Raw genomic sequence first — 72,089 nt, forward strand, 5'->3', positions numbered from 1 at the left:
GGTTAATTTTCTATGATTTTTAGAAGTTTTAGGCATTTTCTGGAATTTTCTGATTTATTTTAAATCCAGAAAATCATTCAATGCGTCAGCATGACATCACCTTGACGTCAGCAGGTCAACAGGGCGCCTCCAGGTCAAACCTGACGTGTGGGGGCCACACGTCAGTGACACGGGGTTGTTTAACCCATTGACAGGTGGGGCCGGGTCAAAGGCCACGTCAGCACGGTCAAGCTGACGCGTGGGGCCACTGTGATTAATCTAAACTAACGGGAGTTTAAGCCATGGTTAATTAAGGGCGTGGGGCCCGGCTGTCAGTGTCACAGGGGGAGGTCAAACCCCGGTCAAATGGCCCAAACAGGCCGGCGGCTCAACGCCGGCGGCAACAGGCACGGCGGAGGGCTTCGGGGTCGCTCCTCTGGCGACCATTCGGGCGGCGGAGAGGCTCTACGGGTAGCTGGGAGGAAGGCGCATCTAAAGAGGCAAGTGACAGCAGCTGGGGTGGCCGGAGCTGCCGGCGGCGAGCTCCTTTGCGGTTGCCGGAGTTCGGGCAATCTCGGGGTCGGGGTTAGGGAGCACGGCAGGAGGAGCTGGGGCGTGCTACGGATTCCTGAGATCACGGTGAGCACGTCAGTGGGCTCGGATACGAGCTGGGGTGGCTGTGGCCACGGCCACGCCATGGCCGGCGGCGAGAGATCCTCGGGCAAAGTGGTGGGGCTAGCTAGAGAGGGAGGTGGGGCACGGGGAGAGGGGGAATCGGGTCGAGGGCTCACCGCGGTTCTTCTGGTGCTGCTGGCGAGGCAGGGGAGGCACGGGGTCCGGCGAATCGACGGAGGGGAGCTTCGGTGGCCGGCGACGGAGCGGCGATGGTGACGGTGTTGCAGGGCTTCCGGAGGACCGTGGGTCGGTGGGGAGGAAGGAGGGGGTCGAGGCGGAGCCTCTGGGCTAGTCGGGGGAGCGAGGGAGGCCCGGTGGCCGTGGTTATGGCGAGCGGCGGCGAGGGGCTCCGCTCGGTGAGGATAACAGAGGAGGGGGGGGGAGAGTGTTCCGGGGAGAGGACGAGGACGCGGGGGGAGAGGGAGAAGGGAGAGGGGGTCGGGGGGCTGCGTGGCTCCCTCGGGTGCCTCCAGCGGCGAGCAGGTAAGCCGGAGGTGGCCGGAGCGTGCGCGCGCGCGTCGGGCACACGCCCTCCTGCCTACTGGCAGGAGGTTGAAGACGGTGGCGACTGCGGTGGGCTGGGCCGCACAGTGTTGGACCAGCACAGGAGCTGGGCCGGCTCTGGTGGGCTGCACAGGTAAGCTTTGCTCCTTTTATTTTTTTCTGTTCTGTTTCCCTTTTTATTTTATTTTGCCACTGTTTTCAAATTCAAAATAATTTCATACAGTGCCAAAACATTCTGAAATATTTTATGTTACCTCTCTGGACTATTCCAAAAGTACATAAAATATTTCAAAGCATTTGAAAATATATTCATTATATATTATGAATATATCCCCAAATTCAAATAGATTATTGATTTAAATTCAGAGACCAAATAATTCCTTAAAAATATTCCAGAATTTTGGTTTGATATATAACTCTTGCCAAAATTCACAAAACTATTTTTAGGGCATTTTGGATTCACAGAATGCAATTTAAGGGTTGCTTGCCCTTCTTTTAATTAGGGTTTTGAGGCTTCTGAATTCCTCAGTTCAAATTTCATTTGAATTTAAACATGATGCAGCAACCAAGCTAGTACAAGGCCAAGGTAGAGCTAGGGATGTGACATAGGGATGCGTGGCGGACGAACGGGTTGCGTATCCGGATTCGTCTCGTTGTTCTGAGCAACTTTCATGTTGAAAATAATTTAATCCAAGTTGCGGTTTATTTTATATTAATTTTTAAAGATTTATCTATTTTCTAGTATTAATTTATTTTTTTAAATCCGAATTATCCAAAACAGTGACTTGTGATGTCAGCATGACGTCATTATTGTGTTAGCGGTCAACTAGTCAGTTGACCTAGTCAAACTGACATGTGGGTCCTACTGTCATTGTCTATGACTAACTAAACATGTTTAATTAGTTTAGTTAATTGATTAGGTTAGTTAAACACAATTAATTAAGTTAATTAATTCTTTAATTAATTAATCAATTAGTTAATTAGTTAATTATTATATTTTTTTACAATTTTGTTCTGGGCGTGGGCCCCGTTCGTCATAGGCCCTAGGGGCCTTTGCGGGCGTGCAGGTATTGGGTGCAGCCCGAACGGGCGATGGCCCTCGTAGGGGCGCACCCGACGGGGCGGCTGGCGGGCGCGGGCGCTGGTGCACTGGCGAGCGGGCGACGCGGCAAGGCAAAGGCGGGGCGGCAAAAGCAGAGGCGCAGCAAGGGGGGTGGCCACGGCGCGGGAGCGAGGCGAGGAGGGCCGCAGGTGCACGCCCAAGGTGCGGTCGGCAGGGGTGGCCGCGTGCGCTGGGCCGGCGGCGGGCTCGCGCTGGCCGGCAAGCAGGGGCCGCGGGCGTGGTCGGCGAGGACGGCCGGAGCGGGGAGGGCTACGGGTTCAGGGGGGCTGCGGTCGAGGGTGCGCGGGGAGGCGCGGGCGCACGCGGTGATAGGCGCGACGGGCCGTCGGTGACCGCGGCGAGGAGGAAGGGAGAGGAGGGAGGCGCTCACAAGGGGGAGTAGGGCACGCGGCAATGGGGGACAAGGAGGCAGCCGGGGACGATACAACGGAGCGGGTGCAGGCCGGTGGGGAAGGGGAAGCAGGCTGGCGAGGGAGCTCCGGTCGCCGGCGCGTCCAGGCGGCGACGGGCGCGCGAGGGAGAGGGGCGAGGGGATCGGGATTCCCCGATCCAGATCCAGGCGATGGGAGTGGGGGGAAGCGAGTGGGGGAGTGGTTAGGTTAGGGTTCGGTTTCGTGGGGGGGATATGGAGAAGTGGGGGGGGAGGCCGGTTGGGCCTACGGCCGGAAGGGCCGGCCTGCTGGGCCGAAGCCCAGTGGGGCCTTTCTCTCCTTCCATTTTTTGTTTGCTTGTTTTCTGTTTTCTTTTATTATTTCTTTGTTTTCTGTTTAAATCATTTTAAACCATTTAGCCATTTTATAAAAATGTGTTTGTTGCACCATAATTACCTTTGTAATATATGGCAACCACCGAACATTTTTGTTTCAATTTTTGAAATTTTTTATTGCCGACATTAATTTTAAGTTTGAATTTGACGCAGTTTGAACTAACGGACGTTTAGCAACAATAATAGGGATGACGTGGCATGATTAGCGTGGGATTACTGTAGCAAGATTATCCGGGCGTTACAGGTGATCTCATTGACGAGTACGTCCGCATGAGTGAGTCTACATGCTTAGAGTCCCTGTATAAGTTCTGCAAGGTTGTTATTAATGTGTTTGGCCCCGAGTACTTGAGAGAGCCGACAGCTGAAGATACAACCTGTTTGTTGGCGATGAATGCCAGAAGGGGCTTCCCAGGGATGCTTGGCAGCATAGACTGCATGCACTGGAGTGGAAGAATTGTCCTTCTGCTTGGCAAGGGCAGTATAAGGGACATGTCAGGGCTTGCACTGTCATACTAGAGGATGTGGCGTCTCAAGATCTCTGGATCTGACACTCTTTCTTTGGCATGGCTAGATCACACAATGATATGAACGTGCTTCAGCGCTCGCCGGTGTTTGCTAGGCTTGCTGAAGGCAACAGCCCACCGGTGAACTTTACTGTCAACGGCCACAACTACGACAAATGATACTACCTGGGTGACGGTATCTATCCTCAGTGGACCATTATTGTCAAGACAATACCCAACCCTGTCGGAGAGAAGAGGAAAAGATTTGCCCAAGAGCAAGAGAGTGCTAGGAAGGATGTCGAGCGTGCCTTTGGTGTTTTGCAATCTCGATGGGGCATCATTCGGTATCCTGCTAATACCTGGAGCACGCAGAAACTGTGCGAGGTGATGACTGCTTGTGTGATCATGCACAATATGATCGTAGAAGACGAGCGCCCGGAACGTCTGTACGATCAAGGGTTTCAGTTTCAGGGTGAGAATGTTGTGCCTGAGCATGGAGTAGCGGCAACTTTTGAACAGTTCACCCAATTTCATCAAGACATGCGTGATTGGGAAACTCACTTGCAACTGTAAAATGATTTGGTTGAGCATATGTGGGTTCATGTTGACAACCAATAGATGTATCTTCTTTTATTCGTTTGCAAAACTATGTGAAACATTTTATTTGTATCCGGCTTGTAAAACTATATTATTTTATTCGGTAAACTATGTTATTTGACAATATGTTTGACTGCAAATCAATGTAATATTGAACGGCCAGCCGGCCACGCAGGCACATATGGGTCGATGCGTTGGGCGCCCTGTCGACCCATATTAAAAATAGAGTGGATGCCAGGCGGGTGACCGATCCAAAAGGACAAAAAACTTGAACAAAAAACGAATAAATTCGCCGTCCGTATGAATCGCCTTATTGGAGTTGCTCTAACAAGCCCCAAGATTGCACGACCGCAGGTGGCGGCGTGGCGTCCGTGACTGGGACTGCTCTACGTGCACCGCAGCGCGCGCATCCCTTTTGGTGGCCAGTGCATGCAGCACAACCGTAATAACACAGGGTGAAAAACGGCACGTACACGGCGTCCAGATTTGTGCTTTTGGGTCCGTCGTTTTCTTGCTGACACGGCCGTGGTTCAGTTCAGTCGTTGGGAAAGAAGAAGAAAAAAAGCATGCCTCGCATGAGTCCGTCGTTTTCTTGTTGACACGGGTCATGGTCCTGCTCGCCTCAACTGCGCCTGCGCGCGGCGGTTCATACCTTTTTTTTCTTGTTCCAAAATCGTGGGTAATTTGCAGTAACGGAAGGAAAAATGAGACGCGACCAAACTTGGCACGGAAGAAACCAAGCACCGTGTGTGCGAGGTGCTGCCTGCAACCACCACCGAGCCTGCCTGCCTGTTTACTTTTACCAAAGGCACTTGCAGGGTGAAGAAGAGTGCTACAGCTCGGAGTAGAGCGGGACGGGTTGATTGTGGAGTCTTGTATCCCCAGATTGGAGGGCCCCACATGCAGACACCCACCATGCAGGAAGGAAAGAAACCATGCTTTGGATGGTGCGTCCAGTCCAAACTTCCCTACGTCTGCGCTGATACGGTCACTGTTGCTTTGGCAGGTAAAAGCCACTGCCCACTGTTGCCGCCAGAACGGCTGTTTACTTTGGCAAAAGAGAAAGACGCAAGGACGCAGATAACGGCAGTTTACAGATGACAAGTAGTGTCCCTTGCAATTCCAATTACCGATTCCAAATTGTTTGTTGTAACTAAACGCAAAAGGTTAATATACATTTTATGTGAAGGAAGGATTTTTTCGAAACGGTAAAAACTTTTTTCGAAACGGGAAGGAAGGATTTGAGGCTTGTACATTGCCTTGATCCACGCTACTATTCTCATCTTTATTTCTGCCGATATTTCATCATCCAAAAGCGTGCAACAACCAGGAAAGAAAAAGAAAGGAAATTAAGGCCCGGTCAAACTTGGGAGGGAAGAAAGAAACATGCACCGTACGTGCTGCGCCCTTGGCCTCGGTAGAAAGAAGCAAAAAACAATCAAAGAAACTGCCTCTGCCATGTACTCCCTCCGTTCCGAATTACTTGTCGCAAGTATGGATGTATCTAGATGTATTTTAGTTTTAGATATATCAATTTCTGCGACAAGTAATTTGGAACGGAGGGAGTAGTATGTTCTGCCATCGCCACTGTTTCACTTTATCAGACGGCACAAACGGATCTCTGGTCCAAGTTGAAAAATGTTGCACTGGTTCTGGTTGTTCCATAGTATCTGGCCGATCCTTCGGGCACCCGTTGGCCTGGCTTCACACCCATGCGCATGACCATGGTGTGATCACGCACCCGCTCCCTACCCTGTACTGACGGCAATGAAACACTTGTAAACAACGGAGACGGTGGAGTTCCATATTATCCATCCATTTTGTTTTATGGCAAATTCATACTCTAGTTTTCATCTGGTAAAGTCGCTTGTTTACTTTAGCCAAATGACCGGTACAGTCGCTTGTTCCGGATCCTTATCTTGTTGACACGGTCGCCGTTTGGTCATTGCGAAAGAAATCAAACTACACTGCGCTAGCTGTTGCTTGGCTGCCGCGCTCCTGCGCCATGGCGCCTCAACTGCTCGCGCCTGCCCTGTTTACTTTAGCCAAAGCACGCAGAGGGAAGTGGACGTGAGAATCAATACTATATATGTGAAGGAACTGAGGCTTTTTTGGGGTGGATGTTTCAATTTCTACGTTGAGTTGGTCCATGCATGTTATTCTTATCTTTATTTCAGCCTGCCGTATTTTCTTCATTCAAGACCGTCCGTGGTCAATCTGCAACAACCAGGAAAATAGTAGTAAAAGAGAAACAAGACCCAACCAACCACAAACCAAAGGGAAGAATGTCAGCATGACCCTCCTGCGGCTTCTGTTTGCTTTATCAGAGAGACCCCCTGACGGACTTACTCCGAGACTATCTTTCTGGCAACCGTTCCGTCGTCCTCAGTCCACGCACGCCATGTGATCACGCGCCCCGCTCCGCTATATATACCGAATATGCACCCACGCCCCTCCTCGCCCTTCCCACTTTCACCTCACCCCTCTCTCTCCACCCTTTCTGCCTTCGCCACTCTCCACCCTGCCGTGCGTCATGCTACCCGCCGGGAAGACCACGCCGTCGTCAGGCGCCTCTCTCGTGCTGGCCGGCAACAAGGCCGCGTCGGCGTCGCCTTCGGTGGTCTCCGCCAAGCAAGCGCCGGCCGGCGCCGCCGGCGGTCTGGTGCTTGCCGTGGACGGCAAGCGCTCGGTGGCCACGCTCGCTGCCGTCCAGGGACGCGGCCCCGCCTTCCCCGACGACGACCTCAAGCCCAAGGTATATATTATCCGGCTATCCTCCCTTCCTCCGTCTAGTCTACTCTCTACTATGCGCGAGATCCGTGTGGAACTATTTCGGAAACCTCTCGGAGGCGTGGCGTTGAGAGCGGCGCCAGCGTCCTCCTCTCGGAGGCGTCGGCGTCTGAGTGGCTCGCGGAGCAAGGGCGCGCGCTGCAGGGTGGGTACGCCTAGTGCGGGAGTGCATGCGCATGGTGGCGGTGGCCGGGTTGCTCAAGTTGGGAGGGTACGCGGCGGCGGATAGGCGCGCTGTAGGGCTAGGGCCTGCCGCGGTTGGTGTAGATCGATCGTCTCCGTGGAGCGGCTGCGGCCGCCTGGTGCTGTCGTGCTCGCGACGTTCTATAGCTGTTAGGGAAGTTCGGGAAACGCGTCCAATCGGATATCTCGGCGGTGCTCGCCGCACGCGTTGGTCGAGGGGCTCCCTCGTGGAGAACTGGAGATAGGGCGCGCGCGGGTCGGTGTGTGCGTCGTTCGGGAGTGTGCTAGGTAACGGTGGCCCGGTCGCCGAAGCTGCGCGGCGGCGGACATGCCTGGCGCGCCTTGGGGCGGCCTGGCGCTTGCTGAGAATGATGGGGCCGGAGATGTACGCGTTCCGCGCATTCTACGCCGAACTCGCCGCGAGATGCAGGCGTTCCTCGTCGCGAGCCTTGTCTGAGCACGTGGATGCGACGTCGGCATCGGCAGCGATGTTCGCCGTAGTCGCTTGTTCTCTGTGATTTGGTTTCGCTTTTGCAATGTTTCGTTTTGTTATGTGTAGATCTGTTAGCTATAAACCGCGTTGTCTCATGATGATCTTCTTATTTACTTACTTCTTTTGCGAATTCGTTGTCTCACAATCTGCAGGCGTTCTCGGCGGAGAAGATCAAGACCATGGCTGAGGAAACGTCCGCTCTGCTGCGGGGCCTCTGCGTTCCAAAGCAGAGCAGCATCGCCGAGCAGGCTTGCTTCACCAAAGAAGTCGAGGCCCTCCAGAAGGCGTGCGACGGGATGGTCGAAGGAGCACCCTTCGACGAAGATGAGGCCATCAACATGCTGATCGGCGTGCATGCTCGTATCCGTCTCCTGCTCACCTCTCACAACAAGCTGACCCCCCAGGAATTCCTCATCTCCTCCATGGGTGAGAACAAGGCCTCGGTGGAGGAGTACATGTCTGCGGATGACAAGATCATGGTATGCTCACTCTCGTGCTAGTGTAGATCTTCCCCGCCGTGATGTTTCCATGCATGTACATCAGACTCAGACCACGATGTGTGGTTGGCTGGTTGCAGGGTGAAGCTGATCAGGGGAGGACCAGCCTGTACGAGATGGTGAAGAAATCCTCACTCGTCGAGCCCACGCCCACCATGTGCTCGGACGATGAGGTGAAGGCGGTGCTCCAGAAAACTCTCACGCTCCTCGAATCTTCTGACCCGGCGCACTCAACGACTTGCATGGCAGGTCTCTTCTACAAGTTGCGTTCGAACTGCCGCACTCAACGACTTGCATGGCAGGTCTCTTCTACAAGTTGCGTTCGAACTGCCGTGCTCTCATGGAGGACGTCGAGAAGAACGGCGTCGACGGCAAGACCGGCTCCGCCATCGCCATGATTCACATCAGTGTGCTCTTCGTGCTTGGGCAGCACAAGAAGTACTTCTCCTACGAGGATGCAGCCGATGATTCTCTCATGGCCTCACTTCGAAGGCTCGAGGTTGCGCTGCGGGACTACAAGATTGGAGGGCCGTCGTCTCCACCTTCAGAGACCACAGACTAGTCCTATCATTCTACCTGCAAACCGCCTACCTATCCATGTCATCGAGTAGCTTACCTATCTATCATAAGTCTGCGTGTGTTGAGGCAGTCTATCTCAGTCTATGATATATACTTGCATGAGTGCATTGAGAACGAAACTCTTTTGGTATTATGTTACTCTATATTGCTCTGCCATTATCTATCGGTCAAATCTTTGTGTTGATGAGTGAGGTTTATTTTCTATTTTAGTGGATTGCGAATTTGTAAGCAAGGTACTTGCATGACAGTGGAACTCCGCTGCTATTTGGGTTACTAAATATATTGCTCTACTATCATCTTCCTTAAATGTATCCCCTTAGATTTCGAGATAGATTTATGTAATCCGGTTATTTGCTCACCGTTAGTCGTCTCGGCCGGGCAGCTTGTATGGATTGGTAGTTTTGTCGTCGGTCATGCGGGTGTGCAGCCTTAGGGACGGTGTGGAAGTTGGAGAGGGGGCTTACAAAATCACATGCGCATGGGATGTTGATTTTGGTCGCTTGGATGATAGTCTTTCGACTAGACTGGTGCGTGGCCATGAGGCAAGCATGGAATTCAGTGCAATGATTCCAAAAATCATTAACGTGTAGGGTGATAGTTTTGGGCGTTTCAACGGCATGGCCTTCGACTATGCTACTGGGCTACCTCAGGGCTGGTGTGGAAGCCAGAGCAGTAGCCTTGGATTGGGTTGTAGAGGGTTGTCTCTAGCCACTTGGATGTGACAAAGCAGTTGACTAGGCTGGTGTGTACATGTGTGCATGTGTTGTTGTTGTATCATGTTTTCGACCACTTTTCCTTATTAACCTATCAATTCTTTTCTTCTTAATAAAAAGACGTAGCTCCTGTCGGTTCCTAGGAAAATGTCGATGTCAATAAGACCTTGCTTAAAGGTTTGGACCATATCCTGCCAAACAATGCTTGCTTGCACCAAACTTTGTGACAACGTCGGCAACCTTGTTGCAAATTCTCGAGCAAGAAGACATAGTAAAACTAGAAAAAAAAATTGAGTTCAGGAGAAACTTCATCTCCTAGAAGAGCATTTCGTTTCTCTAAGGTCTAAATCATTATTTTCAATGACATGGACGAAGGACTTGGGTGTTAGACTCCAAGTCAAATTGATCAGTCCCCAGTCAGATGTTTGCACGGATTGCACTTAGACAAGCAATAAGCTTCAGCTTGGAGAGGATCCATAGTGAAATATATTTTGTACGTGTGCTAGCTCCCATGAAATCTCCAGCCTGGTCCTTGATAATAAAGCCCCATCCATCGATTTCCATGTCAGGATCGGACGACCCATCAATATTTATCTTCACCCTATCTTCCATAAGTAGCTCTTCGACGTTGCACATATAGGGCCAATTGGGAGAAGCTGTTGCAAAATCTGAAAAGAACTGGCCTATACAAAGTTTCGCCGCCACAATGGGGAGCTATAGCTGCTCATAGTCGATCACACACCTCCCAATCTTTGTATCACTTCCTCTTCTCTAAGCAACCCTTCAACATCATTAATTTTGTTTCTTGTTTTTCCTCCCGATCCACAACAAGGCCACGATCTTGTCAAGTTTGTATTTTTGTATGCATTATCACATGCAACACTTCCTTTGGCCTTGTCGTCCACACTAGTTCACATCTCTCTCCCTCCGCCCTAAGCCTTCCCCAAATCTGGCCCATGCCTTTGCATCTCAAGAAAGTGTGCACGACTAGAAAAAGTAGGTCTATCTCAATTCCCCTTCTTACAATGCTTCTCAGTGTGGTAAAATGTCATGGGTAATCTGCCAAACAAATTGGAACACATTCGGTGAGCATGGGCAGTTCCAAATATCATTCCAAGAGAAGTGAGCAACCCGGTTACCTTGATGCCTCCCTTGATGAGCTTCCGTGCACCTCTTCAACCTATTAGAAAATCTTATAAGACCGATTGTACACTAAATTTTCCTTTTGGGTCATGTGGAATGACCATGCTGTTGGAAATATGCCCTAGAGGCAATAATAAAATAGTTATTATTATATTTCTTTGTTCATGACAATTGTCTATTATTCATGCTATAATTGTGTTATCCGGAAATCGTAATACATGTGTGAATACATAGACCACAATGTGTCCCTAGTGAGCCTCTAGTTGACTAGCTCGTTGATCAACAGATAGTCATGGTTTCCTGGCTATGGACATGGGGATGTCATTGATAACGGGAACACATCATTAGGAGAATGATGTGATGGACAAGACCCAAACCTAAGCATAGCACAAAGATCGTGTAGTTCGTTTGCTAGAGCTTTTCTAATGTCAAGTATCATTTCCTTAGACCATGAGATTGTGCAACTCCCGGATACCGTAGGAGTGCTTTGGGTGTATCAAACGTCACAACGTAACTGGGTGGCTATAAAGGTGCACTACGGGTATCTCTGAAAGTGTCTGTTGGGTTGGCACGAATCGAGACTGGGATTTGTCACTCCGTATGACGGAGAGGTATCTCTGGGCCCACTCGGTAATGCATCATCATAATGAGCTCAATGTGACCAAGGGGTTGGCCACGGGATCATGCATTACGGTACGAGTAAAGTGACTTGCCGGTAACGAGATTGAACAAGGTATTGGGATACCGACGATCGAGTCTGGGGCAAGTAACGTACCGATTGACAAAGGGAATTGAATACGGGATTAATTGAGTCCTCGACATCGTGGTTCATCCGATGAGATCATCGAGGAGCATGTGGGAGCCAACATGGGTATCCAGATCCCGCTGTTGGTTATTGACCGGAGAGGCGTCTCGGTCATGTCTGCGCGTCTTCCGAACCCATAGGGTCTACACACTTAAGGTTCGGTGACGCTAGGGTTGTAGAGATATTAGTATGCAGTAACCCGAAAGTTGTTCGGAGTCCCGGATGAGATCCCGGACGTCACGAGGAGTTCTGGAATGGTCCGGAGGTAAAGATTTATATATAGGAAGTCCAGTTTCGGCCATCGAGAAGGTTTCGGGGGTTACCAGTATTGTACCGGGACCACCGGAAGGGTCCCGGGGGTCCACCGGATGGGGCCACCTATCCCGGAGGGCCCCATGGGCTGAAATGGGAGGGGAACCAGCCCCTGGTGGGCTGGTGCGCCCCCCCTTGGGCCCCCCTGCGCCTAGGGTTGGGAAACCCTAGGGATGGGGGCGCCCCCCACTTGGCTTGGGGGTGAAGCCACCCCTTGGCCGCCGCCCCCTTGGAGATTAGATCTCCTAGGGCCGGCGCCCTCCCAAGGCCCCTATATAAAGAGGGGGGAAGGGAGGGCAGCCGCACCCTTGCCCTTGGCGCCTCCCTCTCCCTCCGCAACACCTCTCCTCCCCGCTTGCGCTTGGCAAAGCCCTGCCGGGATCCTGCTGCATCCACCACCAGGTCGTCGTGCTGCTGGATCTTCATCAACCTCTCCTTCCCCCTTGCTGGATCAAGAAGGAGGAGACTGTACGTGTGTTGAACGCGGAGGTGCTGTCCGTTCGGCACTTGGTCATCGGTGATTTGGATCACGGCGAGTACGACTCCATCATCCCCGTTCACTTGAACGCTTCCGCTCGCGATCTACAAGGGTATGTAGATGCACTCCTATTCCCCTCGTAGCTAGAATACTCCATAGATTGATCTTGGTATGCGTAGAATTTTTTTAATTTCTGCTACGATCCCCAACAGTGGTATCAGAGCTAGGTCTATGCGTAGTTTCTATGCACGAGTAGAACACAAAGCAGTTGTGGGCGTCGATATTGTCAATTATCTTGCCGTTACTAGTCTTATCTTGATTCGGCGGCATTGTGGGATGAAGCGGCCCGGACCAACCTTACACGTACGCTTACGTGAGACCGGTTCCACCGACTGACATGCACTAGTTGCATAAGGTGGCTGGCGGGTGTCTGTCTCTCCCACTTTAGTCGGATCGGATTCGATGAACAGGGTCCTTATGAAGGGTAAATAGAAATTGGCAATTCACGTTGTGGTTTTGGCGTAGGTAAGAAACGTTCTTGCTAGAAACCTATAGCAGCCACATAAAAACTTGCAACAACAATTAGAGGACGTCTAACTTGTTTTTACAGCAAGTGATTTGTGATGTGATATGGCCAAAGGATGTGATGAATGATATATGTGATGTATGAGATGATCATGTTCTTGTAATAGGAATCACGACTTGCATGTCAATTAGTATGACAACCGGCAACAGCCATAGGAGTTGTCTTAATTTATTTGTGACCTGCGTGTCAACATATAACGTCATGTAATTACTTTACTTTATTGCTAAACCGTTAGCCATAGTAGTAGAAGTAATAGTTGACGTGACAACTTCATGAAGACACGATGATGGAGATCATGATGATGGAGATCATGGTGTCATGCCGGTGACGACGATGATCATGGCGCCCCGAAGATGGAGATCAAAAGGAGCGAAATGATATTGGCCATATCATGTCACCATTTGATTGCATGTGATGTTTATCATGTTTTACATCTCATTTGCTTAGAACGACGGTAGCTTAAATAATATGATCCCTCGAATTAATTTCAAGAAAGTGTTCCCCCTAACTGTGCACCGTTGCGAAGGTTCGTTATTTCGAAGCACCACGTGATGATCGGGTGTGATAGATTCTAACGTTCAAATACAACGAGTGTAAGCCAGATTTACACACGCAATACACTTAGGTTGACTTGACGAGCCTAGCATGTACAGACATGGCCTCGGAACACGGAGGACCGAAAGGTCGAGCATGAGTCGTATAGAAGATACGATCAACATGTAGATGTTCACCGATGTTGACTAGTCCGTCTCACGTGATGATCGGACACGGCCTAGTTGCCTTGGATCATGTTTCACTTAGATGACTAGAGGGATGTCTATCTGAGTGGGAGTTCATTGAATAATTTGATTAGATGAACTTAATTATCATGAACATAGTCTAAAATCTTTACACTATGTCTTGTAGATCAAATGGCCCACGCTAATGTTGCCCTCAACTTCAACGCGTTCCTAGAGAAAACCAAGCTGAAAGATGATGGCAGCAACTATACGGACTGGGTCCGGAACCTGAGGATCATCCTCATAGCTGCCAAGAAAGATTATGTCCTAGAAGCACCGCTAGGTGAAGCACCCATCCCAGAGAACCAAGACGTTATGAACGCTTGGCAGCAGCGTGCTGATGATTACTCCCTCGTTCAGTGCGGCATGCTTTACAACTTAGAACTGGGGCTCCAAAAGCGTTTTGAGCAACACGGAGCATATGAGATGTTTGAGGAGCTGAAAATGGTTTTCCAAGCTCATGCCCGGGTCAAGAGATATGAAGTCTCCGACAAGTTCTTTAGTTGTAAGATGGAGGAAAATAGCTCTGTCAGTGAACACATACTCAAGATGTCTGGGTTGCACAACCGCTTGACTCAGCTGGGAGTTAATCTCCCGGATGACGCGGTCATTGACAGAATCCTTCAGTCCCTTCCACCAAGCTACAAGAGCTTTGTGATGAACTTCAATATGCAGGGGATGGAAAAGACCATTCCCGAGGTATATTCAATGTTGAAATCAGCGGAGGTGGAGATCAAAAAGGAACATCTAGTGTTGATGGTGAATAAAACCACTAAGTTCAAGAAAGGTAAGGGTAAGAAGAACTTCAAGAAGGACGGCAAGGAAATTGCCGCGCCCGGTAAATCAGTTGCCAGGAGGAAGTCAAAAAATGGACCCAAGCCTGAAACTGAGTGCTTTTATTGCAAGGGAAGTGGTCACTGGAAGCGGAACTGCCCCAAATACTTAGCGGACAAGAAGGCCGGCAACACCAAAGGTATATGTGATATACATGTTATTGATGTGTACCTTACCAGCACTCGTAGTAGCTCCTGGGTATTTGATACTGGTGCGGTTGCTCATATTTGTAACTCAAAGCAAGAGCTGCGCAATAAACGGAGACTGGCGAAGGACGAGGTGACGATGCGCGTCGGGAATGGTTCCAAGGTCGATGTGATCGCCGTCGGCACGCTACCTCTACATTTACCTACGGGATTAGTTTTAAACCTCAATAATTGTTATTTAGTTCCAGCTTTGAGCATGAACATTGTATCAGGATCTCGTTTAATTCGAGATGGCTACTCATTTAAATCCGAGAATAATGGTTGTTCTATTTATATGAGAGATATGTTTTATGGTCATGCCCCGCTGGTGAATGGTTTATTCTTAATGAATCTCGAGCGTAATGTTACACATGTTCATAGTGTGAATACCAAAAGATGTAAAGTTGATAATGATAGTCCCACATACTTGTGGCACTGCCGCCTTGGTCACATAGGTGTCAAACGCATGAAGAAGCTCCATGCAGATGGACTTTTAGAGTCTCTTGATTACAAATCATTTGACACGTGCGAACCATGCCTCATGGGTAAAATGACCAAGACTCCGTTCTCCGGAACAATGGAGCGATCAACCAACTTATTGGAAATTATACATACTGATGTGTGCGGTCCAATGAGTGTTGAGGCTCGCGGTGGCTATCGTTATGTTCTCACTCTCACTGATGACTTGAGTAGATATGGGTATGTCTACTTAATGAAACACAAGTCTGAGACCTTTGAAAAGTTCAAGGAATTTCAGAGTGAGGTTGAGAATCAACGTGACAGAAAAATAAAGTTCTTACGATCAGATCGTGGGGGAGAATATTTAAGTCACGAATTTGGCACACGCTTAAGGAAATGTGGAATCGTTTCACAACTCACGCCGCCTTGAACACCTTAGCATAACGGTGTGTCCGAACATCGTAATCGCACTCTATTGGATATGGTGCGATCTATGATGTCTCTTACTGATCTACCGCTCTCATTTTGGGGCTATGCTTTAGAGACTGCCGCATTCACTTTAAATAGGGCTTCGTCGAAATCCGTTGAGACGACACCGTATGAATTATGGTTTGGGAAGAAACCTAAGCTGTCGTTTCCAAAAGTTTGGGGATGCGATGCTTATGTCAAGAAACTGCAACCTGAAAAGCTCGACCCAAGTCAGAAAAATGCGTCTTCATAGGATACCCTAAGGAAACCATTGGGTATACCTTCTACCTCAGATCTGAAGGCAATATCTTTGTTGCCAGGAATGGATCCTTTCTAGAGAAAGAGTTTCTCTCGAAAGAAGTAAGTGGGAGGAAAGTAGAGCTTGATAAAGTACTGCCTCTTGAAGCGGAGAGTAGCGCAGCTCAGGAAAATGTTCCTGTGGTGCCTGCACCGATTAGAGAGGAGGTTAATGATGCTGATCAAGATACTTCGGATGAAGCTCCTACTGAACTTCGTAGGTCCACAAGGACACGTTCCGCACCAGAGTGGTACGGCAACCCTGTCCTGGAAATCATGTTAGTTAGACAACGGTGAACCTTCGAACTATGAGGAAGCGATGGCGGGCCCAGATTTCGATAAATGGCTAGAAGCCATGAAATCCGAGATAGAATCCATGTATGAAAACGAAGTATGGACTTTGACTGACTTGCCCGATGATCGGCGAGCCATAGAAAATAAATGGATCTTTAAGAAGAAGACAGACGCGGATGGTAATGTGACCATCTATAAGGCTCGACTTGTCGCTAAGGGTTATCGACAAGTTCAAGGAGTTGACTACGATGAGACTTTCTCACCCGTAGCGAAGCTGAAGTCCGTCCGAATCATGTTAGCAATTGCCGCATTCTATGATTATGAGATATGGCAAATGGACATCAAAATGGCATTCCTTAACGGCTTTCTTAAGGAAGAATTGTATATGATGCAGCCGGAAGGTTTTGTCGATCCTAAGAATGCTAACAAGGTGTGCAAGCTCCAGCGCTCAATCTATGGGCTGGTGCAAGCATCTCGGAGTTGGAACATTCGCTTTGATGAGATGATCAAAGCGTTTGGGTTTATGCAGACTTATGGAGAAGTCTGCGTTTACAAGAAAGTGAGTGGGAGCTCTATAGCATTTCTCATATTATATGTGGATGACATACTGTTGATGGGAAATGATATAGAATTCTTGGAAAGCATAAAGGCCTATTTGAACAAGTGTTTTCAATGAAGGACCTTGGAGAAGCTGCTTATATATTAGGCATCAAGATCTATAGAGATATATCGAGACACCTCATCGGTCTTTCACAAAGTACGTACCTTGACAAGATATTGAAGAAGTTCAATATGGATCAGTCCAAGAAGGGGTTCTTGCCTGTATTGCAAGGTGTGCGATTGAGCACGGCTCAATGCCTGACCACGGCAGAAGATATAGAAGAGATGAGTGTCATCCTCTATGCCTCAGCCATAGGGTCTATTATGTATGCCATGCTGTGTACCAGACCTGATGTAAACATTGCCGTAAGTTTGGTAGGTAGGTACCAAAGTAATCCTGGCAAGGAACACTGGACAGCGGTCAAAAACATCCTGAAGTACCTGAAAAGGACCAAGGATATGTTTCTCGTTTATGGGGGTGCCGAAGAGCTCGTCGTAAAGGGTTATGTCGACGCTAGCTTCGACACAGATCTGGATGACTCTAAGTCTCAAACCGGATACGTGTATATTTTGAATGGTGAGGCAATAAGCTGGTGCAGTTGCAAGCAAAGCATCATGGCGGGATCTACATGTGAAGCAGAGTGTATGGCAGCCTCGGAGGTAGCACAAGAAGCGGTCTGGGTGAAGGAGTTCATTACCGACCTAGGAGTCATACCCAATGCGTCGGACCCGATGAATCTGTTCTGTGACAACACTGGAGCTATTGCCCTTGCAAAGCAGCCCAGGTTTCACAGGAAGACCAGGTATATCAAGCGTCGCTTCAACTCCATTCGTGAAAGTGTTCAAAATGGAGACATAGAAATTTGTAAAGTACATACGGACCTGAATGTAGCAGATCCGTTGACTAAACATCTTCCTAGAGCAAAACATGATCAACACCAGAATTCCATGGGTGTTCGATTCATCACAATGTAACTAGACTATTGACTCTAGTGCAAGTGGGAGACTGTTGGAAATATGCCCTAGAGGCAATAATAAAATAGTTATTATTATATTTCTTTGTTCATGATAATTTTCTATTATTCATGCTGTAATTGTATTATCCGGAAATCGTAATACATGTGTGAATACATAGACCACAATGTGTCCCTAGGGAGCCTCTAGTTGACTAGCTCGTTGATCAACATATAGTCGTGGTTTCCTGGCTATGGACATGGGGATGTCATTGATAACGGGATCACATCATTAGGAGAATGATGTGATGGACAAGCCCCAAACCTAAGCATAGCACAAAGATCGTGTAGTTCGTTTGCTAGAGCTTTTCTAATGTCAAGTATCATTTCCTTAGACCATGAGATTGTGCAACTCCCGGATACCGTAGGAGTGCTTTGGGTGTATCAAACGTCACAACGTAAGTGGGTGGCTATAAAGGTGCACTACGGGTATCTCCGAAAGTGTCTGTTGGGTTGGCACGAATCGAGACTGGGATTTGTCACTCCGTATGACGGAGATGTATCTCTGGGCCCACTCGGTAATGCATCATCATAATGAGCTCAATGTGACCAAGGGGTTGTCCACGAGATCATGCATTACGGTACGAGTAAAGTGACTTGCCGGTAATGAGATTGAACAAGGTATTGGGATACCGACGATCGAGTCTGGGGCAAGTAACGTACCGATTGACAAAGGGAATTGAATACGGGATTAATTGAGTCCTCGACATCGTGGTTCATCCGATGAGATCATCGAGGAGCATGTGGGAGCCAACATGGGTATCCAGATCCCGCCGTTGGTTATTGACTGGAGAGGCGTCTCGGTCATGTCTGCGTGTCTCCCGAACCCGTAGGGTCTACACACTTAAGGTTCGGTGACGCTAGGGTTGTAGAGATATTAGTATGCAGTAACCCGAAAGTTGTTTGGAGTCCCGGATGAGATCCTGGACGTCACGAGGAGTTCCGGAATGGTCCGGAGGTAAAGATTTATATATAGGAAGTCCAGTTTCGGCCATCGGAAAGGTTTCGGGGGTTACCGGTATTGTACTGGGACCACCGGAAGGGTCCCGGGGGTCCACCGGGTGGGGCCACCTATCCCAGAGGGCCCCATGGGCTGAAGTGTGAGGGGAACCAGCCCCTGGTGGGCTGGTGCGCCCCCCCTTGGGCCCCCCTGCGCCTAGGGTTGGGAAACCCTAGGGGTGGGGGCGCCCCCCACTTGGCTTGGGAGGAAGCCACCCCTTGGCCGGTGCCCCCCAAGGCTCCTATATAAAGAGGGGAGGAGGGAGGGCAGCCGCACCCTTGCCCTTGGCGCCTCCCTCTCCCTCAGCAACACCTCTCCTCCCCGCTTGCGCTTGGCGAAGCCCTGTCGGGATCCTGCTGCATCCACCACCACACCGTCGTGCTGCTGGATCTTCATCAACCTCTCCTTCCTCCTTGCTGTATCAAGAAGGAGGAGACGTCTTCCCAACTGTACGTGTGTTGAACGCGGAGGTGATGTCCGTTCGGCACTTGGTCATCGGTGATTTGGATCACAGCGAGTACGACTCCATCATCCCCGTTGACTTGAACGCTTCCGCTCGCGATCTACAAGGGTATGTAGATGCACTCCTATTCCCCTCGTAGCTAGAATACTCCATAGATTGATCTTGGTGATGCGTAGAAAGTTTTTAATTTCTGCTACGATCCCCAACACATGCATCACATCGATCGCCCACTAGGGGTTGGCTAAAATCGCAAGTGCATCCACTGGACATATCATTCCTTGACTAGCTACTCATCCCAAGTACCTGTGCTCAACTCGATTAGCTCAAAACCCTATCCAAGACTGTTTCTCCAGTACGTTATTGTGGATCGACATCCATTCATGGCAACCATGGTCCTTCCATAGTTTTGAACATTTGCTCCATCTCCTACCCATTTCATAACCCCTTCCTTTAACAATTAGTCTGCTCAGAGGATACTTCTCGAAGCACACGACAATTCGGGCTTCTCTTCCATATTAAACACAACAACTCCTGAAAAGTATTTTGGCCTTCAAAACTCTGGCACGTAACGATAATGGGTTAGTTAACATCCTCCATCCTTGTTTCACAGCATCGACATATTCAAACATACAAGTCTTTGTACCCAGGCACCCAAGATTTCTTCGACTTGGAGAATGTCTCCCAATTTATCGTGTGATCCTTGTTCACATTATCTTCATGTGCCTAGTGCACACAAAAGATGCCTAACCATTGCACTGATATGGTCGCATAATCCATTTACCGAGTCAAAGCATGACATGGCGAATGTTGGAATAGCTTGCACACAAGACTTCACAAGGATTCCCTTCCCCATTTTTGTCAATCATCTTTTCATCCAGCCATGCATCTTCATCCACATTTGTTCCCTCAAGTAGCTGAACATTTTCATTTTTGATCGTCCCACAGTAATCCCGGGTACCTCTCATTCTGCGTTTCTCCTCAACATTCGGTCCTTTAAGGAAATCACATATTAGGGATGGCTTTTTATGTTGTGGACACAATCTAGGACGCTAGACGAGGTTAGTTGAACGGCGAAGATGGTGCGGATCTGTCAAACCCTTGCTTTTATAGGGTAGTATAAAATAAAAATGCAATAGTATATCACGTGAAATAATGAATCAGAAGTTTAGAATAGAGGTTCATAGTGTGGTGTATGTTTTCTGTACACGTGGTTGCATGCAATATTATATCACGTGAAATCATGAATCAAAAGTTTAAAATAGAGGTTCATAGTGTGGTGTATGTTTTTGTACATGTGTGCTTGCTCGGTATATGAAAACATAACATATATCTTGAATATATCCAATTTAATTTCCCATGCACTTTAAATTAAGTTCAAGTTTCCCACAAAACTAGATCCTATGAAATTAGACGTTAGAAATTAGGACTGGTGTTGCTCCTCGGATTTTGAACATAATTTTTTTTCTTCAAAATATGAGTTATATGCCACAAAAAGTAGCGGAAATCCCTTTTGGAGCTCGGGCTCCAGTGAGGCCTCCAAATTCAGATTTGAAATTTCATTGAAATCTGTATTTTCACATTTCAAAAAATTCTGAAAAAATTAGAGATATACATGAAGGCATAATACACATGTGTGTAAGTTTTCAGTTCAAAATACATAGAAATGAGGGCTGTGCAAAAAAGACAAACTTGAGGCTGTTTAACACATGATACTATTCATCCTCCCAGACCATGGATTTGTCTTTTTTGTACAAGTCGCAACTCAAGGTATTTCATCATGAATTTTTACACACATGTGAGTTACATCCTTACATACACGCATATTTTTTTTCAAAATTTTTTGAACCATAAAAGTTTGAATTTGAATTTTTCAAAAATAAAGGCCTCCACGAAGCTCGGCCTCCAAAACGCCTTTCTCCAAAACATAGTATAGAAAAGAATTTTTTGCCACAAAACTGATGTCATCAGAAGCTTCTTTTAAATACCAATCAAACGATATACTTTCATGGCACATAATTGACGTGGTCCTTTAGTTTCAAAATTTGAGAGGTTTCGATTTTAGAAAGGAGGAAAATAATATATTTTCAATAGATTACACTGTGTATCGTAACAAGATGTTCTTTTCCATACTTTTTTTTAGAAAATATCGACATATGTAATATACTGTAGCATATAACGTCCAAACTTAACACAAAATTTAAACCACATCTTCACAAGGTGGGTAGTATGGCCTTTACGTGCGCCACGTGAGGCTTCACACTTTCACAGTATTGTGTGTATGCTCGCCTGACATTGGCCAATTGGGCAATTGGTGGCCATATCGATCGGTGCATGGCTCTGTAGAAAGTTCCGTCGTTTCTGCACCGCAAAAAAAGAAAAGAAAAAAAAAAGAGTTCCGTCGTTCTTGTGGTACTGTGTAAGCGCAGGCGTGGCGGGAGGCGAGATGGAACGCAGCAGTGGCCAGGTGCATGCTTGCCAATTGCCATCCTCCATGGGTCGCAACTCCACGCCGCGCCAAGAGAGTAGATTTGACGGTTACGTGACCAGGGCGGGGTAGGCTGGCATTGGCGAACCGACACCCGGGCCCACCTGATTCTGTTGTGTCCCCGCCCATCGTCAACCTGGCGTGCTGCATGCAAGCTGGAGACTGATTCCGCGGGGCCCACTCCTCCCGTTTTTTGACGTGGGGACTAAGGCTGGTCACAGTGGGGAGGAACTTAGGAGTAACATCACACACTTCAATACAACTTTACTTATGTGGCACGTATTTAATGAAGAGAGAGGTGCTTGTGGTAACTAACTAAGTTACCGGAACATCACACACTCCAAGAAACAACGAGTCTATAACCTAATAAATACATCGTTGCATGACACTACATAGATGTTCCTACCCACTATGGAGGTAGTAACATAGTCTAGGGAAGTGTGAAGTTACTAGCTTATGTTCTTGCCCATTGTGACCAGCCTAATCACGCCACTAATGCATGACACAGCTAAACCCCTGGGTTGTAAATAATGCAGCGATATTTTCCACCCTACAGATATCTGTAGTAGTACCTAAGGGGTGTTTGGTTCAGGGACTTTTTAGTCCGAGAGATTAGAAAAAATCCCTAAAAAATCTTTAGGAATCAAACGGGAGGAATTTTTTCTAAAAAAACTAGAAAAAGACTCTATTGGAGAGTCTTTTTTATTAGTCCCTGGGACTAGAAAAAGTCCTAAGACTTCTGAAACAAACACCCCCCTAGTCGTCTCGTGTACAGTACAAGCTTAGCTAGATTTAATAATTAATTAATGATCAATTAGAGAAGTTAGCGGCAAGTCACAACCATTACATTAGCCTGAGAACCATCCGATCGAAAAGCTACCATCAGATCAGCCGAATATCCTGTTAGCATTTTTTTTTACTATTTTCATGTCTAATTTTCGCATGTACTCCCTCTGTTCCATAATATAAGAACATTTTTTTACATTAGTATAGTGTCAAAAACGTTCTTATATTATAGGACAGAGGGAGTAAAAGATTATGACACCCCCAACTCAAGGACCCTATAACTGCCGATGGATGCATCCCAGAGAACCTCTAGGAGAGTCACCATATCTGCGGCCTCCAACACACTTATGGAGGGTGCTCAATTTTTTGGAGGGTTGTCGAGGCAGCTTGCAAACTCAGAATCAGCAAAATACAACCTCCAAATTTTCCCTGTATGTGAGATCCGTCAGTCATTGGCTATAACTCTTTCTTCCCACATTCCCTATACCCATCCACGCGCAACAGGTAAAAATTCATCAACTGATTCATATAACTAAAATAAACATGATTTCCTTCATCGGTAGAGACGAAAACCGAGTCACACTGTGACTTAGTACATATAGAAAGCTAAATCTAAATCTAAACCTAAAATAAAGCTAGTTGAGTTGATGGTAGGAATTGCTGGTGTGGAATGCAGAATTGGTCGCGTCTGCGTCAATCTCGCAGGCTAAGGCAAGCTCAGCCCACACTGGCCATGCGCCATCGCCGGAGCCGCATTGTGGGCGGGTGCGCGGTCGCAAAGCCGACGGTCCTTCTCGGTGTTCATCTTCCGAGCAGCATCCACAGTTTGGAGACTACGACCCACTATTTGGAGCAGCCTCCAAAGATTATGGAGGCCGAGGTCGGTATGGCGAGTCCGCTAGACCCGTTTTTGGCCTTGGACGCTACATGGACTGTTTTTGTGGCGATCTGAACGATATGCCACATCTGCTAGATTTGCTCTTATGCTATAAAATTACTTTAATGCCACCTTCAAGCTCCGCGATTCCAGTATTTTCTTTTTGCGTGTGTGCTTTTCTATGAATTCTATATGTTATTGTAAAATAAATATAGTTTCTAATTTGTTCATCAGTTTGTAAAGTGAAATGAAATGGATGAATTTTAAATAAACTTGTGTACTAGTATAATTTATCATTGTGAATGAAGTTAATGGAATTATTGGATTGGGGCGCAAGCAATGACCTTTGGGTGCGCATGCATGGACTCTGGAGTGGGCCCGCATCGATGGATTGGATGAGATGTGCCCAGCAAATTAAATGGTTAACTACAGTGAGGTAGTAATTACCAGATCCCACCCCATTTGTCTCAAAAAAAAAAACAGATCCCACCCCATGCGCGTGACCCAAAAGGAAAAAAAAGAAGAGGTAATAGCACCCCAGGTACCCTAACTTGCACCCAATGTGATGATCTAGTTCCAAAGTTGCAAAACTAGATCAACTCATACCCCAACTTGCATACAATGTGATGTTTTAGTCCCAGGCCAATCAGAGCTCGCCAATTGGCTGGGCCGGTCAGCGCACGCAGTTTTGCAGAAACCTCCCTGCCGTTTCCAATTATCAACTTGTTCTATTCTTCAGAGCAGAGCAAGCCGTTGGAAAAAAGAGCACGACGACGCCGGCCTCCGCACGCGCCCGACGACGCCGGCCTCCGCCGCGAACTCCTTGTACCGCTCCGGGGCCGCGGAGCGGCTCGTCCAGCTCCATCCGGAACCCCTTGTCGATCGCCACCAGCTCCCCGTCCTCGTCGCCGCCTCCGCCCCCGGAACCGTTGCCGCGTTTCTTCTCGTCGCCGCCCGCGTCGGACCCGTCCGACGAGTCCCCGCAGGTGTTTGCGCGCATGCACGGGCAGGCGAAGAGCCCTCGCCCCTCCTCGTCCTCGTCGTCGTCGACATCATCCCCGCGCCGGTCGCGCAGCTTCCAGTATATGTACACCACGATGACTCCGATGAGGGCGACGCCGGCCGCGTCGGCGACCGAGATGAGCACGATGAGGCTGGTCTTCATCGGCTGGCTAGTGCCGCCGGCGCTGCCGCCGGAGCCAGTGGTGGTCGGAGGCGGCGTGGAGGAGGATGCCGACGGCGGGGCCGCGCGGCAGGGGACCTGGAGCGGGAAACCGCAGAGCCCGGGGTTGTTGAGGAAGGCCGTGGCGCCCTGGCTGGCGAGGGACCCGGACTGCGGGATCTCGCCGGAGAGGTTGTTGAAGCGGAGGTCGAGGGTGACGGTCGCCGGGAGACGTCCCAGCTCCGGCGGCACCGCGTCGGAGAGGCGGTTGCGGGAGATGTTCAGTGTGCCGGCCAGCGCCTGGAGCTTGCCGAGCTCAGGCGGGATGGCGTCCGTGAGGGAGTTGGACGACAGGTCGAGCACTTGCAGGCTCTCCATCTGCGGCAAGGCGGCGGCCGGTATGTGACCGGAGAACCCATTGTTTGCAAGGAGCAGCCGCTGCAGCTGCCTGCAGCGCCCGAGCGCCGGCGGGAAGGCGCCGGTGAGGTTGTTGTCGTAGAGGAAGACGGAGCGCAGGGACGTGGCGATGGACATGTCCCTGGAGGCGCAGGAGTTCAAGCAGGTGGTGGACGAGATCATCCCGCTCATCGGCGCGGCCAACGTGTGGGACTACCTGCCGGTGATGCGGTGGCTCGACGTGTCCGGCGTGAGGAGCAGGATCCTGGCCACTGTGAGCAGGAGGGACGCCTTCCTCCACCGGCTCATCGACGCCGAGCGGCGGAGGATTGTTAGACTATGTATAGCTTCTGTACTTATGTACGTATTGTAACACATCCATTATATATAATGAGATAAGCCACCCCTAGAGGGTTGTGCTGGTTCCCCCAAAACTTATTGTCTTACATGGTATCACGCTAGGTTACGATCGCTTCCGCTTCCAAACCCTAATACCCGCACCGCCGCCGCAGCCGCCGCCGCCTTCACCGCCGCCATGTCGAGCGCCGCCGCCACCGGTTCCACTGCTGCGGGGTTCCTCCCGGCCTCTCTTGCGGCTCTGCTCAACCTCCCGCTCGATGCCGTCGCCGTTCCGGCTCCGATCGGGACCAGGAGCATCGGCTCCGTCTACTCCACGCCGCCGGCGCCCTCGCTTGGGCGCGACCTCGTGGTCCACACCGCGGCACCGCCGTCCACTACGGACTCCGCGGGCGTCGTCCCGCCGCTCCTGCCGCAAGCGGATCACACCGCCCCGCTGGCGGGGTTGGCGGCGTCCACTCCGGCCGCGGGCCTTGCGGCGTCCGACCCGGCCGCGAGCTTTGCGGCGTCCGCCCTGGCTGCGGTCCCGCCTCCTCCCGCATCGGCTTCGGTGCCTCCGGCTGCCTCCATGGTGTTTGCACCCCAGGCAGCCCCCTCGATGGGATCATCTTCGCCGCCGCCGTTTCACTTCGGTCATCTCATCACCATCAAGCTCTCCGCCGACAACTACATCTTCTGGCGTGCGCAGGTTCTCCCGCTCTTGGGAAGTCACTACCTGCTAGGCTACGTCGACGGATCGCTTCCCTGCCCACCCGCACTGGTAGACAGCGTGCACGGTCCGGTCTATAATCCGGCCCATCGCGTCTGGACGGGGCAGGACCAGGCGAACCTCTCCTCCATCCAGGGGTCGCTCTCGCCGGCAGTTGCCGGACTTGTTGTCTTCGCGAAGACGTCTGATGAGGCCTGGACCATCCTTGAGCGAACCTTTGTAGCGCAGTCCCAGGCTCGTGTCTCTGCACTCCGTCGTCAGCTTGGAGAGTGTCAGAAGCTTGACTCCACTGCCACTGAGTTCTACAACAAGGTCAAGGGCCTCGCCGACACATTGGCCTCCATTGGACAGACCCTCACCGACTCCGAGTTCAACTCGTTTATTGTCAATGGTCTTGATGAGGAGTATGATGCCTTAGTCGAGATCATCAACGAGCAGGGCAACTCGACACCCATGCTGGCACACGAGGTTTTTTCTCGGCTCCTTCTCACTGAGCAATGGGTCGAGACACGCCGCTCCAGGGGCACTGGCTCCCTCTCGGCCAACGCCGCCACCAAGGGTGGCCGCTCTTCTTCATCACCCCGGTCTCCCTTGGGGCTGCCACTGTCGCCCGCCTCGGCCCCCCCACCTACTGCGACCTTACCGGGGGCTGGCGGTCCACGTGTGTGCCAGCTTTGTGGCCGCGATGGGCACTGGGCCTCCAAGTGTCATAAACGCTTCCAGCGAAGCTTCCTTGGTCTTGGCAATGACGGCAAAGATACACGCAACAATGCCCGTCAGGTCGCCATGGCTGATCGTCCCGCGCCGCAGAAGCAACAGGGACACACTCAGTCCTACTCCATCGATCCACACTGGTACATGGACTCTGGGGCGACAGAGCATCTGACCAGCGAGATGGGGAAGCTTCACACTCGTGAACCCTATCATGGCTCCGACAAGATCCACACCGCCAATGGAGCAGGTATGCACATCTCTCATATTGGTCAAGCATCTCTTCTCACTAGACATGCCAATAGGAGTCTTCAGCTTCGCAATGTTCTTCGAGTTCCATCTGTGACCCGTAATCTTCTATCAGTTCCTAAACTCACACGTGATAATAATGTGCTTTGTGAATTTCACCCTTTTGATCTTTTTATTAAGGATCGGGGCACGAGGGACATTCTTCTTAGTGGGCGGTTGTGCCAGGGCCTCTACCGTCTGGAGCATCCTGGCGTCGCCCGTGTTTTCAGTGGAGTTCGGGTCTCTCCGTCACAGTGGCATGCTCGTCTTGGTCACCCGGCCACACCTATTGTCCGTCATATTTTGCGTCGTCATGAGCTTCCTAGTTTGTCTAGTAATAAAGATGTAGCAGTGTGTGATGCTTGTCAGCAGGGGAAGAGTCATCAACTTCCTTTTTCGGAGTCCAGTCATGAGGTGAAACATCCTTTAGAACTTGTGTTTTCCGATGTATGGGGTCCTGCTCAGACTTCTGTCAGTGGTCATAATTACTATATCAGTTTCGTTGATGCTTATAGTCGCTTTACCTGGCTTTACCTTATTAAACGCAAATCTGATGTGTTTGATATTTTTGTTCAGTTTCAAAAACATGTTGAACGTCTTCTCAAGCACAAAATTGTTCATGTCCAGTCGGACTGGGGGGGCGAGTATCGCAACCTCAACTCCTTCTTTCAGTCGCTTGGGATAGCTCATCGTTTAGCATGTCCACATACACATCAGCAGAATGGTTCAGTCGAACGTAAGCATCGTCATATTGTTGAAGCTGGTCTTACTCTTTTGGCCCATGCATCTGTTCCGTTTCGGTTTTGGAGTGATGCTTTCACCACTGCATGCTTTCTCATCAAACGTACTCCCACTCGTGTTTTAAACATGAAGACTCCCATTGAGGTTCTCCTTAATGAACAACCTGATTATACCTTTTTCAAGGTATTTGGGTGTGCTTGCTGGCCGCATCTTCGTCCATATAATAAGCGCAAGCTTGAGTTTCGTTCTAAGAAGTGTGTTTTTCTTGGCTATAGCTCTCTTCATAAAGGTTACAAATGTCTTCATGTTCCCACTAATCGTGTCTATATATCTCGGGACGTCGTGTTTGATGAGCATGTTTTTCCCTTTGCCAAACTTCCTGTGTCCACTGTCGAACCACCATCTCTGCATTCATCCTCTGTTGCTTCTGACCAATTTGATGATGTTGCATACTCTCCTTTGCTATTACCTAACCATGGTGCAGGAACCGGACATGGGGTTCGTTTGGAGCTGTTGGAGGATTCACCATCATCATCGCCGCCTTCTGATGGGCACGTCGATCGCCCTATGTTGCATGGCATCGATTCGCGTGCCCATGCATGGTCACCCGAAGAGCCCGTCGCGCCGAGCATCTCCACTGCTCGGTCCGCTACGCCAGCGACCGCCGAGTCTCCAGCGGCTCGGCCCTCTTCGCCAGCGGCCGCCGAGTCTTCAGCGGCTCGGCCTGTCACGCCGTCTTCGCCCGCGGCTCGGCCCGTCACGCCGTCTTCGCCTGCAGCTCGGGTCCGCGACGCCGTCCTCATGTCGCCTTCATCCGCGGATCGGCCCGCGACACCGGCCGCGCCATGGCCCACTATGCGGGGCTCGCCATCGGCCCGGTCTGTGACGCCGGCGTCGCCAGCTGCTTCGTCTGCTCTGCCGGTTTCGCCGGTGGGCCGGCCTTCTTCGCCGACCGAGCCCGAGGCTACTGTGTCTGGCTCCTCGTCACCGGCTGACTCGTCAACGTCGCCGTCCTCCAGCCCGTTGCAGGCTGCTCCGTCGACCTCGGTGGTTCCTGTGTCCCGACCACATACACGCAGTCGCAGTGGCATTTTCAAACCTAAGGAACGTAAGGATGGTACGGTTGCTTGGTTGGCTGCTTGTTTGGCTGCTGCTGTTGCGGATCCATCTTCTGAGCCTCACTCATATCAGGCTGCCCTGCGCATTCCACATTGGCGCGAGGCTACGGAGCAGGAGTTTCATGCTCTCCTTCGTAACAAGACATGGACTCTCGTTCCTCCATCACCACGGGTAAATGTTATTGACTCAAAATGGGTATTCAAAGTGAAGAAGCATTCGGATGGATCTATTGAGCGTTACAAAGCGCGACTTGTTGCTCGCGGTTTTCGGCAGCGCCATGGTCTTGACTATGAGGACACCTTCAGTCCTGTCGTCAAGCCTACCACTATTCGGCTTCTTCTCTCCATTGCTGTTTCTCGTGGTTGGTCACTTCGTCAACTTGATGTGCATAATGCTTTTCTACATGGATTTTTGGAGGAAGAGGTTTATATGAAACAGCCGCCTGGTTTCTCTGATCCTGATCGTCCTGACTATATCTGTCGTCTCTCCAAAGCACTATATGGTTTGAAGCAAGCTCCTCGTGCCTGGCATGCCCGCCTTGCCTCTGCCCTTCGTGCTCATGGGTTTGTGCTGTCCACTGCTGACACTTCATTATTTCTTCTACAGAAGCCAGAAGTCACTATGTATCTTTTGGTATATGTCGATGATATTATCCTTGTCAGCTCTTCTCAGTATGCTGCTGATGCTCTTGTCTGCTCTCTTGGTGCTGATTTTGCGGTCAAAGATCTTGGGAAGCTTCACTACTTTCTTGGAGTTGAGGTCACTTCTCGTGCTACTGGTCTTGTCCTTACGCAGAAGAAGTACTCCTTGGAGTTGTTACAAAGAGCGGGCATGCTGAAGTGCAAACCGACCACCACACCCATGTCGTCTACCGACAAGATAACAGCTGTTGATGGTGAGCCTTTGTCTCCTACGGATGCCACAGAGTACAGGAGCATTGTTGGTGGACTTCAGTACTTGACGATCACGAGACCAGATATCTCTTATGCTGTTAACAGGGTTTGTCAGTATCTTCAGGCTCCCAGAGATACTCATTGGGCTGCTGTTAAACGCATTCTTCGTTATGTTCAGTTCACCCTGACATTTGGTATGCATATTCGGCCGACTTCCTCTCGGGTCCTTTCGGCCTTCTCTGATGCAGATTGGGCTGGTAGCCCAGATGACAGGCGATCCACGGGGGGTTATGCAGTATTCTTTGGCCCTAATTTGATCGCCCGGAGTGCTCGGAAACAGGCTACTGTGTCACGTAGCAGTACTGAAGCTGAGTACAAGGCTGTGGCTAATGCTACTGCAGAGATTATTTGGGTGCAGTCTTTGCTTCAGGAGTTGGGTTTGTCTCAACCACAGCCTCCTATTCTTTGGTGTGATAACATCGGTGCTACATACCTTTCTGCAAATCCAGTATTTCATGCCCGAACGAAACACATTGAAGTTGACTATCACTTTGTACGGGAACGTGTATCACAGAAGCAACTCCAGATCAAGTTTATCTCATCTAAGGATCAACTTGCAGACATCTTCACTAAGCCTTTACCTCTGCCACAGTTTGAGGCTTGTAGGCGCAATCTTACCCTTCTCAGTTCTTTAGAAAGTGGCTAAGATTGAGGGAGGGTGTTAAACTATGTATAGCTTCTGTACTTATGTACGTATTGTAACACATCCATTATATATAATGAGATAAGCCACCCCTAGAGGGTTGTGCTGGTTCCCCCAAAACTTATTGTCTTACAAGGATGGACGAGGGCGGTGCCGGCGACGAGGGCGAGAAGAAGAGCATGATCGCCGTGCTCCTCACTCTGCAGAAGACGGAGCCGGAGCTGTACACTGATCAGATGATCATCGCTCTGTGTGCGGTAAGTCACTTTTCCACTTGGTTGCTTCTCACATACCCAAGTACTTCAACTGTCAGTTTCTTCATTAAGGACATTGGCAATTTGGCATCATCAGTAGATAGTGGTCATCAGATAGCAACAACTCGACCTCAGTCATTGTGTTAGTCCAGTACTCCACTTTTTATCTGTCTTATCATATATCTAATCAGATAGTGGTCACTCAACGTAGGCGAGTAACACGGCCATGTCACTTAGCTGGATGAATCCCACTTCCAACGTGTTTATTTCTAGTAATTTAATTTTGGCCTTTCCCACTCTCAGCGCCGACGACGTGCCCCGCCTCAGCTACCTCCAGTGCATCATCAACGAGACGCTACGCCTGTACCCGGCGGCGCCGCTGCTGCTGCCGCACGAGTCCTCCGCCGACTGCAAGGTCGGCGGCTACGACGTGCGGAGCGGCACCATGCTGATCGTGAACGCGTACGCCCTCCACATGGACCCGGCTGTGTGGGAGGACCCGACGGCGTTCCGCCCGGAGCGGTTCGAGGACGGCAAGGGCGACGGGCTGCTGCTGATGCCGTTCGGGATGGGGCGGCGGAGGTGCCCCGGCGAGGCGCTGGCGCTGCTGACGGTCGGGGTGGTTCTCGGGACGCTGGTGCAGTGTTTCGACTGGGACCGGGTGGACGGCGTGGAGGTGGACATGACGGAGGGGGTGGGGATCACCATGCCCAAGGCCGTGGCTTTGGAGGCCGTGTGTAGGCCGCGCGCGGCCATGCGCGATGTTCTTCAGAAGCTCTGAAGGATCGAACTTCTTGGCATCTCATATGTACAGTAGTTTCCAGTAGCATTGGCCCATATGTACAGTAGTTTCCAGTAGAAGTGGGGGTGACTGCGGGTTGATAATTGGAAACTGCAGGGGGTTTTCTGCAAAACTGCGTGCGCTGACCGTCCAGCCACTTGGCAGCCAATTGGCGAGCTGTGATTGGTCTGAGACTAAATCATCACATGAGGTGCAAGTTGGGGTATGGTTTGGTCAAGTTTTGCAACTTTGGGAACTAAATCATCACACTGGGTGCAAGTTAGGATACCTGGGGTGCTATTACCTCAAAAAAGAATCTGGCTTGCACGGTGACCGCGGTCCTTGCCGCAACCAACCAATGGGAGGGATGGGCGGCACACGCGAGCGCAGTGACTGGCTCGCCTCTCTTCCTCTATAAAACGGACGCAATCCGGCCGCCCCCACACGCAACAGAGACGCAGATCTCGGGCGCTTGCTTGCGCATGGAGGATCCAGCGCAGCAGCCCGAGGAAGTGCCGCTCCTCCACCCGGCCGTCGGCGGCGGCCACGCATGGCTGCAGGTACGTACGTGCTCCGGCCCTCCCTTCCTCCGGCCCGTCGGCAACCGAGCCAGTCTTCTGATCTGCGCGCTAGTGCGTATCGGGTTCATGTGCGTGTAGCTCCTGTTGGTTGATCGATCGATTCGTGCACCAGATTGTTTATGTGTGCGTATGGATTCTTCATCATCTCGCCTGCTGTTTGCATCACCATCTGCCCATCTTTATTTCTGCACTGATCCGACACAAGCATGTCATTTAGGCCGTGCCGATCAAGTGGATCCTGCTGGGTGTTCTGACCGTGGTGGTTTTGTGTGCGATCGGCTTGTTGAGCGCCGGTTCCCTTGATTACCATGTGTGGATCGAGACGGTCGTTGGTATGGATGCCGAGCAGCGGCAAAGCGCTCTCTTCAGCTTGGCAGGAGATGCCACGACGCTCCTCTTGGTGTACGCGCCAATGTACGTGTTTGGTCTTTGTAGTTACTAGCAGGTTGCTTTTGGTATACCGCTGGACTTTAGTTTAGTTTTTAACGCATGATGCCCAACTTGCTTTCCTCTCAGGGACAGCTTCATACAGACATGGACAGAGGGAACCGTGGGTGAGCGCACACACATGGCCAACGTCGCATCAATTGTGAACAGTTCCATTTGGGTGTGGTGTGGGCTGGTGCTTCCGACGGTGAACTATTCGGTGTCCATCGTCAACCTCATCGGCGCTCTGTTCCACCTCGGGTATCTTGCCGTGTTCTTCACTTGCTGTGAGCGGCGCTGCTTTTTCTTCTCCTTTGTGGGATTGGCCTTGTCTTTGGCATGGGAATCGCTGGGGTTGATGTCTATCTCAAGTTCGCCGGCTACGAGCTGGCTAGCGTGGTCGGCTGCTCGGGTGCTCTCACCGGAGTTACTATGTACCTGATGTCCACAATCGATAACGCGGTACCATCCCTGCTTATTTGATTCCCAGCCGACATTAGTGAAATGAATTGCATGCATGAGACCGATTCGTGTACATGGATGTTTCTTTTCAGGTGGTAGCTCACAGGACCAATGGGAACGAGGGAAAAGCAATGCTCCTGGCAACTTTTCTCAATGCCACGCTGTGGACAGTATACGCTGTTAGAAAGTTATGTTTAAGTTTTCCTTATCTCCACTTTGTAATCTCAACCAACATATCCTCTCTTTCTCTCTCTCTCTCTCTCGTAGTTATCCTCTGTACCGACCTGATCTCATACGATGGGTCTCTCGTCTTGTACGCCAAGGCATGGCTATTTGCCACACACCAATATAAACCAAACGCGGCTCCTCATCGAGGAGGAGGAACGCTTCCTAACTTAACATGGTCATCAGAGCCACCTCTTCCAAATACATCTAGCCACAACAAAATCACAAACCACAACCGCCGCCGCCGTCGCCATGTCTTCCTTGTCGTCCGCCTCCCTCAACCTCGGGTCGCCACCGACGGAGAAGCTTGCGAGAGGAAACTTCATCCTCTGGAAGGCACAAGTCCTCCCAGCCCTGCGAGGCGCGCAGGTGACGGGTCTACTGGACAACAGCGACGCAGCTCCGCCCAAGATGGTGGAAGCCGCGCAGGCGGACAAGACTACGGCCATGGCGCCGAACCCCCAGTATGCGACCTGGATCGCCAAAGATCAACAGGTGCTCTCGTATCTATTGAACTCCATGACTCCAGAAATACTTGCGCAGGTCATCGGGAAGGACTCCACCTTCGAGTTGTGGACTGCGGTGACAGCCATCTTCGCCTCCCAATCGCAGTCTCGGATCACAAATCTGAGAATTGCGATCACCAACACCAAGAAAGGCACCATGTCAAGCTCTGCCTTCATGGCCAAGATGAAGAGTCTCGGCGACGAGCTAGAAGCCGCCGGACGTCCCGTCTCTGATCCGGAGATGGTGGACTATATCCTGGCAGGGCTAGACCGTGACTATGATCCTGTAGTTGCGGCGATCGGTGCCATCAAGAACACAATCACTCCCGATGACCTCTTTGCCCAAATCTCTGCGTTTGATCAGAGATTGGAGATGTTGGGCGATGCTTCCTCTGGTGGCTTTCACACTTCTGCAAACGCTGCCTACAGAGGCCGCGGCCAAGCCCGAGGGAAACCCTACCGTGGGCGAGGCACAAGGGGGCGCGGCTGTGGAGATCGGCAGCCATCTCCTGCTCGCGGTGGGAACAGCTATAGAGGACGCCAACGACAAAACCAACCTCAACAGGCGCGTGATCAGCAGCAGTGCGACAACCCCGAGTGCCAGATATGCCTCAAATATCATTCGGGGGGCGCGGATCTGTTGGTGGCGCTATGAAGATGGAGAGCCAGAAGAGAAGGCGGCGCATGCAGCCACCTACGGCGTAGATACCAACTGGTACGCCGACACGGGAGCCACAAACCATATCACAGGAGAACTTGATCAGCTGACGATGCGGGAGAAGTACAACGGAGGCGATCAAATCCACACGGCAAGCGGTTCTGGTATGTCAATAACACATATTGGTAGTTCAATTGTTGAAAACCCCATTAAAAACTTGCATCTGAAAAATATTCTACATGTTCCTGAAGCAGCAAAAAGTCTTCTTTCTGTTCATCGATTCACTCGTGATAATCATGTTCTCATAGAGTTTCATCCCTAATTTTTCTTGGTTAAGGATCTGGCCACCCAGAGAATCATTCTTAGAGGATGGTGTGTGGGAGGTCTCTACCCACTCATATCATCATCATCATCATCCGCGTCAAATAAACAAGCGTATCTCGTCGTCAACCATCTTCAGCAAAGTGGCACAGTCGCTTGGGTCATCCATCCTCAGTAGTTGTTAGACATGTCCTTAGCAAAAATAAGCTCCCCTATGAGCCTAGTGTTGAGTCAGTTTGCGATCCATGTCAACAAGCAAAAAGTCATCAATTGCCTTACCCTGTCTCTACCAGTGTGTCCACTGCACCTTTGCAACTCATATTTTCAGATGTATGGGGGCCAGCCCCCACTTCTGTTGGTAGATTTTCCTATTATGTAAGTTTTATTGATGACTATAGTAAATTTACTTGGATTTACCTGTTAAAGAAAAGATCTGATGTATTCCAAGTTTTCATCAATTTCCAAAACCTTGTTGAACGCAAACTGAGCTCCAAAATTATTGCTATGCAAACAGACTGGGGAGGTGAGTATGAGAAACTCAACTCATTCTTCCAAAAACTTGGCATCTTTCATCATGTTTCTTGCCCTCACGCTCACCAACAAAACGGGTCTGCTGAAAGAAAGCACCGTCACATTGTTGACGTAGGGCTTGCGTTACTAGCTAATGCATCCATGCCACTTAAGTTCTGGGATGAAGCTTTCTTAACTGCTACATATCTCATCAACTTGCTCCTAGCAAAGTCATCAAGCTTGAAACACCCATCACACGACTCCTTGGCATAACACCAGATTACGCATCACTTCGCATCTTTGGTTTTGCATGTTGGCCGAACCTTCGACCTTACAATACACGCAAACTCGCCTTTCGTTCAAAGATGAGTGTTTTCTTAGGGTATAGTCCCATGCACAAAGGAGTCAAGTGCTTGGATGTCCCTACAGGACGAGTCTATATCTCGCGAGATGTTGTATTTGATGAGTCCATCTTTCCTTTTGCATCTTTACATCCCAACGCTGGTGCCCTGCTTCGAAAGGAAATTCTCCTCCTTCCTAAAAATCTCTGGAGTTTTGATCAAGGGGGAGACAATTGCACTAATCAATATGATGATAATATTGCTAGCACTAGTTTCGCACTATGAGGTCAATGTCTTCTAAAATGATTTATCTTCAAAATCTTCTGAGAATGCATATGACCTCTTCCCCTTCCCTCGCACCTTAATGCTGTCACAGGTACATGTCCGTGGGAGAATCTCTTGGTTCTCATAGTCTGCATTCATTTGCAGAATTCTTACAACATCATATAAATTCCCCTGAAGCCAGTTCTTGTCTGACCAGTAGACGGAAGACTTTGACAGTTTTGAAGCCTTTCAGTTTAAACTTCATGGCACCAGAAAAATCTGCAAGGAAGGGTGGTAGACAGTGTCGTGGCAATTCCTCAAGACATTTGCCTCCTGACCTCTATGAGCTGTACAATACAGATCCGGAGGAGGACTACAATCAGTGGAAAACTCGAATCCAATGGATTCGAAGATATTGGGCAGAACAGTGGTTTAAGTACAGGTTCGTGACCCAGGAGTATGCTGAGAAGAATGCCATCAAGCGACCGTGGGGAGACATCCTATACAAAAATCTTCAACCCAGGTCCAGAGCTGAAGCCATTGAACAAGGATTCTATCCTTGTATGGTACATGGACCACAGCCCGCAAATGCAGACCCATCGTCATTGCTATGGTGTTGTGACGACAATCTGTTCAAGCGCAACCTTCAGTTTGCCAGGAACTCGGCCAAAGAAAACAAGAAGTTGCGGGGCTTAGACTTCAACCCAGGTCCCTCTGCTCCTCGTGCCGATGGCTCACGCGAAGCTGAACCGAATCTCGTTGGGCCCTTCTACAACCTGGAAGGTCTCATCACTCGTGTTATGGTTCAAGGGGCAGTCGTGGATCAACCTGCAGACGATGCTGAATCTGATGAAGCGCCTACACCACCGAAGCCTAAGAAGCTGAAGAAGCCTAAAGCTTCAAAGCCTGCCCCTATACCAAAGGTCTCACGGGCGAAGCCTCTGGCCACTGCACCTCCTGAACACAGTGTGCAATCTGAAGATTTGTCACGCATCTCCAAGCCCTCCAAAGTGAAGCTGCCCATGCAACCCACCAGCCAAGCACTGACCCCTGCTGCTGTTCTGCAAAATGAGAATGACGCCATTGATCTGTCCAGCAACGACGATCTTGGCGATGATGCTCTTGAGCAATTGATCAAGAGCAAGCAAGAGGCAGAGATCTTCAATGACCTTCCTCTCTTTGACGTTGAAATCATCAACACATTCATTGATGAGTGGTTTGACAGCCCAAATGTTAGCTTCGATGATCTTCAGCTTCCCGTTGGCCTCAGCGTCGCCTTCCATGGAGCCATTGCTGCTGAGCTGGCTCTAGCTCAGAAGATTGTTGAGTTGAAGCATAAGATAGATTATGAAAAGGCTCAGTTCAAGAAGCACATGGCCAAGCTCAATGTTGAAGACATTCAGAACTTCCAGACCATGATGCATGAGCTTAAGGAAGCATTCCGAACCAAACGCGAAGAAGCCAAAGGTTCTCGTGAGCGCATGAAGGATCTTGCTGCTAAATGTGTCCAAGGATACAATGAGGCTGAAAAGCGCAAGGCCTTGGGGCGACCAGGAATCGACCCCAGAATGGCGGCTAAGAAGAAGAAGAAGCCAGTTGTGACAGAACCTGAAGCACGAAGGCAGGAAGTACATCCAATTGTCTTCCCAGCCAGTATGACATGCTCGAAGCCTAAGGTCCCCACAGTGGCTTCAGAACTGAAGAAAACAAGGGCAGCTGAAGCTGAAGCCATAAAGCGCAAAACCAAGGGCACCACTGATGATGCTCCTCCAACTAAGAAACGCAAAACCAAGAAGAGAGATCGGGCTGCTCCCACAGAGCCCCTTGAAGTCGAGCCAATCTCAGTGGCTCGTCCTGTGTCTGAAAATCAAGAACGCCAAGTGATAGTTCATGAGCCTGCTTCTCCAGAGGCTCCTGAAGCTGAAGACAATCCAGCTGTTGACCCCACCGCACCTGAAGACATTGGTCCTCATGACAATGTTGAAGATGATGAAGTCCTTCCTCAGATCGACCACCAATTGGTATCATCGCCTGTGCTCACGCACAGCGAACTCATCAGCATTGGTCGTCCTCTGACGCCAACTGCTCAGGATGCATCATGGGCTGATCACCCACAACGACAAGACACCCCAAGTTCTCCCCAACCGCAAGCTACCTCACCAGTGCAAGATGACGATGACTTTGAGGCCCAGCACACTCCATCTCCGCAAGCGTCACCAGTATTACGCAGGCTTCGCAAAGGACCAAGGCCCCAAGTCACTCCCACTCTGCACGTATTTGAGTCCGAAGCCAAAATGGCTGAAGATATTCCGGCTGCATCAGCCGATGAAGAACAAGAACCAAGTGTTGAAGCAGAAAGAGTTGGTACACCCCTGTCCCACCAAGATGTTGTTCTTGTGGAGAACGTGTCCAACCCTCCAGCTTCTAAAGTGGAGGTTAACAACCCTGAGGCGGCCACCAACATCACCGTTGAAGCCAATGACGTTGTCATGGCTGAAGCTAATGCGGCGCCTGAAGCTACTGCAGTGCCGGAAGTCCAAGCGCCTAAAGCCACTGCAGTGCCCGAAGCCACTACTGAAGCACCTGCAGTGCAAGCACCTGAAGCCAATGTGGCCCTTGAAGCCAATGACAACAATGCCAATGCTCATGTTCCCCCTCCAAGACCTCATACAATTGAGTTGGCATTTGATTATGGTCAGCCTATTATGGTCCGCTGGCCCGTTCTAGTTCCTCCACCTGCTGCGGGTCCACAATTTGAATATCATGTCAAGCACAAACCTCAAGTCCAAAAGCCCAAGCCAAGACTTCCACGATTCCCAGGCACTGCAACTTCACCTGGGGTCTTCAATGTGAATGGCTTCGTGGCACATAACACCTTCTTCAATAGCGCCAAGAACCCTTATACCAGACCTCGCATTTCATCAGATCGGTTCTGGAGCTATCAGCAGCGCAGCTACTATTCCTGTGTCCTATATAATCAAGGGCGCATATTTCCACATATGCGCCTCGACTCTGAAGCTATAGCTGGCCTGCCCTGCCTTGAAGAAGCGTTGGATTGCTTCAGAGATGTTGGACTGCTACAGTTTGTCACCGATAAGGAACACTGGAATGAAGAGCTTCTGCTACAGTTCTATGCAACTCTTCACATTCGAGGCTACAACAGGGATCCAAAGACTTGGGTCCTTGAGTGGATGACATGCAATGTCCATCATGAAGCCAAAGCTCTTGATATCATTGAGCTCACAGGCCTGCCTACTCCTGGTGAATACTATGAACCAGGTTGTCAACAACACCAGAATGCCTTGGAAAGCATTTTTCAGAAGCCAGAACCCAACATGAGTCAAATGCTAAGCATGATGAAGCCTATGCCTCACGATGCTGAATACCCATCTGAGTTCTTTGTTGAAGACCTAGAGTACCTGCCTCGCACCATTTACCATATCATCAGGAAGACTCTATGGCCTGTCAAAGGGCACTCATCTGCAGCGAAGCTTGAAGGAGCAATGAAGACTTTGGTTTTCTATATCTTCAATGGCATCAGCTTCAATGCTCAAGACTTCTTCATCAGGCAGTTGGTCTGGCTCCGACATTTTTGGGTTGAAATTCTATGCTCCATGGGTCATGCGTCTTATCAAGCGTCATTCTGCCTTCAACTATCAGCCGTCTACGTGCAATCATCTTATATTTTTGCCAGAGGTTGATCTGTCAGTTGAAGCTATTTACCCAGAGCCTGCTAAGGATCCCATTTATCTTCACAATGTTGATCACCAAAGCTTCACCCAGCCTATTGAAGGAGTTCCAGCAGTTTCTCGTGTTTATCCTCTTACTGGCAACACGCGTGCCCCTTGCGCTCAAACTGACGCCACTGGTAGCACCATTGTGAAAAGGCCTCGAAGGCGATCTCGTGTCCTAAATGACCGAGAGCTTCTCGTCGCGCTACACCAGAAACAGGACAAACATCACAACTGGCTTAAGCGTCAGATGCAAAGCCTCTTGGTGGATGTCAACCGCATTCGCAATCTTGCCACCAAGAATGCCTTTGTCACTCATGAAACCTATCGGAGATCATGGAAGAGTTTGACATTACTGAGTGCTGAAGCTGATCTGTAAGATGATGGCTTCATCGAACAGTTCAAGTTTGACTCAACTCCTCCCAGGAATGCTCACTTGCGTCGGACTCCCTCACTTGAAGACTCTGACTATTCGTCCTTAGATACGACAGTGAACGCCAGAGTCATTGATGACCAAGATGATGTAACTTCACCTCCTCCAACTTCAGCGCGTGTCGACACTGCACCAAGTTCCTCTGCACCACCGGACCTCAACGACGACCCTGCTGCCTCGCATGCACCTCATGGGAATGAGTAGGCGCTCTATGTCTTCAAACCTTTTTGGTCCTTACTGACAAAAGGGGAGAAGCATATGAGTTGATAGTCTGCAAGCGGGTCCATATGGGTGGTTGCTTTACTTTTTTCTACTTTTGCCAAGTGATTACAACTCTCATTTTTCGATATATTTGGTTCTTTGAGTTGTAACACTTAAACTTGATGGTCGTCTGCTACTTATTTGCTATTCTGTGATGCGATGATAAATTCCGCATGTGCGATGATAACTTCCGCACTTAGGTCATTTTGTAGACGTCCATTTTTCATTATGCATGTCATTATCTTCGTTATATCAAATCATGCATGATGAATTGTCATCATAAGTTGAAGAGGATCTCCACAAGTACAACCTGCCATGTGCATTTGCATTCCAAGAGCAAAGTACTTATATGCACATCTTCAGGAGGAGCCTTTGCAACTTACGAAGACAATACCCTATCCTTTACAATTTCACATATTTTATTCCCCGTTGAAAACTTCAACCAGTTTGTCATCAATCACCAAAAAGGGGGAGATTGTAAGTGCATCTAGTGCCACCCCTAGTTGGTTTTGGAGTATTGACGACAAACCTGGTTGAGGGACTAATGTGTTTGTGAGAATTGCAGGATAACACAGGTAGAAGCCCCTCATTGATTCGGTTTTCCTACCAGAGATGACCCCTAAAAATGTATGAAGACATTGAAGTCAAAGGTGGTATGTGAAGACATTCACATTGAAGACTATGACAAGAGAAGACATCGCGTGAAGACTATGGAGCGCGAAGACTTAGTAGTTTTGTCGTTCATTTTCTTCTTTGTTGAGTCATAGGAACCACTGTACTGTTAAGTGGGGTCCAAGAGAACCAGTCAGAATGACTGAAGTGATGCTTAACCAAAATCCTATGTCTTCGAGTGAAGACTATGAGAGCAAATCTTATTCAGAGTTGGATAAGTCAGCTTTGCTTGTAGCCCAAGTAAAGTTGCCTTGTGTGTTTGAAATTTGACCGTTGGAACATGTGTCAGTTCCTTAGTGACCCAGGGTCATTTTGGACAAATCAGGTCGGGTTGCCTAGTGGCTATAAATAGCCCACCCCCTACAACCATAAACGTTGGCTGCTCAGAGTTAGTGTACATCTTTTGTCGTTTGAGAGCAACCCACCTCGAAGCCTTTGAGAGAGAATTCCTTGCAAGGATAAAGCCCTAAACACCCAGAGCCAAAGAGTGTTAGGCATCACTTAAGTCTTACTGTCTGTGTGATCTGAAGACTTATTACACTTGAGGACTGTGAATCCTCCAGCTGGTTAGGCATCGCATTCTGAGCATCCAAGAGTCATTGTGGATCGCCGGTGAACGAAGTCTGTGAAGGTTCGGAAGTCTACCTTGAAGACTTACCAGAGTGATTGGGCGAGGACTGGGTGTCCTTAGCTCAAGGGGAATAAGGTGAAGACGCGGTCTTCTGAATTGAATCTCAGCCTCCCTAACCAGACGTACAGTTGTCACGGCAACTGGAACTGGTCCAACAAATCATTGTCTTCAACGAGTCACTGGTTCTATCCCTCCCATCTCTCTATTTACAGTTGGTCCTTGTGAAGTCATTGCCTGTTTGCATTATCCTTTGTCTTCATTGAGTGACTGCTTGTTCTGATTGGCTTCATACTATCTTCCTACCTGATCTATACTGCCTAGCTGCTATTAGTCGTTGTGCTTTCACTTCATTCAATACTTAACTGTGGCGTGCTTAGTGTGGTCTACCTTCCGCTGCATGGTAATAGGTTTATTTCTATCGTTTGCCTTCGAAACTTCCATGTTTTGAAGACTTTCATAAAAATCGCCTATTCACCCCCCTCTAGTCGATCACTAGCACTTTCACATAGGAAGTGGGTTAGACTCAAATTTGCTAGTCATATTCATCATGATGCTCTCTTTATGTTACAATTCTTATCTTTTATGTGAGCATCGTTGAAATCATCATGCCTAGCTAGGGGCATTAAACGATAGCGCTTGTTGGGAGGCAACCCAATTTTATTTTTGTTACTTGCTTTTTGTTCCTATTTAGTAATAAATAATTTATCTAGCCTCTGTTATGATTGAGTTTCTATGTTTTAATTAGTGTTTGTGCCAAGTAGAACCGTTGGGAAGACTTGGGGAAAGTCTTGTTGATCATGCTGTAAAAAAACAGAAACTTTAGTGCTCACGAGATTTGCTACTGTCCTACAAACCTCTGCACTTGGAGGCCCAACAACGTCTACAAGAAGAAGGTTGTGTAGTAGACATCATCGGTGTCCTTGGATCCCTCGACGGCAAGCGCGGTCTTGCCCTTGTGCTTCCTGTTGCGGCGCCGGCCCTTCTTCGTCGGGGTGGTTGTGCCTTCGTCTGTGGAGTCGGTTTTCGCGAGGGCGTCCTCGCCGGGGTACTTCCTCCCCTCTTTAGCTCGAGTGCACCTATCGGCTAGAACATAAAGTTCGGCCACATCTTTGACCTTGTTCATCGCCAGCTCTTCACGCATCTTGTGGTTGCGCACATTCTGATGAAATGCGCTGATCACGGCGGCGGGATGAACATCTGGGATGTTGTACTGCACCTGGTTGAACCTTTGTATGTACTTGCGCAGGATTTCACTTTGTTTTGGGGGATGATATGAAAATCGCTTGCCTGGCCATGAGAGCTTGGTGGCTTCCGGTGAAGGTGCCAATGAACTCATGGCACAAATCCGACCAAGAAGAAATGGAATCCGCCGGCAAGTGCATCAACCACGACATAACATTGTGTTTAAGTGACAGCGGGAAGTAATTGGCAAGCACCTTGTCATCGTGGGCTCCAGTAGCTTGCATCGCGATGGTGTAGATGCTGAGGAACTCTAACGGGTGGGTCTTGCCGTTGTACTTCTAGCCAACGTCGAGCTTGAGCGTGCGGTGGGAGGGCCGCTGGAACTTCCGGAGCTCATGGGTAAAGGTTGGGCAATCCACCTCGTAGGGTAGGCTGCCAGAGCCTCCTGGTGCTGGGTGGTCCATAGTGGGCCCCGCCCGCCTATCTGATTGGTGGCATGCGTCGCGCCGACACTCGATGGTGGTTCGAGCGTCTTCACGGGCTCACTCCTGCTACCTCTTGAGCACTACGTTGGGTTTCCCCTAAGAGGGAGGGATTATGCAGCAAAATAGCGTAAGTATCTCCCTCAGTTTTTGAGAACCAAGGTATCAATCCAGTAGGAGGCTACGCGCGAGTCCCTCGCACCTGCACAAAACAAATAAACCCTCGCAACCAACGTGATAAGGGGTTGTCAATCCCTACACGGCCACTTACGAGAGTGAGATCTGATAGATATGATAAGATAATATTTTTGGTATTTTTGTGATAAAGATGCAAAGTAAAGTAAAAGCAAAGGAAAGGAAATAAATAAGTAGTAGGAGATTAATATGATGAAGATAGACCCGGGGGCCATAGGTTTCACTAGTGGCTTCTCTCGAGAGCACAAGTATTCTACGGTGGGTGAACAAATTACTGTTGAGCAATTGACAGAATTGAGCATATTTATGAGAATATCTAGGCATGATCATGTATATAGGCATCACATCCGAGACAAGTAGACCAACTCTTGCCTGCATCTACTACTATTACTCCACTCATTGACCGCTATCCAGCATGCATCTAGAGTATTAAGTTAATGAAAACAGAGTAACGCCTTCAGCAAGATGACATGATGCAGAGGGATAAACTCATGCAATATGATGAAAACCCCATCTTGTTATCCTCGATGGCAACAATATAATACGTGCCTTGCTGCCCCTACTGTCACTGGGAAAGGACACCGCAATATTGAACCCAAAGCTAAGCACTTCTCCCATTGCAAGAAATATCAATCTAGTAGGCCAAACCAAACTGATAATTCGAAGAGACTTGCAAAGATAACCAATCATACATAAAACAATTCAGAGAAGATTCAAATATTGTTCATAGATAGACTTGATCATAAACCCACAATTCATCGTTCTCAACAAACACACCGCAAAAAGAAGATTACATCGAATAGTTCTCCACAAGAGAGGGGGAGAACATTGTATTGAGATCCAAAAAGAGAGAAGAATCCATCTAGCTACTAACTATGGACCCGTAGGTCTGAAGTGAACTACTCACACTTCATTGGAGGGGCTATGGTGTTGATGTAGAAGCCCTCTGTGATCAATGCCCCCTCCGGCGGAGCTCTGGAACAGGCCCCAAGATGGGATCTCGTGGATACAGAAAGTTGCGGCGGTGGAATTAGGGTTTTTTCTCTGTATCTGACCGTTTGGGGGTACGTAGGTATATATAGGAGGAAGGAGTACGTGGGTGGAGCAACAGGGGGCCCACGAGGGTGGAGGGCGCGTCTGGGGGGTAGGCGCGCCCCCTACCTCGTGGCCTCCTCTTTTGTGTCTTGACGTAGGGTCCAAGTCTCCTGGGTCTTGTTCGTTGAGAAAATCACGCTCCCGAAGGTTTCATTCCGTTTGGACTCTGTTTGATATTCCTTTTCTTCGAAATCCTAAAACAGGCAAAAACAGCAACTCTGCGCTGGGCCTCCGGTTAATAGGTTAGTCCCAAAAATAATATAAAAGTGGATAATAAAGCCCAATAATGTCCAAAACAGTAGATAATATAGCATGGAGCAATCAAAAATTATAGATACATTGGAGACGTATCAAGCATCCCCAAGCTTAATTCATGCTCGTCCTCGAGTAGGTAAATGATAAAAACAGAATTTTTGATGCGGAGTGCTACTTGGCATAATTTTAATGTAATTCTTCGTAATTGTGGTATGAATATTCAGATCCGAAAGATTAAATAATAATAATACTTCAAGCATACTAACAAAGCAATTATGTCTTCTCAAAATAACATGGCCAAAGAAAGTTCATCCCTACAAAATCATATAGTTTAGTCATGCTCCATTTTTGTCACACAAGAATGCTCTCATCATGCACAACCCCGATGACAAGCCAAGCAATTGTTTCATCCTTTAGTAATCTCAAACCTATAAACTTTCACGCAATATATGAGCGCGAGCCATGGACATAGCACTATGGGTGGAATAGAATATAATGAGGGGGTTGTGTGGAGAAGACAAAAAGGAGAAAGTCTCACATCAACGAGGCTAATCAATGGGCTATGGAGATGCCCCGATTGATGTTGATGCAAGGAGTAGGGATTGCCATGCAACGGATGCAGTAGAGCTATAAATGTATGAAAGCTCAACAAAAGAAACTAAGTGGGTGTGCATCCAACTTGCTTGCTCACGAAGACCTAGGGCACTTGAGGAAGCCCATTGTTGGAATATACCAGCCAAGTTCTATAATGAAAATTCCCACTAGTATATGAAAGTGACAAAACAAGAGACTCTCTATCATGAAGATTATGGTGCTACTTCGAAGCACAAGTGTGGCAAAGGATAGTAACATTGTCCCTTCTCTCTTTTTCTCTCTCTTTTTTTTGGGCCCTTCTCTTTTTTTATGGCCTTTCTCTTTTTTTATATAATTCCTCACTTGGGACAATACTCTAGAAAATGATGATCATCACACTTCTATTTATTTACAACTCAATGATTACAACTCGATACTAGAACAAAGTATGACTCTATATGAATGCCTCTGGCGGTGTACCGGGATATGCAATGAACCAAGAGTGACATGTATGAAAGAATTATTAACGGTGGCTTTGCCACAAATACTATGTCAACTACATGATCATGCTAAGCAATATGACAATGATGAATATGTCATGATAAACGGAATGGTGGAAAGTTGCATGGCAATATATCTCGGAATGTCTATGGAAATGCCATAATAGGTAGGTATGGTGGATGTTTTGAGGAAGATATAAGGAGGTTTATGTGTGAAAGAGTGTATCATATCACGGGGTTTGGATGCACCGGCGAAGTTTGCGCCAACTCTCAATGTGAGAAAGGGCAATGCACGGTACCGGAGAGGCTAGCAAGGATGGAAGGGTGACAGTGCGTATAATCCATGGACTCAACATTAGTCATAAAGAACTCACGTACTTATTGCAAAAATCTACAAGTCATCAAAAACCTCGGCACTACGTGCATGCTCCTAGGGGGATAGATTGGTAGGAAAAGACCATCACTCGTCCCCGACCGCCACTCATAAGGAGGACAATCAAATAACACCTCATGTTTCAAATTTGTTACATAACGTTTACCATACGTGCATGATACGGGACTTGAAAACTTCAACACAAGGATTTCTCAATTTCACAACTACTCAACTAGCACGACTTTGATATTATTACCTCCATATCTCAAAACAATCATCAAGCATCAAACTTCTCATAGTATTCAAAACACTCATAAGAAAATTTTACTAATCTTGAATACCTAGCATATTAGGATTTTAAGAAAATTACCATGCTATTTAAGACTCTCAAAATAATCTAAGTGAAGCATGAGAGATCAATAGTTTCTATAAAACAAATCCACCACCGTGCTCTAAAAGATATAAGTGAAGTACTAGAGCAAAACTATATAACTCAAAAGATATAAGCGAAGCACATAGAGTATTCTAACAAATTCCAAATCATGTATGGCTCTCTCAAAAGGTGTGTACAGAAAGGATGATTGTGGTAAACTAAAAAGTAAAGACTCAAATGATACAAGACGCTCCAAGCAAAACACATATCATGTGGCGAATAAAAATATAGCTCCAAGTAAAGTTACCGATAGAAGTAGACGAAAGAGGGGATGCCTTCCGGGGCATCCCCAAGCTTTGGCTTTTAGTTGTCCTTAGATTATCTTGGGGGTGCCATGGGCATCCCCAAGCTTAGGCTCTTGCCACTCCTTGTTCCATAATCCATCAAATCTTTACCCAAAACTTGAAAACTTCACAACACAAAACTCAAAGTAGAAAATCTCGTGAGCTCTGTTAGCGAAAGAAAACAAAAGACCACTTCAAGGTACTGTAATGAACTCATTCTTTATTTATATTGGTGTTAAACCTACTATATTCCAACTTCTCTATGGTTTATAAACTATTTTACTAGCCATAGATTCATCAAAATAAGCAAACAACACACGAAAAACAGAATCTGTCAAAAACAAAACAGTCTGTAGTAATCTGTAGCTAGCGCAAGATCTGGAACCCCCAAAATTCTAAATAAATTGCTGGACGTGAGGAATTTATCTATTAATCATCTGAAAAAATAATTAACTAAATAGCACTTTCCAAATAAAAATGGCAGCAGTTCTCATGAGCGCTAAAGTTTCTGTTTTTTACAGCAAGTGTAACAAGACTTTCCCCAAGTCTGCCCAACGGTTCTACTTGGAACAAACACTAATTAAACACAAAAAAACACAACCAAAATAGAGGCTAGATAATTTATTTATTACTAAACAGGAGCAAAAAGCAAGGAATAAAAATAAAATTGGGTTGCCTCCCAACAAGCGCTATTGTTTAACGCCCCTAGCTAGGCATAACAAGCAAGGATAGATCTAGGTATTGCCATCTTTGGTAGGCAATCCATAAGTGGCTCTCATAATTGATTCATAAGGTAATTTAATTTCTTTCTAGGAAAGTGTTCCATGCCTTTCTGTCGGTGTCAAAACCGGCGGATCTCAGGTAGGGGGTCCCGAACTGTGCGTCTAAGGCGGATGGTAACAGGAGGCAGGGAACACGATGTATTACCCAGGTTCGGGCCCTCTTGATGGAGGTAAAACCCTACGTCCTGCTTGATTAATATTGATGATATGGGTAGTACAAGAGTAGATCTACCACGAGATCAGAGAGGCTAAACCCTAGAAGCTAGCCTATGGTATGATTGTATGTTGTCCTACGGACTAAAACCCTCCGGTTTATATAGACACCGGAAAGGGCTAGGGTTAAACAAGGTCGGTTACAAAGGAGGAGATATACATATCCGTATTGCCTGGCTTGCCTTCCACGCCAAGGAAAGTCCCATCCGGACACGAGACGAAGTCTTCAATCCTGTATCTTCATAGTCTAACAGTCCGGCCCAAGGATATAGTCCGGCTGTCCGGAGACCCCCTAATCCAGGACTCCCTCAGTAGCCCCTAAACCAGGCTTCAATGACGATGAGTCTCGTGCGCAGTATTGTCTTCGGCATTGCAAGGCGGGTTCCTCCTCCGAAGACAACACAGAAGAATTTGAATACAAGGATAGTGTTCGACCCTGCAAAATAAGTTCCACATACCACCGTAGAGAGAATAATATTTCCACAAATCTAATCTGCTGACACGTTTTGGCAACATGACATTACTCCATGACCCGGTGATTATTCAAACCGTTTCCTTTAACTAGCCCCGCACATAATGTGAGGCAGTTTCTTGACACGTCTTGTCAAAGCAGAGATCGTGTTCCCCTTATTACGGGATTCTCATCAATATGGGCGTGGGTAACCCAATCGTGCCATCGATTATGGCACTTGGGGGGTAAGCGAGTTTTATTAGGCAAGTGGGGGCGCATAGTTTCGGCCGCCCATATAAAGGGATATGGATTCACCTTTTCATCCACGCCTTCTTCCTCCTTTGCTCATCCATCTTCGCACACTCAAGCTCCAGCGTCCAAGTCCGCATTTCCCACCTCAACCTTTTCCAACCATGTCCGGAGCGGGAGGCAGGTGGATGGTCTCCTCCGTCATGGAGGGACACATCAAGAAGCTAAGGAGAGCCGGATACTTGTCTGACGACATCGCGCACCGGCTCCCAGATGAGGGGCAGCTCATCCCCACCCCCAGGCCCCATGAGAGGGTAGTGTTCCTTACCCATTTCCTCCGCGGACTGGGATTCCCTCTCCACCCATTCGTCCAGGGGCTCATGTTCTACTACGGCCTGGATTTCCACGATCTGGCCCCGAACTTCATCCTCAACATCTCGGCGTTTATCGTCGTGTGCGAGGCCTTCCTTCGCATCAAGCCCCACTTCGGCTTATGGCTGAAGACCTTCAATGTCAAGGCGAAGGTAGTGAGCGGCCGCTAGGCGGAGTGCGGAGGCGCCATGGTGGGCAAGATGCCCAATGTCACATGGCTCAAGGGCTCCTTCGTGGAGACCATAAAGGGGTGGCAATCGGGGTGGTTCTACATCACTGAGCTGCGTGACCCTAAATGGGCAGCAGCCCCCGAGTTCCGATCTGGCATCCCCATGCGGCTCACCTCCTGGCAAGAGAAGGGCCTGTCCTGGGGTAGTTCGGGAGAGCTGACCGGACTCCAAACATGTATTCAACACATGGTGAACAAGAAGCTCAAACTCATCAACGTAGTCCAGGTCATGCTCATCCGCCGAATCCTCCCGTGCCAACAACGGGCTTTCAACTTGTGGGAGTTCGACCAGGCCCAGTGCTACGTCTTGAGCTTGTGTTGGTTTTCCCTGAAGAGGAAGGGATGATGCAGCAGAGTAGCGTAAGTATTTCCCTCAGTTGTTGAGAACCAAGGTATCAATCCAATAGGAGCCCACGCTCAAGTCCCTCGTACCTGCACAAAGCGATAGCTACTCGCAACCAACGCGATTAGGGGTTGTCAAGCCCTTCACGGTCACTTACAAGAGTGAGATCTGATAGATAGAATATTTTTTGGTATTTTTGATATAAAGATGCAAAGTAAAAAAAGTAAAAGGCAAAGTAAATAGCAAAACAATATAAAAGTGATGGAGATTGATATGATGAGAATAGACCCGGGGGCCATAGGTTTCACTAGTGGATTCTCTCAAGAGCATAAGCATTCTACGGTGGGTGAACAAATTACTGTTGAGCAATTGATAGAATCGTGCATAATTATGAGAATATCTAGGCATGATCATGTACATAGGCATCACGTCCGTGACAAGTAGATCGAAACGATTCTGCATCTACTACTATTACTAGACTCATCGACCGCTATCTAGAATGCATCTAGAGTATTAAGTTAAAAACAGAGTAACGCTTTAAGCAAGATGACATGATGTAGAGAGATAAATTCATGCAATATGAAATAAACCCCATCTTCTTATCCTTGATGGCAACAATACAATACGTGCCTTGCTGCCCCTTCTGTCACTGGGTAAGGACTCCGCAAGATTGAACCCAAAGCTAAGCACTTCTCCCATGGCAAGAACTACCAATCTAGTTGGCCAAACCAAATGGATAATTCAAAGAGACTTGCAAAGATAACCAATCATACATAAAAGAATTCAGAGAAGATTCAAATATTATTCATAGATAGACTTGATCATAACCCCACAATTCATCGGTCTCAACAAACACACCGCAAAAAGAAGATTACATCGAATAGATCTCCACGAGAGAGGGGGAGAACTTTGTATTGAGATCCAAAGAGAGAGAAGAAGCCATCTAGCTACTAACTATGGACCCGAAGGTCTGAGGTAAACTACTCACACTTCATCGGAGAGGCTAGGATGATGTAGAAGCCCTCCGTGATGACGGCCCTCTTCCATCGGAGCTCCGGAACAGGCCCCAAGATGGGATCTCGTGGATACAGAAAGTTGTGGCGGTGGAATTAGGTTTTTGGCTCCTGTTCTGATCGTTTGGGGGTACGTGTGTATATATAGGAGGTAGAAGTACGCCGAAGGAGCAACGAGGGGCCCACGAGGTAGGGGGGCGCGCCCCCCACCCTCGTGACCGCCTCTTTTGTTACTTGGAGCAGGGTCCAAGTCTCTTGGATCATGTTCGGTGAGAAAATCACATTCCCGAAGATTTTATTCCGTTTGGACTCCGTTTGATATTCCGTTTCTTCAAAACACTGAAATAGGCAAAAAAACAGCAATTCTGGGCTGGGCCTCTGGTTAATAGGTTAGTCCCAAAAATAATATAAAAGTGGAAAATAAAGCCTAATATAGTCCAAAACAGTAGATAATATAGAATGGAGCAATCAAAAATTATAGATACGTTGGAGACGTATCACCCAGCACCGAACTCTGAAAAGGCTCCTCGACACAACACACGAGGATGCCTGGAAGATGCTATTCAAGGGTGCCGAGGTTCCCCCTCCCACTATCGAGGATCGCAGATTCAGCGCGAAGCGCCAAGCCAGCGCGGCAGCTGTTTTACCTCTTACGGGATACTTGTTTTTCATAGTTTGACTCTATGCGGGATCTAAGGTCCCGTACCTTTGACAGGACTGGCAGGAGACGGCCGAACAGATCGACTGTCCGGCTCCTTTGCCTGAAGGCCCAGCCGACGCTCTTCTGACGAAGATGCTGAATCCGGCTCCTTACAAGGTGCTGGAGAAGACCAAGAAGGCCAAGGGAACCCGAAAGAGTTCCCGACGCCAGGCGTCATCGGATTCATCGTCCGATGACTCTGCGCCACACTCCTCCCCCGAAGGCGAGGAGGAAGAAGAAGATGCTCCCCCTTCAATTGGGGGAGACAAGAAAAGGAAGGTCGCCCCAACTGGGGAGGCCGAAGGGTCCAAGAAGGGAAGGACTCTCCTTCCGGACAGTTCCACAACCGCCGCCGAAGGCGAAGACGAGTGGTTTCCCAGGGCCAAGCCCCTGGGGAGGTCGTAAGCATTCATGATCTTTAATTTTAATTTTAATAGTTGGTTCCCACTCATCATAGAGTTTTCTAGGGATAGAAACTTCCAATTCAAGTTTTTCTTCATAAGATTGCATCAAGGCATCAACGATATGTTTAGTAAACGCTTTATTTTGACTATAAGCGTGAGGAGAATTTAGCACGGATTGCAACAAGGAAATACAATCAATCAAAGAGCAATTTTCATAGTTAAATTCCTTGAAATCCATAATAGTGGGTTTAGCAACATCTAGGGTTTTAATTTCTTCAATCCCACTTTTATCAATTTTAGCATCAAGATCAAAAAACTCCGAATTCGTGGAACGTCTTCTAGGCAAAGGTGGATCATATTCAGTCCCATCATTATCAAGATTCATATTGCAAAACAAAGATTTAATAGGGGCATCCTCGGGCAAAGCTGCTGGATCGAACGCCTCCACCCCCACACCCGCTCCCGCGCCGACCTCGCCACCTTCCGGCTATCTGGGCGCACGCACGACCCCGACAAGATCCATCGCGCTGCAATTCTTGAGGTGGTCGAGCAGGTGCCGGCGGCCTTGGACTCCGACGCGCCCACCATCAGGATCCTGACCTACCCCATCTCCATCGCGCTCGCCCGTTCCGTCATGATCAGACCGCCGGCGACTACAAGGCCCTCGGTCGCAGGGCTAGACCACGAGCGCGGCGCTGGCGGGAACCGCGACCCCACCCCTGACCGCGGACCGGGCCGCGCGCGCCGCCGCGGACACAAGCGCAGGCGCACGGATGCGGCCGCCCCTGGCCGGGCCAACGGCATGGCCATGGACGACCTGGGCTAGCGCGTCGCTAGGCAGGGAAGGTCTGATGGCCTTTCCTCGTCGCCGACGTGGCCTACCGGTGCCGGCTCCGGCGCGGCTCCGCCCGCGAACCCGCTGCGTACGGGCATGACGCCCTGGCCTGGACAACAAGGGGGCCACCGCCTGCGTCACCATGCCAGAAGAGGAAAAGGCATAGGAAAGCAAAAGGAGCAGACAACTGAGGGCCCGTCTGGCTGCACTGACGTGGTCGCCGCAGACACCCACCTGTGCCCGGTCGGGCCGTGTGTCGATCCGCGACTGGCCGCGAGTTCAAGTCTGGTGGCTGGCAACGATCCCAATGACGATCTTGTGGGGCAAGGCCCCCCCACCCCTGACGCACCGGCTTGTCGGGATCTGGCCCCTACCACGGGTGAGCATGTCGCCTTACAGGAGGGATCTGCACCACCAGAGACCCGGTCGGGACAAAGTGGAGATACCACCCCACCCGAGCCAGAGGTGGGGCTAGATTCCACAGACCAACCCGCCGCCACCAACCCCGCACGCGCTACCTTGAGCGGGGAAACGCCCTCCCTCGGCGCCAATCCTCCCGCCCATGATGATGGGCCACCCCCACCTGCTGCCGCGCAGCCGGCCCGCAGCCCAGCTGGCCCGATCGTGATTCTGCGACGGCCCACACCCACACCTCCCCAGCTATCCCCAAACGCTGGGCCGGGACAAACCAAAGCCCAAGTGGTCGCACGTCATGCCGCTTCGCCTCACCCCCAATTACGCTGCGGCGATCCCGAGGCCGCACCACGCCACAACCATGGACCCTTGGAGAGTTTCTGGCCTCCGCCACGAAACACCTCAACGCCGCCCTGTCGGCCCCGAGAAAGAAGCCATGCCGACCCCTCAACTTCGCCGCCCCGCGCCATGGACGATCTGCAGCTATGACCTGCCAACCGAGCGCCCCTCCCACGACAGAGCGGTGCGCCCACGTGCAATTCCCGCGCACTCTGGGGATCATCAGGATCGATCAGAAGATCACTGCCGCTGAGATGAAAGCCTACGACGACATGTTCGCGGCACCGCTACCCCTGACGGTCCTCAAGGCCATTGCCACACTGGTTGACCGCGAGATCCCAGTCTGCATGGCATCGGCTGCGACCGGCGGCGTCGATGTTGCATGTGAAGGCTAGACCAGTTCACGCGCGTCTACCCGTCGATCCCGTTCCTATGGACCACAGCCTTAAGATTTCTATCTGGAATTTATGCGGCTTGAACCCGCGGGCTCGGCAATATGCTATCCGGCCGCTGCTGGACACCACCGGGGCCTCCATTGTATGCATCCAAGAAACAAAAATGGAGTTGATCTACTCGGCTATTGTCCTAGATGCGCTTGGTTCCGAGTTCGATGACTACACATACCTCCCGGCCGATGGCACGTGTGGCGGCATCTTGCTGGCGTGGAAGAGCAGGGCCGTGACCATCACGGACCCAATGTTCACCACCAATGCAATCACCGCTAAGGTGACCACGGCCACAGGCACACCTTGGTGGCTAACGGTGGTATACGGACCCCAGGAAGATTCCTGCAGGAGCTTCGCGAGATCCGTGCCGAGTGCCCGGAACCATGGATGGTTTGCGGCGACTTCAATCTCATCCTCCGTGACGATGACAAAAACACGGGCAACATCAACCAGCGTATGATGGGCACATTTCGCCGTCTCACCAATGACCTCGCGCTCAAAGAGATCTACCTCAACGGGCGGCGCTACACTTGGTCCAACGAGCAATCACCGCCGACTCTCGTGCAGCTCGACTGTGTGCTTTGCACTGCTGATTGGGAGGACGCGCATAGCGGATGCCACCTCCGATGTCTCGCGACTATGGTGTCAGACCACGCCCCGTTGCTGCTGGACTGCTCACTCACGCCTACCTCACACAGACGGTTTCACTTTGAGGAGTACTGGCTACGCTTGGACGGATTCCACGATGTGGTGACCGCGGCCTGGGGCTCTACACACCACGCCGATCCCTTCCACCGCCTCATGCTACGGCTCCAAGTGACGGCGGCGCGCCTCACCAGCTGGAGCTCCAGGTCCACGGGCAATATCAAGGACAAACTCGCGATCTCACGGGAACTCATCTCGCGCTTCGACCACGCCCAGGAATCACGCAGCCTCTCGCCACCGAAGGCTTGGCTCCGTAAGCAGCACAAGATATCCTATCTTGGGCTCGCTTCCATGGAGCGCACGATCGGCCGGCAGTGTTCCCGAATTGCCAACCTCAAAGACAGCACGCTAGCACCAGTTTCTTCCACTGGCAGTGCTCGTTCCGTCAGCAGAAGAATCACATCTATAGCCTGGTCGCGGACAGCAGGGTGCTCACGGACCACACTGACATGGGGGAGGCTGCCTTTGCTCACTTTGAGGCCTTGCTTGGCACGGCGACCACCCGTGAGCACGCCCTGGACCTGTCTCAGCTCATTGAGCCGACTGACCTTGCGTACCTCGACGCGCCATTCAGCGCAGAGGAGATCTGGGAGGCTGTCAAACGCCTTCCCGCTCGCAAGGTGCCGGGCCCCGATGGGTTCACAACGGAGTTCCTCCGTGCATGTTGGACCATCATCAGGCAAGATCTCCTCGACGTGTTCCAGCAACTTTATGACTTGCGAGGAAGGGGGTTCCACAAGCTCAACCAGGCATTGCTGACGCTGCTCCCCAAGCACGCCGACGCTCATGGGCTATGCGACTACCGGCCGATCTGCCTGATCCACCTCGTGGCCAAAATTTTCGCCAAGGTGCTATCATTACGACTTGGGGCCAAGCTAGACCACTTGGTTAGCCGCAACCAAAATGCATTCATCTCCGGAAGGAGCCTGCACGACAACTACGTCCTCGTCAAGCAATCACTCAAGCTGCTGCACCAACTAGGAGCTCCGAGAGTTATGCTCAATCTCGACCTCACGCGCGCCTTCAACTCCCTATCATGGCCTTTCCTCTTTGAGGTGCTACGCCAGTACGGATTCAGGAATAGATTCTTGGAGTGGACGGCCATCCTCCTGTCCTCTGCCAGCACACGCATCCTCCTGAATGGCAAGCCCCCCCCCATATGGCATCGACAAGGGCTTCGGCAGGGCGACTCCATGTCCCCGCAGCTTTTTGTGCTCGCCGTTGACACTCTGGGACGGCTCCTACGACGCGCACACAGCCTGGGCATCCTGCAGCCTCTACACCCATGTCGTCACATCCCGGCGATCTCCCTCTATGCCGACGATGTCATGGTCTTCTGCCACGCCACGGTGGAGGACACCACTGCGATCAAGGAAATCCTTGCCTTGTTCGGCAGGGCTTCCAGCCTGACGGTGAACTTCACCAAAAGCTCTGCCACCATCCTGCACGGCGACCAAGCGGCCACGGAGATGATCGCACACCTCGGCTGCTCGACGGCGAACCTTCCAATCACCTACCTCGGCATACCCATGTCCACACGCCGCCCATCCGCCACCCAGCTGCAGCCCATGGTGGACGCGGTCGGCGCGCGCCTGCCGACATGGAAGGCCTGGTTGATGACTAAAACCGGGCGCCTCGCGTTGGTCAAGTCAGTCTTGTGTGCCATCCCAGTGCACCAACTGTTTGCATTCGCGCCCCCAAAAAAAACCCTCAAGCAGATCGAGAAGATCCAACGCAGCTTCCTCTGGGCTGGCCGTGCCACTGCCAATGGTGGGCACTGCCATGTGAACTGGAGCAGAGTGTGCCGCCCCATCGAGCTCGGGGGCCTTGGCGTGCGAGAACTCGAGCGGGCCGGCCTCGCCCTGAGACTACGCTGGCTATGGTTTTCCAGAATGAACCCGGAGCGAGCTTGGCAAGGGCTCGACCTCCAATTTTCGCCCACGGAATGAGCCCTATTCTAGGCATCCACGTTCACGATCCTCGGGAATGGGTGGTCCGCCCTGCTCTGGGAGGACCGATGGATTGGCGGCCTGTAACGCCCTCGTTGCGGTTATATCTCCCACGTGTCGAAGCACGACTTAGAGGCATAACCGCATTGAAAGCAATGTCACAAGTGAGGTAATCTTCACACAACCCATGTAATACATAAGGGAAAGAGATACATAGTTGGCTTACAATCGCCACTTCACCCAATTACATGAATAAAGCATTACATCAAACAGATACAATCAAGGTCCGACTACGTAACCAAAATAAAAGAAGACTACCCCAAATGCTACACAGATCCCTGATCGACCCCAACTGGGCTCCACTACTGATCAACTGGAAACGGAAACGACATAACGAACACGATCTTCATTGAGCTCCTCCTTGATCTCGGTTGCATCACCTGCATGATATCATCGGCACCTGCAAACTGGTTTTGGAAGTATCTATAAGTCACGGGGACTCAGCAATCTCACACCCTCGCGATCAAGACTATTTAAGCTTATAGGTAGGGTAAAAGGTATGAGGTGGAGCTGCAGCACGCGACTAGCATATATGGTGGCTAAACATACGCAAATGAGAGCGAGAAGAGAAGGCCAAAGCACGATCGTGAAACTATGATCAAGAAGTGATCCTAGAACAACCTACGTCAAGCATAACTCCAACACCGTGTTCACTTCCCGGACTCCGCCGGAAAGAGACCATCACGGTTACACACGCGGTTGATGTATTTTAATTAAGGTCAACTTCGGGTTTTCTACAACCGAACATTAACAAATTCCCATCTGCCCATAACCGCGGGCACGGCTTTCGAAAGTTCAAAACCCTGCAGGGGTGTCCCAGCTTAGCCCATCACAAGCTCTCACGGTCAACGAAGGATATTCCTTCTCCCAAGACAATCCGATCAGACTCGGCATCCAGGTTACAAGACAACCTCGACAATGGTAAAACAAGTCCAGCAACACCGCCCGAATGTGCTGACAAATCCCGATAGGAGCTGCACATATCTCGTTCTCAGGGCACACTCAGATTGTCCAAACTTCCGGTAGGCCAGCCCAGAGTTGCCCCTGGTGGCCACCGGCGGCTGACAGTTTGGACCAACACTCAAAGGAGCACTGGCCCGGGGGGTTAAAATAAAGATGACCCTTGAATCTGCAGAACCCAAGGGAAAGAAAAGGCTAGGTGGCGAATGGTAAAACCAAGGTTGGGCATTGCTGGAGGAGTTTTATTCAAGGCGAACTGTCAAGGGGTTCCCATTATAACCCAACCGCGTAAGGAATGCACAATCCAGGAACATAACACCGATATGACGAAAACTAGGGCGGCAAGAGTGGAACAAAACACCAGGCATAAGGCCGAGCCTTCCACCCTTTACCAAGTATATAGATGCATTAATTAAATAAGAGATATTGTGATATCCCAACAAGTAAACATGTTCCAACAAGGAACAACATCTCCATGTTCCAACAAGGAACAAACTTCAATCTTCACCTGCAACTAACAACGCTATAAGAGGGGCTGAGCAAAGCGGTAACATAGCCAAACAACGGTTTGCTAGGACAAGGTGGGTTAGAGGCTTGGTTCAACAATATGGGAGGTATGATAAGCAAGTGGTAGGTATCGCAGCATAGGCATAGCAAAAGAGCGAGCAACTAGCAAGCAAAGATAGAAGTGATTTCGAGGGTATGGTCATCTTGCCTGAGATCCCGCAAGGAAGAAGAACGAGTCCATGAAGAAGACAACCGGACATAGCCGAACGAATCCTCACAAACGCGACGTTATCAGAACTAACCCGAAGAAGCAACACCGGAAAGAAGCAAACAACATAGTAAACAACCATCACATAAACATGGCATGATGCATAACCAAGTATGATGCATGTCCGGTTTAATGAAGCATGGAATGGCAAAGTGCAACAAACAACACTATAAATTAAGTGGAGCTCAATATGCAACGGAGTTGCATATTGAAGAAAACACCACATGAGTTATTTAGTTCACTCCCGGTTAGGTACTCAACAATATTAAATGTTGATTAACATGTCAAGAGGTGAAGCAAAGTAAAACTATCTATCTAGGCAAGTTTAAATGAGGCCGGAACAACAAGCAATAAGTCCGGAAAATCCTCATGTGCATATTAATGGATTTGGTACTGTTCTGCCCTAAACACAATTTTAGGGTTGTTAAACATGCAAAGTGATGCCATCATGTTAAACTAGACATTTTTCTACCCCATTTACATATAAAGATTATTAAATTTGGAGCTACGGTTATTTACTTATGAATTAAATCATTTCAACATGCTATTTAAACAAATTTAAACAAACAGCAATTTAAACATTTTTAACATGGATGAAAATTACAAATTATTAAACTAGACAAAATTCTAAACAATTTACATATATGACATATTTTATTTGGATGCATGGATTTTTAGTTATCAACAATGCAAAACAGTGGCATTTCAGTAAATAAGAATGCATTGGAAAATGCTAAAATACACAGACTGGAAAAAAGTATGCATGGGCCGGATTGCAGCGGCCCAGCAGGACTTGGCCCGAATGAGCGCTGAGTGTGTGGGAGACAGAGAGGATGACGAGTGGGGTCCCACTGTCATAGAGGGGACAGAGGCAAAAATTCGGGTTCCAAATATGTTCCCGAGGGGATTCGAACCCGGGACTCCCCGGTAGAACTACATGGCCCGAACCATTGCGCTACTGTTGCTATTGCTGACAGGATGGGGCACGGCTTGTTTTGATCTAGTCCCACGGCGGACGGGGTTTCTTCTTCTCTGCAAAAGAGAACACACCGACTACGCCGGCGGGCAACGGTGAAACAGCGGGGCCCAGGAGACGGCGGCGGGTGTGCGGAACTGGGAGGTAGATGTGTTGTGCGACGGATGCGTACAAAGGCTCGTGCACGAGCTCGTGCTCGTCTCGGGCATGGCACGGCAAGGCGGGAGGCAACGGCAGCTTGGCGAGCAAGGGAGTGAAGCAGGGCAAGCAGCAGTCGGGCAAGCAGCGTGCGTAGGTGATGTGGTGCCAGAAACAGGGAGACGCGGGCGTCGCATTGGTGTCTCGCGAGAGTGCAGCGTGCATGAGTGGAGGCGCTGAGTGTAGGTTCTCGCGTGCGCAAAAATTCAGAGATCAAGGCCATGGCGGACGGCTTCGGGGTTGCGCGGATCGATGGGCATGCGGACAACGAGACCAGAGAGAGAGAGATGGGGAGGAGCGGAGGCTTCACCATGGGAGTGTTGCTGGAGTCGATCGGGGTCAGGGACGAGCGGAAGCGACGAGGGAAGGCGTTGTCCATGAAGCAGGGGAGGAAGAGGACGACGGGGAGGTAGCCGGACTTGGTGATCCTTGGGCGCGGCTCGTCGTCAGAATGGGTCCGGGGCAGTGTTCTCGAGCGAGTAGACGACGGAGGGGAGGCCACGGAGGAGGGTTAGGCCGGCGGCGAGGTCGTGCCCGAGCCGGCCATGGCTCCTGGAGGCGGGGAAGCAGGTGCGTGGGTGCCCCTTACCTGTGGCGGCGGCGGGGAGGGGAAAAGAGGGAGGAGGAGGAACCCTAGGGCGGAGGCTGCGGGGTTAAATAGGAGGGGGCGCGAGCGCCGTGATAGCCACGGTGGCCATGTGCCCTGGTTCTTGAAGTTTTACTGTGAGAGGGAGCGCCTGGCAGAGGAGGAAGAAAAGGAACGAAAGGGGAGGCTGGCAGGTGGGGTCGCGAGGGTGCAACGCTGGAAATTTACCGGGGAGGCTCTAAGGTGGCCTGCGGGCTTGCTGGGAGCGGCTGGGCCAAGTGTGATGCGGCTGGGAGGCCTCTTTTCTTTTCTCTATTAAAAATCTTTCTGCAAATATATAATCCACAGGAAAGAAAAGGGAAAAGGTCAGAGGGTGTTAGGGAAGGAATATGCGAGATATAAATATATCCCTCTACTCCTGGAAATAGGTGCTCTTTGAATAAATTGTTCTGGCAATTTTTTTAGAGGTAGAAAAATAATACAAGTTTGAATTAAATTCGAACTTGAGCCATTTTTGAACCCAACCAAGACATCCCCAAATGAGCTGAAAATTGGCGGAGAGGGTGTAGGAAATGTGATGGATTCTTGGGGAAAGAATGAACATTATTGGAGGCAAGAAATAATGTCACTTGCAAAACATGAAAGAAGAAAGAAGGGAGAGGTGAAATGGTTTGCACTTGGAGAAGGGCCTTGGAGAACAGATGAAGAGGCAAACAACCATAGGAGGAGGAGGGGAAGATGGAGAGCACATAACCAACACATCAACATGAAGAATGCAACCCACATGATGATCATGATAAGATGCAACACACAAGCGAATGACATGGCAACGACAGCGAATAACTGGAGGACACCTGGCACAACGGTCTCGGGGCATTACACGGCCGATCCGTGCACGAGCTCATGCCCAACCTATACGGCTGCATACCCAAGCAACGACGAACGACGAGAACTATGGCGGATGGGCTCAATGGCAACTCCTGGGCACGTGACATCCAAGGAAACCTAGGCCTCCATGAGATTGGTCAGTATCTGCAACTCTGGCAGATCATGCAGCGCACCGAGCTTTCCACCACACCGGACAAGTTGATTTGGCGCTGGACAGTGAGCGGCAACTACTCTGCGAAGTCCTGCTACACGGCGACCTTCCTTCGAGCAACGGCCTGCCACTCATGGAAGTTGGTCTGGAAATGCTGGGCGCCACCGCGAGTCAAGTTCTTCCACTAGTTGGCCAACCAGGACCGATGCTGGACGGCTATGAGGCTGGCTCGCCATGGCCTCCAGCATCACCCCCGCTGCCTCCTATGTGACCAGCAGCAGGAAACGGTGTGACACCTCATGCTGGAATGCCCTCTCGCCCGTCAGGCATGGCACGAGACACTGGCCTGGCTTCGCATCCCGGCCCCGATCCCCTCGCGGGAACTATCGCTTATGGACTGGTGGAGACAGGCCAATGAAGACATGCCGCCGACCCTGCGCAAGGCCCCGAAATCTGTTGTGTTGCTCGTGCCTTGGATGGTCTGGAAGCACCGAAACAGCTGTGTCTTTGATAATGCGACGCCTTCCCTCAACACACTACTAGATAGCATTAGGCACGAGGCCCGCTCATGGGCGGCAGCAGGGGCACCTGGCCTCCAGCTTGTGCTGCCCCAAACCTGGGATGTGGACTAATTAACCGGCTGTAACCTGCACATCCTCGGATGATTGTAACTGAACCCCTCCTTTTCAATGCAAAGAAACGCAAAGATTTTGCGTTTTCTCGAGAAAAAAGTAATAGGGGACACATCAATAACTTTTAGATCTTCATCTTTATTTTCATAGTAATCCGGTTTAGCGGCCATCCTATTAACTAAGGTAGCCTGCCTATTCAAAATTTCAGCAGTCAATTTCTCAAGACGAGCAATCTGGGATCTTAAACCATCGAATTCTTTAGACATATCATCAAGCTCTTTATTCATAAAACTCATAAAACTTTTCTGTTCCTTCAGCTCATTTCTGAAGAAACTATTATGTTCAAATTGCAAAACCATAAAACTCCTGACATTGCTTTTGACCTCTTCTAACCTTTTAAGGTGAAGATCACTAAATTTAGGTAGATCCATCATGACAAACAACAAACTAACACACAAGCAAACAAAAAGCAAGCGGGCAAAAAGAGGCAAATAGAGAAAGAGAGGGAGGATAGAGAGAGGGCAAATAAAACGGCAAGGGTGAAGTGGGGGAGAGGAAAACGAGAGGCAAATGGCAAATAATGTAATGCAGGAGATAAGGGTATGTGATGGGTACTTGGTATATTGACTTTTGCGTAGACATCCCCGGCAACGGCGCTAGAAATCCTTCTTGCTACCTCTTGAGCACTGCATTGGTTTTCCCCGAAGAGGAAGGAATGATACAGCAAAGTAGCGTAAGTATTTCCCCTCAGTTTTTGAGAACCAAGGTATCAATCCAGTAGGAGGCTACGCGCGATTCCCTCGCACCTGCACAAAACAAATAAATCCTCGCAACCAATGCGATAAGGGGTTGTCAATCCCTACACGGCCACTTACGAGAGTGAGATCTGGTAGATATGATAAGATAATATTTTTGGTATTTTTGTGATAAAGATGCAAAGTAAAGTAAAAGCAAAGTAAAAGAGCAAAGGAAATAACTAAGTAGTAGGAGATTAATATGATGAAGATAGACCCGGGGGCCATAGGTTTCACTAGTGGCTTCTCTCGAGAGCATAAGTATTCTACGATGGGTGAACAAATTACTGTTGAGCAATTGACAGAATTGAGCATAGTTATGAGAATATCTAGGCATGATCACATATATAGGCATCACGTCTGAGACAAGTAGACCGACTCCTGCCTACATCTACTACTATTACTCCACTCATCGACCGCTATCCAGCATGCATCTAGAGTATTAAGTTAATGAAAATAGAGTAACGCCTTAAGCAAGATGACATGATGTAGAGGGATAAACTCATGCAATATGATGAAAACCCCATCTTGTTATCCTCGATGGCAACAATACAATACGTGCCTTGCTGCCCCTACTGTCACTAGGAAAGGACACCGCAAGATTGAACCCAAAGCTAAGCACTTCTCCCATTGCAAGAAAGATCAATCTAGTAGGCCAAACCAAACTGATAATTCGAAGAGACTTTCAAAGATAACCAATCATACATAAAATAATTCATAGAAGATTCAAATATTGTTCATAGATAGACTTGATCATAAACCCACAATTCATCGGTCTCAACAAACACACCGCAAAAAGAACATTACATCGAATAGTTCTCCACAAGAGAGGGGGAGAACATTGTATTGAGATCCAAAAAGAGAGAAGAATCCATCTAGCTACTAACTATGGACCCGTAGGTCTAAGGTGAACTACTCACACTTCATCGGAGGGGTTATAGTGTTGATGTAGAAGCCCTCCATGATCGATGCCCCCTCCGGCGAAGCTCCGGAACAAGCCCCAAGATGGGATCTCGTGGATACAGAAAGTTGCGGCGGTGGAATTAGGGTTTTGGCTCCGTATCTGATCGTTTGGGGGTACGTAGGTATATATAGGAGGAAGGAGTACGTTGGTGGAGCAACAGGGGGCCCACGAGGGTGGAGGGCGCGCCTGGGGGGGTAGGCGCGCCCCCTACCTCGTGGCCTCCTCTTTTGTGTCTTGATGTAGGGTCCAAGTCTCCTGGGTCTTGTTCGTTGAGAAAATCCCATTCCCGAAGGTTTCATTCCGTTTGGACTCCGCTTGATATTCCTTTTCTTCAAAACCCTAAAACAGGCAAAAAACAGCAATTCTGGGCTGGGCCTCCGGTTAATAGGTTAGCCCCAAAAATAATATAAAAGTGGATAATAAATCCCAATAATGTCCAAAACAGTAGATAATATAGCATGGAACAATCAAAAATTATAGATACGTTGGAGACGTATCAACTCCCGAAGAACTTGGCGTTGATCGTGGTGGGTCCGTGGGTCGGACGAGCTATGGAGTTGTTATCACAAGCGTCATCACGACGGACCGGCACCCGCGGCAATGGACGTGGGGGAGGAGAGTGCACCGTGGCCATGGCACCTCCAATCCTTCCACCACTGGCACGCGGTGGCTCAACAGAGCGTCGGCCTGAGGGCCCCGCTGGTTGCGGTTCATCTTTGTTGGAAACGCCAACAAGGCTCCAGATGGTGGCTCTCCACTCGTCGAGCTTTTCCGTAGCAGGAGGAAAGTCGAGGAGCAACTGCGCGCGCGCCAAAGCTTCTGCTGGTGTGGGTGGTGGCGAAAGCTGCGTGGACCGTGACGCGCTCTGACTTCTAACCACGTTAGAAGGAGCTCTATCACGGCCTGGCGGTCGTGCGCCGTTTTCGCCGGCGTCTCTACGTGCATGCTGGCCTTCTACGTCCCGCGAATGGTGCACAGGACTCTTCCCACGGCGGCGCCCAGGGTCACCAACGTGGTGACGCTGCTCGTCGCGCACAACCTGGGAAGAGTGCGTCACAGGCGCCGGTGTAGGCGTCTCGGAAGCCGCCGCGCCGCTCGTGGGTGGCACGATGCCGCCCCTGGAGGGCTCCGCGCCGACCGCGGGGGGGGGGGGGGGGCTGGCTCCGTCTTTGGATTTGGTGGCGTGCGGCCCATCGTCTCGCGCACGAACGACGCCGCTCGCCAGGCTTTGGCTGCCAGAGCGATGCGGGTGTTCGCGGGCCGCGCCTCGGCTTTCGTCTGCGACCGCCCCACCACTCGCCCGCACTAGTACGAGCCGTTCGGCCCCCGACTAACCAATCATTGTGATCATCTTCTTCTTGGGAGCCATGGCAATGAAGAACTGCTAAACTAACTGCTAGACCGGATTTTCACAACTGCGCAGCCCCTACCTGGCGCACCAGATATGTCGGTGGGAGACGACACCTATGGGATCACTGGGATCCCTTCTACGGTTGGCGGGCGTGGGGTTGTGCAAAGAGCGGGTTTGGCGGTCAGCACAAGGATCATTTACCCACGTTCGGGCCGCGGAGGCGCGTAATACCCTTGTCCTGCTTTGATGTATATTTGAGTGTTCTTGAGTTCTTGACCTAGCTACGGTGTGTGTCTAGTTCCAAAGATCTGAATCCCCCTCCAGTACACCTCGGGCCTCCTTTTATAGACAAAAGGGGTCGCCACAGTGGCACACAGGAGGTGGAAAGGTGTATAGTGGCTAGGTCTATCCTCTGGCACCGTCGGACACATGCATTTAATGCGCTGCCGACATGCCCTTCTTGCTTAATCGGGGACGACAAGGAAGCTCGTCCCAGCTGTCGCCGCCTCGCCTGGCTCCGACGCGCCTCCAAGCTGATGAGGCGTTGTAGCGCCACGTTGGCTGGCTGCTAGGCTGGCATGGTGGCGGTGTCTTCACAAAGATCTGCATGCCACCACGCAGGTGCTTGCTGAGTCAGTGTGGAGGCCGCACGCTGCCACGCAGATGCCTGCCCAGCTGGTTGAGCTAGCAGCTGCATGGGAGCACCGGTGGATCCTTGGCAGACGTGGGCCTAGCTGCGGCCCCGCAGATGTCCTCGGCAAGGGTCTTGCCGCGACACCGCGGCCGTCCCGGCAAGGATCTTGTCGGGGGTCTCGTGGATTTCCTTGGCAAGGATCTTGCCAAGGATCGTCGTCTTCTGGTTCTCATCTGATCTTGTGTATTTATGATCTCCACAAAGATCTGCATGCCACCATGGAGGTGCCTCCCGAGCCTTGGTTCCAATGTGGTTGATGGTGTTGGAACCCCTTGGCTTAAGGGCGGCGCTCTCTGCTGGCGTTGGGCAAGTTGCCCCGGCAAGGGTCTTGCCGGGGGAGTCCACTTCGCTCCCTTGCTCTTTGTGCCTCTGGTCTTGGCGTTGCTTCGGTTGTCTTGTGCTCCAGCTTCCCTCCTCTGCCCTGCTCAGCGCGGCCACGGGTGTGGCTCTGACTGCCTGTGCACAAGTAAAGGGGTACAAAGGAGAGCCCCTACTTTTGTACACCGACATACTCCTCCTTCCCTTCCTCTCCTACTCCAACTATGGAAGGGGGAATCCTACTCCCGGTGGGAGTAGGACTCCCCTAGGGCGCGCCATAGAGAGGGACGGCCCCTCCCCTCCTCCACTCCTTTATATACGGGGAGGGGGGCACCCCATGGACACACAAGTTGATCATTGATCTCTTAGCCGTGTGCGGTGCCCCCCTCCACCATAATCCACGTCGGTCATATCATAGCGGTGCTTAGGCGAAGCCCTGTTACGGTAGCATCATCATTACTTTCATCACGTCGTCGTTCTGATGAAGCTCTCCCTCGACACTCTGCTGGCTCGTGAGTTCGTGGGACGTCACCGAGCCGAACGTGTGTAGATCGCGGAGGTGTCGTAACTTTGGTACTAGGATCGGTTGATCCTGAAGACGTACGACTACATCAACTGCGTTGTCATAACGCTTACACTTATGGTCTACGAGGGTACGTGGACAACACTCTCCCCTCTCATTGCTATGCATCACCATGATCTTGCGTGTGCGTAGGAAATTTTTTGAAATTACTACGTTCCCCAAAAATTTCTCCGTGTATGGAACTTCTTTTGATTTCTTAAGCAACCTTGATCGAGTTTTGCAGAGATGTGAAGAAACTAATCTTGTCTTGAATTGGGAGAAGTGCCACTTTATGGTTAATGAAGGTATTGTCTTGGGGCATAAATTTTCTGAAAGAGGTACTGAAGTTGATAAAGCTAAAGTTGATGCTATTGAAAAGATGTCGTGTCCTAAGGACATTAAAGGTATAAGAAGTTTCCTTGGTCATGCCGGTTTTTATAGGAGGCTCATTAAAGACTTCTCAAAAATTTCTAGACCTCTGACTAATCTCTTACAAAAAGATGTTCCTTTTGTCTTTGATGATGATTGTGTAGAAGCATTTGAAATACTTAAGAAAGCCTTGATTTCTGCACCTATTTTTCAGCCACCTGATTGGAATTTACCCTTTGAAATTATGTGTGATGCTAGTGATTATGATGTAGGTGCTGTTCTAGGACAAAGAGTTGATAAGAAATTAAATGTTATCCAATATGCTAGTTAAACTCTAGACAGTGCCCAGAGAAATTGTGCTACTATTGAAAAGGAATTTTTAGCAATTGTATTTGCTTGTGATAAGTTTAGACCTTATATTGTTGATTCTAAAGTAACTGTTCACACTGATCATGCTGCTATTAAATACCTTATGGAAAATAAAGATGCTAAACCTAGACTTATTAGATGGGTTCTCTTGCTACAAGAATTTGATTTGCATATTATTGATAGAAAGGGACGTAAGAACCCAGTTGCAAACAACTTGTCTAGGTTAGAGAATTTTCTTGATGACCCACTACCTATAGATGATAGCTTTCCTGATGAACAATTAGCTATCATAAATGCTTCTCGTACTGCTCCATGGTATGTTGATTATGCTAATTACATTGTTGCTAAATTTATACCACCTAGTTTCACATACCGGCAAAAGAAAAGGTTTTTCTATGATTTAAGACATTACTTCTAGAATGACCCACACCTTTATAAAGAAGGAGTAGATGGTGTTATTAGACATTGTGTACCTGAGCCTGAACAGGAACAGATGCTACACAAAGTGTCACTCCGAGGCTTATGGAGGACACCACGCTGGAGATAGAACTGGACATAAGGTATTACAATCCGGTTTTTATTGGCCTACTCTTTTCAAAGATGCCTGTAAGTTTGTCTTGTCTTGTGATGAATGTCAAAGAATTGGTAATATTAGTAGACGTCAAGAAATGCCTATGAACTATTCACTTGTTATTGAACCATTTGATGTTTGGGGCTTTGATTATATGAGACTGTTTCCTTCCTCTAATGGGTATACATATATTTTAGTTGTTGTTGATTACGTTACTGAGTAGGTAGAAGCTATTCCACCTAGTAGTGCTGATCATAACACTTCTATTAAGATGCTTAAAGAAGTTATTTTTCTGAGGTTTGGAGTCCCTAGATATTTAATGACTAATGGTGGTTCACATTTTATTCATGGTGCTTTTCGTAAAATGCTTTCTAAGTATGAACTTAATCATAGAATTGCATCTCCATACCACCCCATGTCTAGTGGTCAAGTAGAACTGAGTAATAGAGAGGTTAAATTAATATTGCAAAAGACTGTTAATAGATATAGAAAGAATTGGTCTAAGAAACTTGATGATGCATTATGGGCCTATAGAACTGCATATAAAAATCCTATGGGTATGTTTCCGTATAAAATGGTTTATGGAAAAGCATGTCACTTACCTCTCGAACTAGAACATAAGGCATATTGGGCCATTAAAGATCTCAATTATGATTTCAAACTTGCTGGTGAGAAGAGATTATTTGACATTAGCTCACTTGATGAGTGGAGAACCCAGGCCTATGAGAATGCCAAGCTGTTTAAAGAAAAAGTTAAAAGATGGCATGACAAAAGCATACAAAAGCGTGAGTTTAATGTAGGTGATTATGTTTTGCTATACAACTCTCGTTTAAGATTTTTTTGCAGGAAAACTCCTCTCTAAATGGGAAGGTCCTTCGTTATTGAGGAGGTCTATCGTTCCGGTGCCATAAAAATCAACAACTTCGACGGCACAAATCCGAAGGTAGTGAACGGTCAAAGAATCAAACATTATATCTCAGGTAATCCCATAAATGTTGAAACCAATGTTATTGACATCGTAACCCCGGAGGAGTACATAAGGGATACTTTCCAGAATGTTTCAGACTCCGAAAAGGAATAAGTATGTGATACGGTAAGTAAACCAACTCCAAAACAGTTCTAATAGCATTTTTTTTCTGTTTTGGAATATTTAAGGAAATAGGAAATAGCAAAACCTACCCCCTGCGCGCGCCCCCTGCCTCGTGGGCACCTCGTGTGCCCTCCGGACTCCTTTTTCTTGCACGATACTTCTTTTGGTCGGTAAAAATTCATTATATAATATTTTGAAGGTTTTGACCACGGTACCATGACACAATCCTCTTCTTTTGCTTCGAGCTGTTTTTCTGACAGATCTAGATCACCATGACGTCTTCAAGCGCCCCCAAGGACAAATTTCTCGAGAATGTCATCAACCCCTACCTTGCGGAGGTGCTGCAACACCCTCAAACCATTGAGATGCGTGAGGGGTGTTGCACATCCTCAATGTTGAGGGACCAAGGAGGACCGGAAGCATGGAGACAAGACTCGAAGCAATGGAGCAACAAGTTTTCAAGTGCCGGGGGATGGTAGAACACGGACTCAACGCCAACCACATGATGATCGCGGAGTTCACCAACAACCACAAGCTGGATGCCAAGAACATTGGGGAGACCATCTTCAAGCTTCACGAGAAAATCGAGCACCTCCAAGCCCAGATCTATGACTTGCAAAACCAAAACTGTGAGTATGAATATAGATTCAAGAGGATGAGTTTGGTTGCAGATTTGAGGATCCCAGAGACTCGATCATCTTTCTATGATGGTGAGCCTATGCCTTGGAAGATGGACAACAAGCCTACAGCATCAACAACTCCATCATCACCACCTCTGAAGAAAGAGATATAAACACATGGGTATGGGCACTCCCCTTCAAAACTGCCAAGCTTGGGGGAGGTGCCCCGATATCGTATCACCATCACACCTCTATCTTTACCATTTTTCTTAGTTCGATCCTTTTAGTTATATCTTGATCTAGTAGAATAAAGTTTAGTATGATCTAGCTTTGAGTTTTTGTGTTGATCCTTATCTATGTAATCGAGTCCGTGAGCTATATATAATAAAGATTAGTGTTGAGTCAAGGGATTGGTTATCTTGCTATGATCTTGAGGGAATAAAAAAGAGAGGAGAAAGAATAAAAAGAAATAATGAGATCATATTGATCTTATGGGGATTAATGACTTCACATATAAAGAGTATGATGAATAAAAGTTGTTGAGAGTTGACAAACGTAGTTTTGGTCATCATTGCAATTAATAGGAAGTAATAAAGAAAGAGAGGTTCTCACATATAAATATACTATCTTGGACATCTTTTATGATTGTGAGCACTCACTAAAATATGACATGCTAAAAAGTTGATGTTGGACAAGGAAGACAACGTAATGGGTTATGTTTTCTTATATTGTCATGGATCATCCAACATGTTGAGCTTTCCTTTCCCCTCATGCTAGCCAAATTCTTTGCACCAAGTAGAGATACTACTTGTGCTTCTAAATATCCTTAAACCCAGTTTTGCCATGAGAGTCCATCATATCTACCTATGGATTGACTAAGATCCTTCAAGTAAGTTGTCATTGTTGCAAGCAATAAAAATTGCTCTCTAAATATGTATGATCTATTAATGTGGAGAAAATAAGCTTTATACGAGCTTGTGATATGGAAGAAATAAAAGCAATGGACTGCATAATAAAGGTCCTTATCACAAGTGGCAATATAAAGTGACGTTTTTTGCATTAAGATTTTGCGCATCCAACCATAAAAGCACATGACAACCTCTGCTTCCCTCTGCGAAGGGCCTATCTTTTATTTTTGTCTTATACCTTATACAAGAGTCATGGTGATCTTCACCTTTCCCTTTTACACTTTATCCTTTGGCAAGCACTATGTGCTGGAAAGATCCTGATATATATATATATATATATATATATCCAATTGGATGTGGGTTTTCATAAAGCATTATTGTTGACGTTACCCTTGAGGTAAAAGGTTGTGAGGCAAAATTACAAGACCCTATCTTTCTCTGTGTCTGATTAAAACTTCATACCCATAAGTATTGTGTGAGTGTTAGCAACTATGAAAGACTAAATGATAGTTGAGTATGTGGACTTGCAATTGCTTCAATGACTGAGATTATAGTTTGCTAATTTCTCAATGAAGTTTCTGATTCATACTTTACATTGTGAATAGATTGTTACTTCAGCATAAGAAATCATATGACAATATATATATAGGGTCGCGCTATTCATCACCCTGGGTGAGGAATAATTATTCTTCACCCCCCCCCCCCTCTATTTTACCATCAATGCACCGTAATTTTACGTTCTGTAAGTTTTGTCTTATTTCCGACGGAAAAATAGACCGTAAGAAAATATATAATCGTCGTAAAAAATATTTTATGTTATGTAAAATTACAAACGTAAAAACATAGTCTAAAATACACACAAACTGCAAATTTTCTTGTCTTATGACCTATATTTTTATTTTTCTTATGTCAAATTTTACATAGTGAATCAATAGGAATGTAACTATTTGAATTCCAAACGTAATTTAATTATGAAATGATCATAAGATTACCTTGGGTGAAGAATAACTTATTTTGCACCTTGGGTGATGAATAGTAACACTATATATATATATATATATGTTGCTATTCTAAGAATGATCATGATGCCCTCATGTCCGTATTTTATTTTATCGACACATCTATCTCTAAACATGTGCACATATTTTTTGATATCGGCTTCCGCTTGAGGACAAGCGAGGTCTAAGCTTGGGGGAGTTGATACGTCCATTTTGCATCATGCTTTTATATCAATATTTATTGCATTATGGGCTGTTATTACATATTATGTCACAATACTTATGCATTTTCTCTCTTATTTTACAAGGTTTACATGAAGAGGGAGAATGCCGACAGCTGGAATTCCGGGCTGGAAAAGGAGCAAATATTAGAGACCTATTCCGCACCACTCCAAAAGTCCTGAAATTCCACGAAAGTCAATTTTGGAATATATTAAAAATATCGGGCGAAGAAAGCACCAGAGGGGGTCCACCCACCGTCCACAAGGGTGGAGGGCGCGCCCTACCCCCCTGGGCGCGCCCCCTGCCTCGTGGGCCACCTGGTAGCCCCTCGATGCCCATCTTCTGGTATAAGGTGTTTTCTGCCCTGGAAAAAATAAGAAGGGAGCTTTCGGGATGAAGCGCCACCGTCTCGAGGTGGAACCTTGGCGGAACCAATCTAGGGCTCCGGCGGAGCTGTTCTGTCGGGGAAACATCCCTCCGAGAGGAGGAAATCGTCACCATCATCATCACCATCGATCCTCTCATCGGGAGGGGGTCAATCTCCATCAACATCTTCACTAGCACCATCTCCTCTCAAACCCTAGTTCATCTCTTGTATCTGATCTTTGTCTCGAAACCTCAGATTGGTACATGTGGGTTGCTAGTAGTGTTGATTACTCCTTGTAGTTGATGCTAGTTGGTTTATTCGGTGGAAGATTATATGTTCAGATCATTTATGCATATTAATACCCCTCTTATTCTGAACATGAATATGATTGGTGAGTAGTTACATGTGTTCCTGAGGACATGGGAGAAGTCTTTCTATAAGTAGTCAT

General features: G+C 48.9%; 2 protein-coding genes and 1 pseudogene across 2 annotated transcripts; all 3 read left to right on the plus strand.

The window, feature by feature from the left end:
• The first annotated feature begins 6,622 nt into the window (after positions 1–6,622).
• Positions 6,623–8,850, plus strand: LOC123106572 (uncharacterized). The gene is made up of 3 exons (XM_044528689.1): positions 6,623–6,902; positions 7,766–8,092; positions 8,191–8,850. The coding sequence occupies exons 1-3, from the start codon at positions 6,681–6,683 to the stop codon at positions 8,506–8,508; spliced, it is 867 nt and encodes a 288-aa protein (XP_044384624.1). The 5' UTR covers positions 6,623–6,680; the 3' UTR covers positions 8,509–8,850.
• Positions 8,851–24,264: 15,414 nt separating this feature from the next.
• LOC123101219 (uncharacterized) lies at positions 24,265–24,927 on the plus strand (annotated as a pseudogene).
• LOC123106573 (cytochrome P450 81Q32-like) lies at positions 24,909–31,526 on the plus strand. Its single transcript, XM_044528690.1, has 3 exons — positions 24,909–25,155; positions 30,492–30,653; positions 30,811–31,526. Exons 1-3 carry the CDS (start codon positions 24,955–24,957, stop codon positions 31,378–31,380), a joined length of 933 nt encoding a protein of 310 aa, XP_044384625.1. The 5' UTR covers positions 24,909–24,954; the 3' UTR covers positions 31,381–31,526.
• The last annotated feature ends 40,563 nt before the right edge of the window (positions 31,527–72,089 follow it).

Source organism: Triticum aestivum, chromosome 5A (genome assembly GCF_018294505.1).
Source record: "Triticum aestivum cultivar Chinese Spring chromosome 5A, IWGSC CS RefSeq v2.1, whole genome shotgun sequence".
NCBI classification, from domain to species: domain Eukaryota; kingdom Viridiplantae; phylum Streptophyta; class Magnoliopsida; order Poales; family Poaceae; genus Triticum; species Triticum aestivum.

Excerpts from the sequence above, each read along its gene's own strand:
- LOC123106572 (XM_044528689.1), top strand. The coding sequence starts at position 6,681 with ATGCTACCCGCCGGGAAGACCACGCCGTCGTCAGGCGCCTCTCTCGTG. Across the intron at positions 6,903-7,765 it reads ACGACGACCTCAAGCCCAAG|GCGTTCTCGGCGGAGAAGAT; the intron begins GTATATATTATC and ends CACAATCTGCAG. Across the intron at positions 8,093-8,190 it reads CTGCGGATGACAAGATCATG|GGTGAAGCTGATCAGGGGAG; the intron begins GTATGCTCACTC and ends GGCTGGTTGCAG.
- LOC123106573 (XM_044528690.1), top strand. The coding sequence starts at position 24,955 with ATGGACATGTCCCTGGAGGCGCAGGAGTTCAAGCAGGTGGTGGACGAG. Across the intron at positions 25,156-30,491 it reads ACGCCGAGCGGCGGAGGATT|GGCGGTGCCGGCGACGAGGG; the intron begins GTTAGACTATGT and ends AGGATGGACGAG. Across the intron at positions 30,654-30,810 it reads CATACCCAAGTACTTCAACT|GCGAGTAACACGGCCATGTC; the intron begins GTCAGTTTCTTC and ends CACTCAACGTAG.